Here is a 71,443-nt window from a genome sequence, read left to right on the forward strand (position 1 = left end):
GAGCTGCTTGCTTCAGCCACGGCTCTTGTAAATAACCCCCACCCATGCTTAGGGAAGCAGCCATAATTAAACTCAACAGATTCCTTAAAAGAAAAACCAAAGAAGGGACAGTAGCTGGGAAGGAGGGGGTTATCAGGAGTGGGAAGACAAGAGAAGGTAGGTATTCTGGGCTCAATACATAGCTAACAGAAAAGAAAAAAAAAAATCTCAGTGGTGAAGGTTAGCCCCTTACTCGCCCCTAAGCTCTCCCCAGGATTTAAGGAGTTCCACACTCCTCTTCCATGTGGTGTGCTGGGCTAGGTAGTAGGGTTGTGACGCTTCTGTAGTGCAGCCGCAGGCTAAGCAATTTTGTTCAGATGCCATTGGGCTCCCACATCCAAGGGTCTGGTCTGGAGCATCCTTGCTCAGTACAAGACATCCCTTGCCTAGTTGGAAGGTCAGTGCTTCGGAGATGTTGTCCACCTCCAGAGAGATGGCCGAGTACTGGGGTGCTGGATGTGTCCTCTGGGCAAAGTGTCAGCCCTTGGGCACATGGGGTAGGTGATAATTAACCATGAGAAACTAAAAGAATCCTGTCAGTCTGCCTTACCTACAGCAGCATGCCAGGTCCAGCTTTGTGACCGATTAACTGGTGGGGTACTGAGGAGGGGGTGGAGAGGCCAAAGCTATCAACAGAGAAATGAGGAGGGCAGGTCACTGAAGCGGAGTACTTGGCCACGGCTTTAGTTTTAAAATGGGGCAGCAAGGGCCCCCGAGAATCCTGAAAGCATCTTGGTAGAGTCCAAAGGGCACCTATGTCTGCTCGTAGCCTCTTTGGGTAGTGGCTCTGAACCTTCCAAGTCTCGGCTATTAGCCGCTGAGAATGCTAGAAGCTCAGGAAATAGCACAGGTACCTGTGGTACAGGTGAGACAGGGGCTGCACAGAAGTCATTCTTGGGTAATACTGAAACTGGTTAAATGGTTGTTTAACTGCCTCGAGGAAAGCAGAGTACCCCCATAGGGGCAACTGAAGGCCCACAGGCAGCAAGTGAAGGCCACGCCCCCATCCTAACATCAACCAGAACTCCAGTTTCCTATGAGCCGGATGGATTTCATGTGGAGATTAAACAAACAATCCTCTGTAAGTCAACCCCCTTATTTTAGGGAACCAGAGTGGAATGACTTCTGAGGCTTTGCAAGCTAGAAGAAAAGTCTGCTAGTCCCACCAGTGGGCCTGGTTTCTGGTAAGTTACTGGATGGAAACGGCATACTTAGTAAGCTTGGCAACATCTTGGCTCATCATCTCCCTGTGGAGAGGACGCCTTGGTAAGTACTGGGAAGTGACAATACGAGACAGTATTCTGGGGCCAAATGGCTCTGCAGCTTCTCCGAGAATAAAGTATGACGTGGCTGTTCCACAGGGAGCCTCCCAAGTTTGCCCCTCCAATGAAGAATCCCGCATCAGAAGTCTCATGTCTCAGGTACCATATGCAGCTCTCAGTGAGTGGTCCCTTACAACTTGGCTCATCCAACCATGTTGTTAACCTTCTAACAGAAACAGATAGCTAGCAGAGGCACAGAGTAACTCGGGCCAACCTTGAGTTATGTGTAAATGGGCAGGCTGGAGCTTTACCAGGCTTATTGACTTAGAGACAGTGCTTGGTCTGAAAGTCACAGGCTTGGGAAGCAACCGAGCAAGAGAACAGCCTCTTTAAAAAGCAGTGTTATTCAGAAAAGGGGGAACCAGGTAAGATTTCTTACCCTGTTATTAATCCTTGCCTTCTTTAATAAACATGCCACACCCTTGTCCTGTCCTGGTAATAGATAGCATTTTGCCCTCCCAATGGGATTATATACATCCTTATCTTTGGGCCACTTCTGGCTGAGGGATCCTGTAAATTAGACCTTTTCCTGGGATTTTGCCTCTTCTTAAAGTTCAGGATTCAGAATTACATATACCCCTTTACCAGAAAAGACAATAGCCAATGAAAACAATCTCATTGATTAAAACTGTCTCAACCATTTGGGTGAGAGAAGATGGTTCAGCAATTAAAGGCACTTGCTTGCAAAGCCTACAAACCCAGGCTCAATTCCCAGCACCCAACGTAAACCTGGATGAAAAGTGATACAGGTTTCTGTGATCTCAGCATGCCCATCACAGTGGGAGGTAGAGTCAGGAAAATTCTACCCCCAGGGCCAGCAGCAAGAGGCTGTCTCAAAGAGAACCACACATGTTGTGACATGTGCACACCTATGCATGCACGCATGCTTGCAAGCACACACACACACACAAATTTAAGCCAGGCATGGTGGCATATGCCTTTAATCCCAGCACTCAGGAGGCAGAGGTAAAAGGAGTACTGTATTTGAGGCGAGCCAAGGACTAGAGTAAGTACTAGGTCAGCCTGGGCTAGAGTGAGACCCCACTTTGAAAATAATATTTTTAAAAATTCACTTTTCCAACTAGCAAAAAAAAAAAAAAAAAAGGAGCCGGGCATGGTTGCGCACACCTTTAATCCCAGTACTTGGGAAGCAGAGGTAGGAGGGTCACCATGAGTTCAAGGCCACCCTGAGACTACACAGTCAATTCCAGATCAGCCTGGACTAGAGTGAAACCCTACCTCAAAAAACAAAAAAAGGTTAGGGACACATTAGGCATTATGCAGTCAGTAAGGAGTTGAAAGTTGTGTTCAGTATATGATTAAGTCTTAAAATTACTAATGCACTCACTGTCTGGCTGTCCTTTTTGCAATTTACCCTCTATACAGATATAATGAATAAATGCACACACAAATTAGCATTCTTCATAACTTTTAGGAACCCATGTTTGTACATGGCAGACTGAAATAATATACCCAAGACAATGAAATGCCCTGTCCTTGTTCAGAATAAAGTAGACCTATATGGCCCATTCTGAAACAGGCTACAGGGTACTCTTATTGGAAAATGTGGAAACTCAAGAGGGCAGATATGTGAAAATGGAGTCTCTAGGGAGAATTGGGGATTGTGTTGTTTTTTTCCTGATTCAGGTTTTTGTTTGTTTTTTTTTTTTTACATTTTACTTGAGAGTGAGGAGCCAGAGGGGCAGATAGTGAATGAGCACACCAGGGCCTTTACCCACTGCAAACGAACTCCAGATGCATGTGCCACCATGTGCATATGGCTTTCATGGGTACTGAGGAATCAAACCTGCGTCCTTAGGCTTCATAGGCAAGCACCTTTACAGCCAAGCCATCTCTCCAGTCCCTGATCTTTTTTTTTTAACATGGATATCATTTTTTAAACATACTTAAAAATAAGAACAGGTGTGTATATATCCTGTCACTGCAAATGAACTCTAGACACATGTGCCACTTTATGAACCTAGCTTTATGTGGGTACTGGAGAATCAAACCCTTGCCATTGAGTTTTATAAGCAAGCACCTTTAACCACTGAGCTCTCTCTCTCTTCAGCCCTCACATATCATATAAAAAGAAAAGGTTTGGGGGAGAGGTGACTAAGCAGTTAAGTGCATTTCTTGAACAAGCATGAAGGCCCGAGACTTATTGAATTCTACTTGCCAGATCCCATGGACAACAGTTAGGTGTGGCCACGCCTAACTCAGTTCCATAGGGAAGCAGAGCTCTACAAGCTCTAGGACTTGTCAAAGCAGACTCCAGCTCAAAACAGACCAGGTGGAAAAGTGATGTCTGGCATATGGGGGCAAGTGACCCCACCACAGGTGAGTGTATGGTGGGCCGCAAGGGCACGTACATTTGCATGCTTATACAAGCTAAAACTGAAACCTCCATCCGTCCCTCACCTTAAAAAGCAGTTTGCTGTCCTTGCTTTACTTTCTTGCATCCTTGTCCTATGGATATTCCAGCCACAGAAGAAGGAAACCACCTCCCTCCTTCCAGGTCACCACTGGGTTTCAAGCAGACCAGCTAAAAGGGGGTAACCCGGCATTTGATCTTCCCATTCAGATTAGCAGGATCACTGCCTGGGCAATGGGCAGCATTCAGTAAAGTTGTGGGTGGATTTAGCACACCCACAAGCTGAAGCTAAAATGCTTAGGAAATATAGTTTTTCTATTTCTGTGGGTGTGTAAGGCGAGTAAAGTTGAACAAGGAGACAGATTAGACAGACATGACAGGTGAAACCTATAGATAGAAGAGAAAGTCTTGTATTTCATGTAAGGACAGAGTTCAGCAGTTTCACCAGAAGTTTAGCATTTTGATTACATTTAAGTAAAAAATTCGAGTATTACTGTTTGATAAAAATGCAAGACCAATTTAAACTAAGTTTAGAGACAAAAATGAACCACACACTGCATGGGTGGGCTCAAGTTGAAATGGGGTTGGGGAAGATCACCTCAGGAAACCCTAAACTCTTGGACATTGTCCCAAGAGGACTACTTTTGAATAGTATTCCCCTCAAACCTGTCAGGAATGTGGTCTGAGGAAGACCATGACCCACCAGGCAGACACTTCAAGCCACACGTGCACAAGTGGGGGTGGAAGACTGGATTCTGGTGTGGCTGGGGTCCTTCACCACTGCTTCCCCATCTTCAGTGGACCCAACGGGGCACAGGGTGGCTACTGCTACTGTGGACTGGGTTTGAATCACGTTATCAGTGGTACGTAGTTCTATCTTCAGCAGCTCCAAACAGGATTGGGAAAGGAGTTGGGGAAATGGAACTAGAACTCTTCCAAGGGTCATTAGAGAAAATTCAGCAGCTCTTGACTTTTCGACCCTGAGTAGTCGTCTGAGGGGCATGGCTTCTGGAGCTGACCAGTGTGTTTTCCTGGCCGACCTCCTGACTGTTGCAGAGCAGGGATTGAAGTGGGGCTCCGTTGGACCCAAGAGGGAAAGAAACAGTAAAGCAGCAACAGGTTCTCCAGGGAACTCGCACCACCAAGGCCACGCAGATGGCCTCCTCCTCCAGAAGGCTTTTTCACACTTGCACCTTCCCTGAGGATTCCTTTGTAGTTCAATACTTGGAGCACTACCCAAGCCAGCGATCTGACCAGTCAAGAGCCTGATCTTGAATTTCATGGTTGAAGAAATTGGATGGTTCGTGGGGAGGTTCAACAGCATGAACGATTTTTCCCCAAGCTGGCTGAACAATGCCACAGCCAGGATGACTCAGCTGTTCCAGTAGCCTGCAGACCCTGCAGGCTTGACAGCTGTGACCGGGAAGAGTCCTCCTAATGCTGAGCCTGCTCTGACCACAGCCCTTTGAGTTCCCCAGATCTGAGTCTCTGGGCTCACACACACCTCAGGGGCTGTCTCCCACTTGCACACTTCCGCTCCCAGAGTTCATCCTCTAGGAGGGAAACCACCCCTGCCCCTGGTGTCCAACTTCAGCATGGTGCTAGCTTCACCCTATCTTGAGGAGACAGACTTGGCAACTGGATATAGTGAAAGTGTGAAGCCTCTGTCCTTTGCTCAAGTCACACAAAGAAGTTGGTCTCACAGCAGGCACAACATTTCTTTTGAAAAATAAATATTTATAAACTCAGGGAGGAAGATTTAAAGAATCAGTCTCTCTCCCTCCCAAAGCACAAATGTCCCACATGAATCAAACCAAAGTTAAGTCTACCACTTATGAATGAAACCCCCTTCCCAGAAGCTATGTAGGAGGACAGGGGAGCTGGAATGCCTCCCAGCCCCTCAGTCCCCTTTGGTGATGAGGTCCTCAATGTAGGCATCCAGCTCATCATCTGTGTTGATGTCTATGTCCTAGAACAGATTGGAGTGAGGGTCAGCAAGGGCAGGAAAGCAGGGGGGGGGAGGAGCTTTTTTCACCCTTCCTGGGGCTGAGTCCAGAATCCCCTCCTGTTCCTTCCACCCCAGCTGTCAAGGCTCTGGTTCCATCTAGATCACTCTCTAGTCCCCATCTTTGTGGTCAAATGACTCCCAGGATTTTAGCTCCTGCCTCTAAATTCTCAATTGCCTTAGACATGTATTCATAAGTGTGTCTGAGTATCAAATGTGCCCAGTGCTAAGCCTGTGTTACCACCCAAAATCCATGCCCAGATAAGTAATGAACTACCTCACTGGGTTCCCTGTTCTAATCTGCACCTCTCCAACTAATCCAGTATCTTTTGACCTTGTCACCATTTCAATGACTTTCCACTTCTCTCAGGATCAAACTACACACTTGACACAATTACTGCCTCTTCCATACCTTACCACTCAGCCTAAGTCACGCTAATCCTCCCTCCCTTGAGAGCATTTGTGTCCCCCACCCCCCCTTGGCACAGTCAGTTCCCAGTCTCGGCTCTAATATCACCACCTCAGAGAACACCCTGAATACCCTAGTCATGTGGCTTCCTCCCATGTTGGTCTCAGTTACTTCAGAGCACCATCACCACTAACAGTGCTATCTCCTCCAGACTGTGAGGTGTGATAACAGGAGGAGGACAGGCCTTCAGTGTTGACTGGATTCCCTAAGGGGAACTCCCCACTTCTGGACTATTCAGTCCCACCTCAGTCATTTGGAAAAGCAAGAACTTTGTTTTATAGCTTGGAGGGTTCTCAAAGGTTGTACATAAGAATAGCTAAATAAGGGACGAAGGTTGGGTGGGCTTGGCTGGAATGGGGCCCAGGCTATACCACCACCTCAAGCCCTCTGGTCAGGGTGCTGAGCAGTCAGGGTTGGAATCACAGATTCCTGTGGGTGGGTACAGTCCTGTGAGAAGGGAGCTGAAGAAGCCCAGCCTGTCCCTGCGACCAGCTGGGCCAGCTTCAAGGAGAGGATTACTTGGCTCACCTCCTGCACTTTTTGCAGGAGTGCTACAATATTGGTCCTGAGCTTTTGTAGCTTCTCCTCTGTCTCACGGAGCTTCTTTTCAGAGTTGCGCAGGTTCTCCTCGGAGGCCTTGGCCCGTGAGTCCGCACGGCTCTGGTAGGAATGGCAGAGATTCTGGAGCCCCGCTTCATACTGCTTGAAGTACTCTTTCTGTGCAAGGAAGGGCCAGGGAATAAGCTCATAGGGTCCTCAGGGCCCTTCTAAATAGGCCCAGGCCCAGATAAAGGAAGCTTGGTTTGGGAGAACATCTCAGTAAAAGCGACAGTCTTCCTCGAACCACGGTAGGTAGACATTATTAGCACCTGTCCCATGGGGTTGCCATGAGGACAAGGACACAATCACGCATGAAAAACAGCAAAGCGCTTTGGCAGACAGCAAGTAGTGAATAAACTGGAAGGATATTTGCTATTGGTATGTGTTTGGTAAATTATTTGTGGCAGAGAAGTATCTTAACACTGGGTGGTCATCACTTGAAAGTGGTGATCTGACGCTAGAGAGGTGTGACTGCACTGGGAAGGTGCTCCTATAGTCTATTTGTCATCTGGAAAAGTAAAAATATCTTTCCAGTTCACCGAGTGCCTTTGATGATCTCTTCTGAAGGCGTAACACCACCACCAGATGGAGAAGTGTGGTTGTAGTTTCCTTAGACAAGAAGCACTTCAAACTTTGAAATAGCAAATTCCAAATGAAATATTACATGGGGATCCTCAGTGTTAAAAAAAAAAAAAATTAACTTTTATAGTATTTGAACATGATTTACTCACAAACTACTTCTAAAAAGAGGCCATTTTCATGTGCTCAGGTCACCTGACTGACCACTGCAATCTGACTACTCTAGTACCTGTTTACTTCTATGATATAGAGGGTACCTGCATTAAAAGGCTTCCAACTGCTGTTTTTTTAAAACCATTAGTGGCAAGTATTTAACTATGCCACTTACCTAATGATCTAGACTAGTACTTCTTAAACCAAGATGGTAAGAGAAACATTCTCCACAAAAAATGAATACCTTGGCAGCACCAAAAGTTTTAAGCCAAATCCAAAGTATCAGAATTCAGTATTCAATGTTCTGGAGACAATATTACTTTTTAAAACCTTTATTTTGAAGTTATTATGTATCTAGCTATCACATTAGTTTTTTCACTAATAATGTCTATGGGACCCCTCAGAAATTTTATGAACTCTGCATCTGGCATGACAGGAAAAAGGACCAATATCTATAGACTGAGAAGGACACTAAAAAATAAATAAAGTTTGATTCTAGAGATTACAACCAGGTCAAAGCTATACAGCAGTGCTGGTAACCCCTTTACAAAAATAAGCTTGATACTAGATTTAGACTCAGATGCTCATAACAACTTCATTTTGGGCTGAGCAGCAGTACCCACTGCAGAGTTCCCATCTTACACAGTTTTTTGTTTTGTTTTGTTTTGTTTTGTTTTTCGAGGTAGGGTTTCACTCTAGTCCATGCTGACCTGGAATTCACTATGTAGTGGCCTTGAACTCACAATGATCCTCCTACCTCTGCCTCCCAAGTGCTGGGATTAAAGGTATGCGCCACCACGCCCGGCTGTTTAACAGTTTTTCTCTGAGTTTGGCAACCACTTTAAGCCAAAACAAGTCTAACTGACGAGAAGATGCTAGCCATTCTATCAGCTGCTTGTTGTCCTGGGGTCTGCGGAGAACCTCCACAGCTCAACAAGGGCAAAAGCTAAAGCTTGGGCTTCCTATAAAGACAAATTATGAGCCTGATGCTTGGCTTTGTTCCTCACCAAGCACCTTATCTACTCAAACCACTCTTTCTCCATAACACAAACTCTCTACTTTCCTTAGCAGAAGGAAGAAGGTACACAACTAGCAATCAGAGCATGGGTGAGCGACAGAGTGTAAAAATCAAAGGTCAGTCTAGACTCACCAAAGGAAAAGATATTAGTTCTTCTGAATTCATAGTACTCAGTTCCTTCTTGGAGATGGGGAAACTGGGAGGCAGGAAATACCGTAAGCAATTCCTAAGCAGAAAAGAAGGTAGGAACTCAGAATGGCAAGGGTGGAGAACTGCTCTCAACCCCAAGCTGGAAGACAAAAGAAACAGGAAGATGAAATACAAACCGAAGAATCTGGACCAGTAGGTCAATGGTCTCATGGTTGGTGCTTGAAGCAGTGGTGTCAGGCTCAATGCGAACACAGTCGGAAGTGGAGGGTTCTGGCAAGGCTGTAGCCAGCTGAACTACTGGAGCCTCATCTTCCTCCCCACCCTCTTGCTGTGTGTCAGGGCTCTGATACTCTGGAGAAGGTGGCTTCATCAGTCGCACATCTTCACTGCCTTTCTCTACCCTATGGGGAGTAAGGCACAGACCTTGTCTTTCTGGCCCTGGGCTCCTACAGCAAGCTGCTGGGAGGAGAAGTAGGAACACCTCCTCCCCTTGCCCTAGATGATTTGTCACCCTGACCTCCAAGGGAGTTATTACCAGCGGTCTCTTGGTGTTGTGTCTGTGGGCACGTAGTCAAACTTCACCTTCCACCGTACTACATTCTTGCCCACCTCCACGGCAGTAACACGGCCCGTGTACCACTCTCTATTCACACGTACCTCCACATGCAGCCCTTTATCTAAGAATCAGAAAAATGTGTTAGTTCCCCCAACCTGGCCAGGGCCAAGCTGCCTTTATAAAAGGTAGTCCCCAGGAGTGGAAGGTCCCTAGATGCTTCTCTCCCACTACATCAGGGATCTGAAGTCCAGCTACCCTGTCTCCTCCTCCATCTGTCATAAAGTTGTTAAGAAGGGTCTAGAGAGAGGGCTTAGCAGTTAAGCACTTGCCTGTGAAGCCTAAGGACCCCGGTTTGAGGCTCGATTCCCCAGGACCCACGTTGGCCAGATGTACAAGGGGGTGCATGCATCTGGAGTTCGTTTGTAGTGGCTGGAGGCCCTGGTGTGCCCATTCTCTCTCCCCCCCTCCCTCCTTCTCTCTCTGTCGCTCTCAAATGAATAAAAACTATAAAAAAATCACAAGCCAGGCATGGTGACACACACCTTTAATTCTAGCACTCGGGAGGCTGGGCAAGATCACCAAATTCAAGGATAATATGGGTTACATGGCAAGATACTATCTCAAAACAGTTACAATGCATGGATGCATACATGCGCGAAGCATCATGTGGGGCTGGGAACATGACTCAGGTATAAAAAGGGGTTCTGAGTTTAACATCTAGCACTACAAACAAAACAAACTACAGATGGAGTGGTATTCTCTGAATTCTTCTTGGGATTAGACTTGGGCTAACTGTTACACAGGGCTCAGGGCAAGGAAGCCTCCCACGCCTTCAGGTTAAGCTGCTGCTGGCCAAAGTTTCACTGCCAGCACCACAAGCTGACAGGGAGCTCTTTCTCCAAACTTACCTTTCTGAGCCCTCTTCAGGTCAGCTGGATCCTCTTCCTCAGCACTATCTGAAAGCTGCAGGGAGAACGGTCTATTAGAAGAATCCTTAATAACCCCTAAAGAGCAGAGTTGTGTGCTACTGACCACACATGCTTAGGTTTAAATCATTCCCTAAAATCACTGTCTTTCAGATATCTGACACCTTAACAGATACAGGCAAGGGACACATGTCACAGACATAGGAATGCGCCTAGGAGTTCATCAGTGTCAAAATGGTTTGTAGTGCTCGCTTCAGCAGCACATACAGTAAAATTGGAACGATACAGAGATTAGCATGGCCCCTGCGCAAGGATGACATGCAAATTCGTGAAGCGTTCCATATTTTTAATGCCAGTTGAAGAGTAACTCAGCAAGGCTTGTCACAATTTGCTTTAAAAGGTAAATACAGATGAAAGTTAAAAAAAAAAAGGTTTGTAATTAGAGCCAGTATCACCCCAGATCTGTATTTTTAGTCACCTGGATGACAGAGTCCTTGAGAGGTCAATTAGTATAGAAGTCGCAGTTATGAATACAAAGGGAGATAGATGGCACAGGCCTCGGGAAGGGAGGCGGAGAACCTTATTGGACCACTTACCTCATTTGTTTCTCTCTTTTCCTCCTTCACAGTAAACTTGCCCCGTTTACACCTCTCCTTCCTCTTTTCAGCCTCTTCCTCAGCCTCTTCCTCATCTGAGATTGTAAGACTCCGCTTCCGACCAGAGGTAACCTAGAGCAAAAGTGGGAATAAGGGGCCCCTTCCAGTCTTCAAAGATGCAGAAAGATCTTCATGTGGCCTAGAGAAGCTATTCATAGGAGTGTGTGTCGATCCCTACCCCAACCTCCTGGCTCTTGCAGCGTGTCGACTTTTGATCAAAGCTGTTATGAGAGAAGCCTCAGTTCATTACCTGCTCAGCTTGCCTAACCAGCCAGCTGCAAACTCCCTGATACATGGGCACTGACACCAAGTCACCTGTGTCTACACTGTAGAAGCCAGTAGAGGTGACAAGTTTGTAGTGACAAAGCATAGCAACAAAGCAATGGGGAACAACCTGCACAGCTTTCTAGTCTTATTCTCTCTCAGGGCTGCAGACAAAAAGGTAAACTTGCTCAGCTGCCCATGGCTTCCCCAGTACAACCTTGACACAGCCTGATTCTATTCCTAGAGCGCTAAAGGTGAGCTGGGGGCTCAAGAGAAGCAAAGCACCTCACCAGGGAGTGTCTAACAGGTGGCTCTGGCTTTCTGACCACTGTAGTCTTGGCAGCCTTAGGGGCAGGGACTTCCCGGGAGTTCTTGGAGGTAGGGAGCACAGATGGTGACACAGGCTGCACCACAGGGGCAGGCCGGGATGTAGTCTTGACAGGAGGGTTCACCGGCTTTCGAGGTGCCTCAGGTGGCTGGAGCAACCTAGAGGTACTGGCCTCTACTCGGGCTGCCAGAGGTGGTGGTTTTGGGGTGTTGCTGATGACAGAAGCCTTTCGTAGTTGGCTAGTTGGTCTGGGAGCTTGCACTGAAGGAGGTCTGCTTGGGGCATTCTTGATCACTGCAGGTAAAGGGGGAGAACGAGGACGCTGCGGTCTCCGCACTGGTTCCTAAAGAAAAAAAAAAAGCCCTTGGAGGATGAGAATACTGATCCTAGCTTATGATATCACAGGAAGAGCCAGCCCTCCTATGCCTGAGCTTTACTTCCGTGGAAGGTCTGGTGGTCACTTCCAAAGGCAATTTCTTCAGATCAGCTTGGGAGCGGATAGGTGTGGTTTTCTGCAAAGCAAACATAACGATGAAATTGTTTGCATACTTGGTACGTTCAAACAAAATATATTTGGAGGGCTGGAGTGATGGTTAACGTGCTAGCTGGCAAAGCCAAAAGACCCAGGTTCAATTCCCCAGTACCCAAGGGGCACATGCATCTGGAATTCACTTGGAGTGATAAGAGGTCCTGATGTACCCATTCTCCTTCCCTACTTCCCTCTCCCCACTCTTCTCAAACAAATAAATTTTAAAAATATTTTAAAAAATCTATCTGGAACCTCATGTGTCTGGGGCAGTGGCAAAATTAAAGGAACCTGCCTCACAGTCCTATTCCTACAAGCCTCCTAGTCTCACTGAGAAAGACGCATATAACATGCATTCACATCTGCATGCATGTCACACACACACATACATGTGTGCAAGATAACGTCATGGGGGAGGGAGATGGTTCAGTGGTTAAAGGTGCTTGCTGGCAAAATAACATATGTATTAGCAAATTAAAGGACACTGTGTGATTAATCCAGCAGTTAAGATACTGAAAAAAATGTCAATGTGCTAAATATCTATAAAAGAAATAAAGAAAAACATGAGGGAAATTTGGGACAAGACTAGAAGTCAGGTAGGATTTAGCTCTTGAAACAAATAGATAATCATGAAACACACATAGAAAACTAGACAGACAAAAATGTAAGTAAAAATCAGCAATTCTGAGTGGGAAAAGCTGACAAATCTTTAAAAATATAAATAAAATTCAAATTATAAGAAATAAGAAGAAACAACATTTGGAAGGCTATTTAGTTAATGGTGGTTCCTTCTAACCTATTTCCTAGAGTTTTTATATATTCTAAACAAACTGGACCATAAGTATATAAGAAAGCTTATTATCTCAAAGAATAAGCAAGGCACACTTGTAAAAGAGTCTAGGCCTATACTTTGGGATTGGAAAGTTCTGTTGAGAACTCATGGTAAGTGGAAGGAACAGGAAAGCCACTGAATGTTCCTATCCTGGGTAGACCTCTGACATCAGCTGGCTCCACCCATTGGCAATGGCCCACATACCTGAAGGGCCTCCAGCTTCTCCTGCTGCTGGCGAATTTTCTCTGTCAGCTGCTTCTGCTTTTCTTCTTGTGTCTTTAGGTCCTTTTTTAATGTCCCGAGGGGAACCTTCTGCTTCTGCTCAGAAGCCTCACATCTGTGTGGAAGACAGGCTATGGCAGAGCATGGCTCCATCAGGTCAGAGACCTCCTCCTCACCCAGCCCTGCTGTCCTGCAAAGGAGCCACCACTCTGGAGCTCTCAAAGCAGAGAACTGGCATGTGCTACAGGACATCATCTTCCTTCTTGGGCATGTATTACATGCAGCAGGCCAGAGATGTGAGAATGTGCAAATTACCTCAAGAAATAGTGACTTACCCTGAAAGAGTGGAAGGAACAGTATGGAGTGGGGAGGGGAAGAGTGCCCATAATCCTGTCAGAGAAAGTGCTCACCGGTCCTGCTCAGGGTCAGGGTTCATGGAACAAACCCAGGTGTCAGGGTAATCTTTTTCTACAGAACTCAGCTGGAAGGGGAGAGTCCTCCACTTCAAACACAAATCTGTAAAAGAAAAAACCCCAAACATGTCAGCCACACCAACAACATATGGAATCCAGGCTTCTCGCAGCCTGGCCCAAGGCAAAGATACCCTGGACTTTCCACACTAGATTTTTCCACTGCCCCCCACCCCAATTCTGCCTGTCCTTACAGACTAGTAATTTTTTTTTAAGTTTTTTCAAGGTATGATTTCACTCTGGTCCATGCTGACCTGGAATTCCCTATGTAGAGGCCTCAAACTCGCAATGATCCTCTTACCTCTGCCTCCCAAGTGCTGGGATTAAAGGCTGTGCCACCACACCCAGCCAGAATAGTAATTCTTATGGACAATGATCCCAGCAAAAACAAAAACTTATCATGGGACCTCTATGCCTTCTAGTCCCTCTGCCTCCTGTAGCAGGAGCCTGTCATTCACTCATACTACAAACAACACGGCACCAAACCTACTGAGCTCAGCACAATTGTGGTGGGAAAATACCCTACCTCACTCACAAGACAGAAGAAACTTGCACAGTCTAAGGCTATATATACTCACATGGCCACTGTCAAACAGACCATCTTTAGTTGGAGCCAAGTCCATGAATGTTAAGCAAGTCAGAAGACCAGCATGGTGATAAAGAGAAGAAGGCTGACAGAAAGAAATCAGGAAAAGGGCTCCCACCACTCAACTCACCACACTGGATAGTGGTTGGAATTTCCATAGCCCTTCGGCGTTTGAAACGCAGCTCACTGGATGGGGGCTGGTTCCAGTTGGCAGAGAGGTAGCCAAACTCATCCCAGAACTTGATGATTCCACGCTGGGCTGGAAGGCAAAATGCCCACATACTCCATTAGAGCACACCTCATCCTCTTCCTAAATTCAGTCTCTCAGGCCACAAGAGCATCTGAAGGGTGAGAGGATGGCCCAGCCCTATTACCAATGGCAATGTCCTTCCAGTACTGTGCCAGGTGCTCTCCCATTGCCCGCAACAGGTGCCGGTACTCCTTGGCATCAGCAAAGTCCTGCTTGTTATGTGTGGGCTCCAGGACCAGGTAGGGCACATCAACAACTCCAACAACCCCACCACAAGCCCTGCAAAGACAAAAAGGCCAAATGTGTCATCTCATTGGCAGAAGCCCACCTACCATCAACCATGAGCTGGAAAGCTCCTTGGATAGTACTCACATGCCCCCTTCAAGCTGCGGGCCCACTTTCTCATACATTTTGATCAGGCGACTGCAGTTATAGATGAACATACCATCTAGGTCCCGGTGTTCAATGTTGACCCCAAAAACAAAATTCAGTTCCTTAGGTTCTTTGAGTGCTCTAAGAAAGAAAAAATATTCTCATCAACCTACTCATTAGCATGCAAACACCATGGTGATAAAGATATATTAAACCTAAATTTAAGACATATTAAAGTTTTACATCTCCATTCAAAATGTGTGATCTATTAGACTTGCTAAGGATTTACACTGTGCAGTGACTCTAAGCTTCCCTAATTAAAAACATACAATCTTGACTTCTGGTCAAGATGGCGTCTGCCTAACCACACCTCAGATCCCAGGGAAGGAAAGATGGACGCAGTACCTGAGTAGAGAATCAGCCCATCGCACCTTACCAGGGACCCTGTTGAAACCATAGAGTAACTGGGGAAATAAGTAAGAGTGCTGCTTTCTTGGTGAACCTGGTATCAGCACAGGGGTGAAGGAGATAAGACACAGAGAACACTCAACTCCTACCAAACCAGAGATCCAGAGACACAGAGGCTCCCAAGACCTCATCACTGAAATAGATCTAAAATGAACCCAACATGGCTCAGGGAAATTCATAGAAGAGGGGGTGGAAAGATTGTTAGAGCCATACATTATGCACAGAGACATTGCCTCTTCCCCATAACTGATGGCTAACCCCACAATGCACAACCCACATTCTCCAACAAGGAGGGTCCCTTTGGAGGGGGGAGGACAAGGAGGAGGCTAATGATGGTACCAACATGGCTGTATATACACTGTGTACATAACTAATAAAAAAATTTTTTCATGGTTTTTTCAGTAACTAAAGAGAAGGATTTAAGTATGAGTTACTATTTTAAAGCTGCTATAAATTTCTGCAAAGACAGTTAATATGGTAGAATAAATATAAGAAAGCCAGGCATGGTGGTGCATGCCTTTAACAGCAGCATTCAAGAGGCTAAATTAGGAAGATCCCCGTAAGTTTAAGGTCAGCCTGGGCTATTATTGAGACTCTGCTTCGGGGAAAAAAAAAAAATAGAAAGCTGGATAAGTTCGATCCCCCAGGACCCATGTAAGCCACATGCACAAGGTGGCACATGTGTCTGGGGTTTGTTTGCAGTGGCTGGAGGCCCTGGCACACCCATTCTCTATCTGCCTGTCTCTCTGCTTCTCTCTCTCTCTCAAATAAGAAATAAAAATATTTTTAAAGCTGGGTGTGGTGGCACATGCCTTTAACCCCAGAACTCTGGAGGCAGAGGTAGGAGGATCAACATGAGTTCAAGGCCACCCTGAGACTACATACAGATATATATACATATACATATATATATAATTTTTTTTAAAAAAGAACAAATATAAGGCTATATTCATACCTTCCCCCAAACTCCACTGATGTTAACAGCAAACTTGTGAGAGCAAAAATTCTCAAGAATATGTAAGAGAAGACAATCAATGACAATAAAATCATGGACTCTGAAAAGCAGATGGATGAGCAATGGAACAACTTTGAGTAGCCCAACAAGAATCAAGGTAGGGGCTGGAGAGATGGCTTAGCGGTTAAGCGCTTGCCTGTGAAGCCTAAGGACCCTGGTTTGAGGCTCAGTTCCCCAGGTCCCACGTTAGCCAGATGCACAAGGGGGCGCACGGGTCCGGAGTTCGTTTGCAGAGGCTGGAAGCCCTGGCGCACCCATTCTCTCTCTCCCTCTATCTGTCTTTCTGTGTCTGTCGCTCTCAAATAAATAAATAAAAAATTAAAAAAAAAAAAAAAAGAATCAAGGTAGGAATTCATACCCCAGAACTTGAGAAGCTCCACACAGTCACAGGGACATGATTGCCTGACCCAGGACAATATATATTCTAAGTAAAAAGTCTACAAACCCCAACCTACAGGTCATTCTACATTTGTAACCAGTGAGGAAAGAATAAATTATGAATATAGAAAAAGATGAGAATAAGATGCTGGGGAGATGGCTCAGTAAGTAAAATGTTTGTCACTCAAATATGAGGACTTGAGTTTGGATCCCCAAGACCCACAGAAAATCTGGGCACAGAGGTACATGCCTGTAATCCTAGTGCTGGGGAGGTAGAGATACGAGAATCCCAGGAGCTTACTGGCTAGCTAGTCTAGCCAATCAGTGTCCAGGTTCAGTGAGACTTTGTCTCAAAAAATAATATGGAAAAAGCCAGGCGTGGTGGCACATGCCTTTAATCCCAGCACTTGGGAGGCAGAGGTAGGAGGACAGTCATGAGAGGCCAGCCTGAAATTATAAAGTGAGTTCCAAGTCATCCTGGGATGAAGTGAGACTCTCCCTTGCAGAAACTAAATAGAGTGGAGAGCAATTGAGGAAGTCAGTAAATGTCAATCTCTGGCCTCCATGTGCATGCACACTCATGAGCTCACAAGTACATACACACAATGAAAAAGAAAAAGAGAGATATTGTCAGGTGGTAAAAATAAAGAGGATTTAAAAATTTCATTACTTAAATGTTTTATAGTCCTCAAGTTCTAAAAAAAAATGATATATAAACTTTAATGGAAAAAGGATGAAAGGAAGAAAGAAAAAAGGTAAGGCAATGCTGGTGAGGAGAGTTGGGTTTTAAGATGTCAGCTCTGTCTTCTGCAAAATCAAAAAAAAAAAACAAAACACTAAGATCTTGGTGTACCTGCCTTGCAGGAGTTTTTGACAAGCATTCTCAAAGTAAACTTGGTGACAGAATGGGAACCTACCAGTCAGTATAAAAGCTACATAATTTTAAAAGACCAAAGGGCAGTCCAAGCACTCACCTCTGCTTGGCATCCTTAATTCTTTTCTTGACATCAGCTTCTCTTCGCAAGGTGATGGCTGTATTCTGGACCTGCCGCAACATCACCTGGACAAATACATGAGCCATCAGGTGAGGTGAGGGAAGAGGTGCTCTCGCTCCAGGCCACAGTATATAATACTATTATGATATCTTTTACATGATTCATCACATGGATGCCTCTTTCTACAAAAATTACCCTCTCTGTGCATAAACTTAAAAAGTGTATTTTGAAGCCAGGTATGATGGCTCACGCCTTTAATCCACGTACTTGGGAGGCGGAGATTGCTGTGTGTTTAAGGCCACCCTGAGAATACATAGTGAGTTCCAGGTCAGCCTGGGCTAGAGTAAGACTATTTCAAAAAACCAAAACAGTGTATTTTGGGGCTGGAGAGATGTTTTAGTGGTTAAGGTGCTTGCTGCAAAACCTAAGGACTTAGGTTCAACTCCCCAGAACCCACATAAGCCAGTTCACAAGGTGGCACCTGCATCTGGATTTGGTTTGCAGTGACTAAAGGCCCTGATGTGCCCATTCTCTCGAACAAATAAGTAAAACATTTTTTTTAAAAGTGCATTTTGTTTTATCAAGTTCACATGACAATGAATCCTAATACCATAAATGCTACAAAACAGAAGAGTATGGGAACCTACTCTGGAATCTCGCGTGAGGTCTCCACCCATGCGTACTTCTAATGCCCGAGCTTTGCTCTCCGCCTCCCGGGCCTTCTCTTCAGCTGAAACAATGCAACAAAAATAAAATAAGGAATTCCAAATTTCAAATTCTTTCATCCTTCCTATTATCCAGCAAGATAAACATCAGCTAAGAGAATAGTGGCTGATGGACAATGTGGGAGCAGAGCTCCAGGCCTGGGTAAAGAACTGCTTTAGGAAGGAAACATGATAGAGACACACATGTAACCTCAGCACTTTGAAGGCCAAAGTAGGAGGACTGGAGTTTGAAGCCAGCATGGGCTACGTAGTGAACAGGTCTCAAACACATCAACAAAATAAATGATGATAATCATGGTGACACTACTTACACCTGAAACATGATTTCCTTTCTTTTCTCTCTTTTCTTTCCTTTTGAAATAGGGTCTAATGTAGCCCAGGTTGACCTCAAACCTGCTACATAACTGAGGTTTACATAGCCTTGACCATCTGATCCTCCTGCCTGCACCTCCTAAGAGCTGGGATTACAGGCATGTGCCACCATGTCTGGTTTTATGCACTGCTGGGAGATTGTGTATTCTAGGCAAGCCCTCTACCAACTGAACTACCTCCCTGTCTTTATACATATTATCAAACTCACAAATGAATCAGCAAAACAGACAAGAAAGCTAAGGCAATGGTAATTAACCCTTCAACATATACAGAAGACAGAGCTCTTTAGCCAATCACTCTCATCAAGTAGCTAAGAAGCCCTGGTCATCCCTGAGGAGAGACTTCTGCTCTAGAGTCAGGAAAATCAGTCTCACAAGCAGTTGGACCACGGGTAGTATGAAATTTTTCAATCTGGTTAAGCCAAAGAGTCAATTCTTTGTTTTGACTGTTCTGACTAGGTTCAGGGAAGAGCCTTGCCCCCAGCTTTGGCTACAGTGCCTACCAAGTGGTCACTACCCTGTGCCCTCCACATACACAGGCAGAGTATTACCAATCCGTGCGACATGCTCTGCTTTCTTCACCTCCTGTTCTGCCCGAGTCTTGAAGCGGCTTGATGTGTACTTGTACATCCTGAACAATGGAAAAGCAACGTAAGGACCAAGGCAGCAAGCAACCAACCTGAGCAGCTCAGGAAGCACCCTGCTTCCTACCTCCTCCCGTGCTGTGCTATGCTGCCCTGGCTCCTTGTGACCAAACAAATCCAAGCTCATTTTAGCAGAAAAATTCAATTCCTTACTCCACTTGCCCATGCTCCCTTTCTGCATCCTTGGTGTTCAGCAGAGGGTCAATAACAGCATAGCAGAAACAAGCCAAAGCTTTTGTTTTCCTGTGTAGTGTCTAGTGGCCCTTTAAGCCCTAAACTAGAGGCAAGGTGTGCTACCCTTCACATCTCAGAAGACACTTCCTTCAATAGGCTCAGCTCATCAATGCCATAGCCTGTCAGTCACTTCTGTCCCTCCCTCAGGACCTACAAGTTGACTGTGGTAAAATGGGCAGCTTAAAGAGTCACAAACACAGCAATGTCAGAGCCCCTTTACACTGTCCCTCCTCAGGGAAATGTGATCAGGCCCCACTCTCAGCCAGGAACAGGATGGCTAGGTCCCTACCTGGGCTTGTATAGGCAACAGGAGAGTCTCTTGGTTTGCACCTTGTGACCATGGATGAAGATCCTCATCCGGGGATCAATATAAAGCACAGCAGCATAGGCACGGAAGGAACGCCGTTCTGGTTTCCTGAAGGCAGCAGCAACCAAGAAATGCTATCACCTACTCCACAGCAAACCCAACCAAGGCTACAAAAGCCTCTCTCCAGGCCCTCAACTTTCCACCTCACATCCTTGCTTCTCTTGCCATCTGACAGGCATAAGCTCCACCTATTCTCTCAGCATAGGTGCCCCACAGGCATCTCACCTGGCCCTAACTCTGCCCTAATAGGGATCCCTGAACAATTCCTCTCTGCCTTTGGTTTCTTCTGCCAAGTCAAGTGATGGGACAGGGAATCAATCTTTTGGCTTAGCTGAAGAGCCAATGTACTGCTGTCTTGTGACAAGCAGACACGAGCTCTTACCTTTATCAACTCTAATGCTACACTAAAAGAAATCCAGAGAAGGGTCTCTCCCCTCTTTCCCTGAAGACATCTCCTAAAGGATTAAGGACCAGTTCTAGGGCCTACCACCCTTCCCAGCCACACTCACGTGCCCTCTGGGGAGGTCTCTGCCATCTGGATATCTTTTGGATTTGAGATTATGTCTAGTTCAGGCTCTCCATTGTCCATGAGTTTGAGATTAAAGATGATCACCAGTGTTCCTAGGGAACAGAAATCTTTTCTCTCTGCCAGCCAACTCTGGCTCACCCCCAAAGCACTGGTGGCCCTGGAGTTCCCAAATTCTCTGGCCTGCAGGCTTAATGCCTACTTACCACTGTTCCCAGGAATCTTCATGAACTGGGTCATCACTTCCTCCTCAGTGTGGAAGGGCGAATACTTGTAGATGAGCTCTGTCTCAATGGCAAACTTCTCCACATTGTCTGTGATGGGTTCCCGTGTCCGAGCATTCCATGTAGGCAATGGGACTATGACCTTTGGAGTAAGAACAGGTGGACACTGAGCAAAGCCCCAGAGCACACTCCTCCGAAAGGCACACCTATTTTGTCACTCTTCAGTGGTTCTACAGTGCCTGAAACTGAGGGCTAAGCTGTGCAGTTTGGTACCATAGATTCTGTGTTTTAGAGGCCTTCCCAAGACTCATAAATTACTGGGCTGGTTTATACCACAGGGGTCTCTGTATGGATAGTATCTGTTTGGGATGTCTCTGACCATTTTATTAATTTATTAATAAGCATTCTACCTTTACCACTATATTTGCAATCTAGTCTATCTGAAGAGACATAAAACATAACCTACAACTCAGCAATTCCACTCCTGGGTAAATACTCTCTAAGAAAATTTTGTACATGTTTATCAGTAAATACATATAGGATTAACCCAAACATCTACTATGGAGAATTCTTACAGTACAAGTCCATGTATATGAAATTAAACTAATAGCAACACACATACCAGTGAAACGATACAAGAAAAAAGGAAATTATTCATCCCAAAAGTTACTGGAAGGTGGTTCCTCCAGGGATACCATGAGGACTGGTGAAATGTTCACAGGGGACTTCTAACACTGGTTTACAATGGTGTCTGCATAAGTGTTCACTTTATAATACATAATATATTCTTTGACATAAATGGAACTGGATTTTGTGTTGAAGTGATATTTTAGAAAATCCTAATTCTTTCTTTAAAAACCATCCCAGGAAGCTGGGCTTGGTGGCACATGTTTTTAATCCCAGCATTCAGGAGGCAGAGGTTGGAGGATTGCCGCAAGTTCGAGGCCACCTGAGAATACAGAGTGAATTCCAGGTCAGCCTGGGCTATAGAGAGACTCTAACTCGAAAAACAAAACAAAAACACTATCCCAGGGGCTGGAGAGATGGCTCAGCACTTAATGACCCTTGCTTACTCAAGTTTGATGCTCCAGCACCCAGATGCTCAGAAGACACATACATCTGGAGTTTGTTTGCAGTAAGAGGCCCTGGTGTGCATCTCTCTCTCCTTGCAAATAAATAAAGGGAAAAAAGATAAAAGAAAAAAAGTTCCTAAACATTACTTCCTCAGTGGTCCCATTGTGCGCCTATCCTGCACTTAGAGCCAGCAGCCTTTGCAGAGCCCAGCAAAAGGCTGGCTGCAGGGATTCTCTCTGTACAGCAAACCAACTGAGGTTCCTCACAGGTTTAAACCAGAGAGGCCACACGTAAGACGAAGAGTCTATCTTACCAAGTGTTGGGGGTGATAAACTATTACATGTTCTAAGACTGCTGGTTTCTAAGAAGCTTACTGCTGAAAGCATTCAACTATGGGCTGGTTTGGGCACATTTTTCCTAGGTTGAAAAAAAATGATCTTAGTTTGAAATCTTGGCAGAGTTCACACTGGAGTACAATCCAAAATAGTGACCTTCTAGCACCAAGTAAGGAAAAAACTTCAACCTTGATTTTCTTCCAAGGGAACCGAGTTCCATTTGTATTCTGTGAACTTGTACCCTTACTCTATACTTCTCATTTTCAAGCAGTCCCAAATGGCAATAGGTGCCCGGTTTCCCTAGCAACTGTAGCTCCTGCTGGGTACTTCTTCAGCCTTAATGCCACCACTCCCCTAGTTTTCCTTCCTACCTTTCTGACCACCTATCTGTGTCCTTTGCCACTTTCTCTTCCCCCTGACCTTCTCATGTTGAGCTGCCTAGATTCCAGGTTCTTTACTCATTCCACTCTTCTGCTACCAAGAATCCCAAAGTCTAGGGCTAGGGATGTAGCTCAGTGCTATAGTACTTGCCTAGCATGTCCATAGATTCCAAGTTCAAGCCCCACCATTAGAAAATTTTAAAAAAGAAAAGATCCATTGCTCTGATGGCCTCCAAACTCCAGAGTCTGCATGTCCAGAACAAACTTACACTGCCCTAGTCTCCATACGGACCCCCTTTTCCACTCTTCTTCAGCTGGACCACTCACAACTGCCACACCAGAACCTGTGAGTCATCCTCAACCCCTTGTCTTCCCTCTTTCCCCTTGAATCCAGGACCTCTTAGCTAGTTCAACCCAATACTAACCCCCATTTAATCCAATCATGACACAAGTAGCCAAATGGACCTTTGTAAACCTGATACTGGCACATACTTAAAATCTCATTCACTCACCCCTGAGGTCAAGCCCAACATGGTAGAGCACTGCTCTGCGGAGGCCACCATCATCCCTGCTTCACGAGCCCTCAGGCACTTGAGAAGAGTACACTGACTCCAGCAATCCTACCAGGAAAAGTTCCTGAGCACTCAGGCTATGTATTCATGCTCTATCTTCTGGAAGCCTGATCTTTGCAACTGCAACACATCTCTCTAAGTATGATAAACAAGGTAACATTGTACCCAATCTGGGCAAAGACCTACTAACTCACTAAGTAAGAGCAGGAGAAGGCGCCCATTCCCAATGTGAACTAGGTTGCTCAGATTTCAAGAGGATGAGTACAAATTCAATCACAACTGACCAACAGAATGGAATTTTTTTTAAAAATCCAGGTCGGGGATGGTGGTGCACACCTTTAATTCCAGCACTTTGGAGGCAGGGGTAGGAGGATTGCTGTGAATTCAAGGCTAGCCTGAAATTACATAGTTAATTCAGGGTCAGCCTGGGCTAGGGTGAGACCCTACCTCAAAAAAAAAACAAACAGGAAAACGTGCTTACAGCACACTCCACAAAATTATCATAATAATCTAATCTATTATTACCAGTAGTTATGATCTCCAGTTAGGGAAATTGCCATGGTGACACCCTCCACACAAGGAAGACTGAGGGATGTGACAGATCTGAAAAAGCTACAACTCTAATTAATTCTTGATTCCTGCTACTTGAGTGCCTTGTCACCCTCCATCTAATCCCCTAACAGCAGGCTTGTGCTTCAATCCTGCAACCCCAGAGAGCCCAGCACAGCAGACAGCCTAGGCAGATCCAGGAAATGTGAAGTGGGCAATTTAGGCCACAAGGCTGAGACCTACTTCATCGATGCCTTCCTCCTCATGAAAGGTACGAGACAGGAAGAGGCAGGTCATGGTGTCTTCTTTCTTGGTGAAGAGGATAAAATCCTTGCCAATGCGCATTGAGCCCCTGGAAAAGGAAACAGAAAAATGGGTTTTTCTCCTAAAGATTCAAAGCTCATCTAAAAAAGGAATACATTTTCTAAGCATAACTGAAACTGTCTACCTGAAAGCCTCAGGCTGAGCTGAATTCAATAGATTTTGTTTCCTCTCTACTCAGCCAACACCCCTTTCTCCACCTTTCCAATGGCCTCCAATTTCTAGCTTGACTTATACCCTCCTCAGCACACTTAACCTTCCATGCAGGGTTCTCACCATCCTGCTACAGTGTTCACTGCAGACCACAAACCCTACGTTAGTCTCATTCTTGCCATGACTCTAAGAAATAACCTTGGTTGAGGCTCCTGGTTCATGATAGCTACATGAAGGCAACTGTGCCCTGTGACACCATCAAATTCCATTCCAGCAGCTGACACTTTCAGATGCAGCCCATTTCTAGAAACGAAGCCTTGAGGTTAACTTCTACAAGGCAAAAGTATATAGCTGAGATATAGTTCAGTAGTAGAGTATTTGCCTAACATGTGGAAGGCCCTGGGTTCAATTCCTAGCACCACAGCAAAACTTGTCTGGCAAAGTATGAATGGAATCCACAGCCTCCTTCCTGTTTGGCCATGTTAATCCTTCTGAGGGACAGGCAGAGACAGGCAGCATGGGGCAGGGCAGAAGGCCGAAGCAACAGTGAGAGGACTGCCCACTCAGCAAGGAGACTCTGTTCTTCTACACAGTCTTCACAACATCCCAGGAGATGACAGAAGCAGGAAGCCTCATTACTCTCTTGTGTACAAACACAAACCAGATTGGCATGCCAAGCACATCAATGAATGAATGTCATGTCCTATTTTCCCAAACACTGGAGAAAACCTCCCAAGGCACTCTGTAGAGATACCCGGGGGGGGGGGGGGGGGGGGGTGCCAAGTCTTGCTTTTATTCCTCCGGTACCTGAGGTGCTGGCTGGGTTCCTTTCCCTTCAATTTCACAATAGTTCTCCTTTCTGAAACTTGTGGATGGCAATGCCCTTGATCTAACAAAACCTCTCTCCACACCCCTTTCTTCCCTCTGTCTTTAACATTGACCAAAGGGCTTGAACAGCAGAAAATACCTGCTAATTTCCCTGCTTCTCAGCCCTATTCTCAGACTCTTCCTGGTGTACTTTTAACTTCTCAACTCTGAACACTAGAGGGCTCCAGTTCAATGGGTCCTTCTTAAGTCTCTGGAATAGGCTAATGACAGTACTCTAACTCTGCACATGCTCCTTTCCCATCTTCTAAGCATGTTCAAAAAACACATTCCACTTGCTCCTGAGCCTCGCTCTGTAAGGGAGATGTCAAAGGTTAGAACCTCAAAAAACTTTCAGAAAGGTGAAGCTGAGTTTATAGAACTGACAGGACCAGATATGAAGGAGCTGACCTGCAATCCAGATGAGAGAAATCAGAGTTTCCAATGACTCTAAAAAGATCTCAGTTTGGAGCCGGGCGTGGTGGCGCACGCCTTTAATCCCAGCACTCGGGAGGCAGAGGTAGGAGGATCGCTGTGAGTTCAAGGCCACCCTGAGACTAGAGTTAATTCCAGGTCAGCGTGGACCAGAGTGAGACCCTACCTCGAAAAACCAAAAAATAAAAATAAAATGAAAAAATAAAAAAAAATCTCAGTTTGGGAGACTTAGACTACATATATCAGAATCCCATGGGAAACCCAGGTGATTCACTGTGATTACAGGCTAGGGACACTTGTAGTAACGTCGGAACTCGTCTTTTAAGTATTTGGTATGTATTACAATCTCAATTTACAAAAGGAGAAGTCACAGGGTAAGTGACTAAATGGCTGGGCAGAGATTTGAACCTTAATTTGTCTGGATGAAATAAAATGGACAGCAGCTCCCATCCTGTAGTCGAAAAGAGCTGGTTCTTATTCTAGCTCTGCACAAAGGCATTTTTATGCGTTTGGGCAAGTTACCTCACCCCATCTCAAATTTCTTCATGTAAAAATAGGAGTAAATATGTATCATAGGGCTATAGTGAGGATTAAGTGAGCTCATTCATGTAAAGTTTTTAGCATAATGCCTGGCACATGGTAAGTGATTAGTATCCATTTGGGTCCTGCCCTGAGCGAAAAATCCTATAGTCTACAAACCATGCTCCTGACTTTTTTGGAAGCATTCTTCTCCACACCCAAAGTACAATGCACATGAGGCCCAATCAAGGTTGATGACAGATCAAACCAGCACCATTTCTCTAACAAAACAACACATTTCCACAGTAAGACTAAAAATGTGACTCATAATTCCATTTGCACAAACTCCAATTCCACTACATTTTATTCTGTCCAAAGGTATGTAGAGTTGGAAGTGAGCATTTCAGAAATAGAAACCTTTCTCTTGGGGCTTCACTCAAAGCCAGAACAACACATTCCAAACACTAAACAAGCGGGAGCCAACAGCAGAAGGAAAGGCCCCAGGAGATCTGAAGGTATTCGGTGGGTGTCCTGCTGGAGGGCCTTGCAGGATATGTGCTGTCCTCAGGGAGGGGGAGCTTCCATCTCTCTTGCTCACTCTGTATTCCCAGTGTCTAGCACGAAGCATGACACATAGCAGGTGGCACAGAACACTGCTACACTGTGAAGTGATCTCCTTGCTGTCTCAGACACATCCTGACTCCATAAGAAAATCAACTCACATCCTCAATCACAAGAAAAAAAATAAATAATTTTTTAGTAAGGAGGCAAAATGCAGTTCTAGAGCACAATGCTAAGAAAAACCCATAACCTCCCTACCCCACCTTGTTTTGGATGTCCATAGTCTTTGACCTATATGGCAAACTCAACTGGGCAGTTTGTAAATTATCCCCAAACCATGATCCCTTTCTGTTCTCCTATTAGTCAAAGTGACAATCTTAGAGGGCCAATGAGGAGGACAGCAGGAGAGCATCATGTAATCTGTGTATGTTAAGCCCCATGACAGGCTTCCAACAGACTTACGATTTTAACCCATTCCCATACTGCCCAATCTGGGTGGACTCAGGTGTTCGTTTAGCTGACTTTCCAAACTGGATCACACTAGCAGCATCACCTGAAGTGGCAGACACAACAGAAAGTGAAAAGTTAGCATTTCTCTCCCTCAAAGTCAAAGGTCTGAAACCTTGTTAGATTACGGCTGTTCAGATTATGGCGACCTCAATCCAAAGAAATTTACAGCCATGAGGCAAAGTGAAGGTAACCTTTGCTTGGCCTGTCAATACCACTACCATACCATATGATTTGTTAACAGAATATGGTAGAGTCTGAAGAAGACCTCAGTAGTTCCAGCACCAGGATGCTGGGCAAGCTGACACACTGTAATTGGACTGATTTCAGGCTGCCTTTCAAATCCTATCTCTCCTGTGTTAGGACAAGACCTGGCAAATACACAGTGGAATTAAGATGTTGCAATAGACTTCTCATTCCCTAGGTGAACTTTCTAATCAAAACAGTGAGGTCACAGAAAAACAACTTTAATAGTAACTGATTATGACCTCCCCAAAAGAAACAATCATCGAATCACTTACTTGGGTCCATTCCTGCTCCATCATCCAAAAAGCAAAGCATAAATCCTCCTCGAAGGTCCTCTCGTCTTTCTGAGAAAGAAGCAGCCTCCATTATTAGACTGTTAGAGAGCACCAACACAAGTATTCATATAGTATGAATAGAAGATAATAGAAGATAAATCAAAGTGAAGCTTGGTCAAAATGTAAAGTAATAATAATTTGGCCTTCCCCTTTAAAAAAATAAAAGTGAAGCTTGGTACAAAAGGATTAGAGCAAACCTAACTTCTTCCAATAGTCCTAAGCTAGTATGAATTAAAAACACAGGGCCTTAATGGTGTAAATTCCCACCAAAATCTCATCAGAGCTTTCTAGTTCATGATAAAGTTTCGGAGAATGTATTAGAAAAGCATCTAACCCCATTCAAGGCCACTAACTATGCATGTATTTCACACAGACCCCAAGCATCCTTGTTTATCCTTACCTGATTATTATCCTATCTGCCTTGTCCCATGGACTGTGTCTTAATAACCATCCAAACTTAACAGGGCACCTTCCTTTGTGACTTAAGTCTATGGCTGTATAGGCACAATCATGGCAGTTGCAACCTAAGAGATGAATTACTATGTGTGTATATGTGTGTGTGTATAAAATTATCCCCGAGCTAACTGCAGTTTCTGAGCTATCTGTATTCATGGTCATATGGGCCCCTCAAAAGTGGTGGGATGATAAGATACAGCAAAAGATGTCTGGTTCCAGGCTGGACTTGCTTGATTAGAAAAAGTCCTTTTTTTGCACTGCAAAGGACACAGTGAAAAAAGCAAAGAGGCAACCTACAGAATGGGAAAAGATCTTTGCCAGCTATATATCTGATAGAGGATTAATATCTAGGATATACAAAGAACTCAAAAAATTAAATAATAAGGAATCAAACAAGCCAATCAAAAAATGGACTAAGGAGCTAAATAGAACATTCTCAAAGGAAAAATACGAATGGCATATAAGCATCTAAAAAATGTTCTACGTCACTAGTCATCAGGGAAATGCAGATTAAAACTACATTGAGATTCCATCTCACTCCTGTCAGATTGGCCACCATCATGAAAACAAATGATCATAAATGTTGGCGGGGATGTGGAAAAAGAGGAACCCTTCTACACTGCTGGTGGGAATGCAATCTGGTCCAGCCATTGTGGAAATCAGTGTGGAGGTTCCTAAAACAGCTAAAGATTGATCTACCATACGACCCAGCTATAGCACTCCTAGGCATATATCCGAAGGATTCGTCTCATTTCCTTAGAAGTACGTGCTCAACTATGTTTATTGCTGCTCAATTTATAATAGCTGGGAAATGGAACCAGCCTAGATGTCCCTCAACTGATGAGTGGATAATGAAGATGTGGCACATTTATACAATGGAGTTCTACTCAGTGGTAAAGAAAAATGAAGTTATGAAATTTGCAGAAAAATGGATGGACCTGGAAAGGATTATACTAAGCCAGATAACCCAGGCCCAGAAAGCCAAGCGCCACATGTTCTCTCTCATATGTGGATCCTAGCTACAGATGATTGGGCTTCTGCGTGAGAAGGAAAATACTAAGTAGCAGAGGCCAGTAAGTTAAAAAGGAGATATAAAGGGAAGAGAAAGGAAGGGAGGAGGGAATTACTATGGGAATTTTTTTATAATCATGGAAAATGTTAATAAAAATTAAAAAATAATTTAAAAAAAACAGTCCTTTAACAAGATAAACACAGTAGTCACAGTAGGGCTTCCTGGCAAAGAGGAAGGGAGCACATCAGACTGTGGCTGCCACTCCCACAGGTGGGTGAAGAACCTCTTTCCTCAGTAGCTGTCTTATGGAAGGAACATCAAGTAGTAACTTGCTGTAGTCCAGCTCTAGGGTATCTGACAGTGCAGAAGAGACTACCAAAAAGAGAAGGAAGCTACACTAGTTTTCAAGGTACCTTGTGACTGAATGAGGGCTAGTGAACAATGGAGGAACTCATCTTGGAATCAGAGACATGTAGACACAAAAGGGAAGGTGAGGCAGAGGTGGGATCAGAGGACTCAAATAAACCATGGAAGGAACCCACAATATCACCCCCCCCCCCAGTATAGATGCTGTTTGTGGTCCATTGCTTGATACAGAAATAAAAGTTGACACTTCTTCTAAAAGGAAGGAAGTCTGTGAAACATAATCTATGAACAAGCCTTAGGCTTCTTTGGAGCCTGGTCCCTAAAGGAGGAACAAAGCTGCAGTTCACTAACTTTGTACAATAACTTTGACATATTTCAGTTTAAAAATACTCTGTCCTCCCCTCAGGCTAAAACTTCAAGTGAGTTATGATTGCCTTCTGTTAAAGAGACAAATTAATATAAGTTAAAATGATATTTTGGATGGATTATAAACCACAAAGATTGTCAAGTATCACTCAATGTTCAGGAAGCTGCTGAACATTCATTAAAAGTGCCTCTTCAAAGCCGGGTGCAGTGACACATGCCTCTAATCTTAGCACTTGGGAGGCAGAGGTAGGAGGACTGCCATGAGTTGGAGGCCACCCTGAGATAGAGTGAGGCCCTACCTCAAAAAAAAAAAAAAAAAAAAAAGTGTCTCTGGAAAGTTCCAAGGGTGAGGATCTTCCTGAAAGCACTACTGGCAAATACATTTCTCCTCATGGTAGCACTTCTTATCAGAATCTGAGTAATTCAAGTGAGATATGGCAAGCAGGAACAAGTATTTAAAAAGTGTAAAAAAAAAAAAAAGGGGGGGTGCTGAAGAGATGGCTCAGTGGTTAAGCGCTTGCCTGTGAAGCCTAAGGATCTTGGTTCGAGGTTCGATTCCCCAGGACCCACATTAGCCAGATGCACAAGGGACACATGTATCTGGAGTTCGTTTGCAGTGGCTGGAGGCCCTGGCGTGCCCATTCTCTCTCACTCTCTCTCTCTGCTTCTTTTTCTGTCTGTCACTTTCAAATAAATAAATAAACATAAAGCAAAATAATTTAAAAAAAAAAAGAAGCCTTTAAAGTTTCCATCTGTAAGACTCCAGGGTCATGTGGAGACTCAAATTGAGTCAGGTACAGCAGGATGACAGCAATACTCTTAAATCTAGCCTAGAAACATTTGCTATCGTACCCATGTCATAAAATGCACATAAAGACTCTGCTTTGGGATCTACAAATTGACTTGAGCCAAGAGTATCTAATAAGGCCCCAAAATGACCAGCATCCCTTGACACTACCTAAGAAGTGCCTTTCCAGGCCCATATGTAAGTTCGAGATGAACGGGTCACTTCAGCACAGTCATCACTTAACAGTCTGGCTCAAGGATTTCTCGCAAAGCTTTCACATGTAGTTTTCAAGGGTTAAGAGACTATACTGTAAAGTCATACACTGACTGACAGAATATAAATGGGCAAATGTGCCCAGGTCCATGGTCACAAATAATAATGTCTCACGGTCAAAACATAATAGACAACTCAGCATAAATTTAAATGCTATATAAATGAATAATGTGGTGTTTTCACGTGACAATATTAGATTCTCAGTACGTAGTAAATAAAGTGTTTTGTGTACCTGATCTGTGATAGGAACAAGAGCATGGAACAGTACAGATGTGGTTCCTGTCTTCCTGAAACAGTCTAGATGGATTCTAATCTCTACTACTCCATGCAACAGAGGAAGGAAGAACAGAAAGATCTAAGCCAAATAAGCCAGGCATGGTGGCACACACCTTTAATCTCAGCACTTTGGAAGCAGAGGTAGGAGGATCACCAAGAGTTCAAGGTCACCCTGAGACTACATAGTGAACTCCAGGTCAGCCTGAGCTAGAGCAAGACTCTACCTCGGAGAAAAAAAAAAAAATTAAACCCAAGGAGGCTAGGAAGAGAACGACAAGAACAAAATGTATATGGGTAAGAATCAATCTAAAGAGCTTGGGAAAATAAGAGTCCAGGCTCTGCTCTGGATAGTCTGAGGGCACAGTACTGAGAATTTCGGTTTCTCCCAATTGTAACGAAACTGTTCATGGGGTGGATTGTCCTTTGAGAAGCACATTATCTATCTCAAGCCAGGAGAATCAAGAAGGCATCCCTGCTGAAAACTATCTCCCCAGACATTCTATTATCAAGATTCACTAACACCTGTGACTTAATCAGTCAACTGAGTGTTAATTAAAGCCTCCTAGGAAAGGACTGGGATGAAGGAGGGGATATTCTGCATGAAAGAGGTCTCAATAGTGAAGATTTTGTGCTTCCCTTTCCATCATATATCCTGGATCAAAACAGAAGGCAAAGCCACTCTGTCTGCTTCGCAGTGGTCTCACGGCCAAGTAGCAGCTATATTAAGATTGTCAGCATCAGTTAAGAAGGTTGCACTTCCTCCAATAAGACCAAGTCTGGCTCCTTCAGACTTGATATGACTCTATTCTATTGACAGTGAGTTAGCAAGTGAAGAGATGTATTGTGAAACAATCCTTATTTCATCTGCCATGACTAATGAGCAACAGGGGTTTTGTTTTAATTTTGAATTCATTAACAACGGGCCTGGCATCAATCTTAAGAAGAGATTCAAAAAAGCCAGAATCTAATTCTGACAGCTAGAGAGTTGTATCATAGTCTGGTTCCAACTAATAATATGTTAGGTAAATGAAAGACTATCAACTTTCTTACCATCAGGTTTAAATGCAGCCTTTGAAATATGGTATTATAGTAACTTCAAACTGTAGCTAATGTTTGGGAAGTGCTCTAAATTTGTATTAATCTATATACTGTACTAACAAGAACTTTAAGTTATTAAGATTATTAATGATTCCAACTGTTTTTATTCCTGTTGGATGTTAATAAGACAACAAGGAAAATGTGAAGTTAAGGATATTTCCACCAAGACCTCCAATTCCAATCTCAAAGAACTCAAAACAACTTTTGTGGGCTGTAGAGATGGCTTAGGGGTTAAGGCACTTGCCAGCAAAGCCAAAGGACCCAGATTCGATTCCCCAGTATCCACATAAAGCCAGATGTACAAGGTGGCACATGCACCTGGAATTCATTTTGGTGTGCCCATTCTCTTTATATCTGCATCTTTCTCCCTCTCTCAAATAAATAAATAAATAAATAAATAATTTAAAAAACTTTTGCCAAAATGTTACAGTGCTTACTGCTTCTACCACATTACTGTAACTTTTTTTTTGAGACTAGGCTTTCATATAGCCCAGGCTAGCCTTAACTTACTAGGTACCAGAGATATCCTTGAAGTCCTGATCGTCTTGCCTCTACCTTCCAAGTGCTAGGATTGTAAGAGGCATGTGCCACCACACCCCAACCCGTACCTGTCTTCACTGGCCCTGCAAGACCTAGTTGTCGGTCTCTAAGCATTTTTGATGCACTAATTATCTCTCCAATTAAACATCTCATCTTCTCTGACCTTTACCCAAAGCAAATAAAAGCATTGAGAAAACAAAACTGTGCATTGGGTCTTTTTTAAATTTAAACTGAAATATAAGTATTCCCATATTTTGCATATCAAGTACTAAATTTCCTTCTGAAATTCAGCCACTGAACCTGTAGGAGGAAACAGATTTCCTTTACACGTTCTTCCAAAGATTCAGTTATTAGATTTTGCCATTGGTGGAGCATGCCTTTAATCCCAACACTGGGGCGGGGGGTGGGGTGGGGGCAGGGGTTGGGGAGAGAAAGCTGTGAATCTGAAGCAAGCTTAGGACTACAAAGTGAGTTCCAGGTAAGCCTGGATGAGAGTAAGACCCTACTAAAAATAAAAAAAGAAAATTTGCTCCTTCAATATCACTTGAAGTAGAGGCCCATTTTACTTTATCATCTTTATCAGCAATAGTTAGAACCACCACCATTTCTTCCAGTGATAACTCAGCACTCCTGAAAGCCTCCTCCAGATTTGGCTTAGGAAAACACCTACATCTTGGGGATTTAGCAACTACGTTCTAACATTTCCTTATTGTACACCTATTTCCTGTTAAGAAAGCATACAGTTGAAGAGGACCTATTTCTATCACTTTGGCAGAGCCTTTTCAACAGAGAGCTTTTAGAATTTAAGAAGGATAAATGGGGCAGGAGAGATTGCTCGGTGGTTAAGGGCTTCAAAGCTGAACGACCAAAGTTCGATTCCCCAGGACTGATATAAAACCAGATACACAAAGTAGTGCATGCATCTGAAATTTGTTTACAATGGTTAAAGGCCCTGGCACATCCATTCTCTCTCCCAGCCAGGTATGGGGGCATACACTTTTAATCCCAGCACTTGGGAGGCAGAAGTAGGAGGATCACTGATCAAGGACAGCCAGATACTATGGTGAATTTCAGGTCAGCCTGGACTAGAGCAAGATGCTGCATTGAAGAAGAAGAAGAAGAAAAAAAAAAAAGAGGATAAATAATGCATAAATATTCTAAATGTTTTCTTTTCTTTGCTCCAAAACACATTGGGCATGAGTATTCCATTCTATTTGGAGGTTCTCCATAACTATAATGCCATTAAAAGTTCTACTTAATTGTGTGTTTATTCCCATTGATCAACTGATTCCATGAAGAGGGGTATTTGATAATTGTATATTCTACATAAAGACTTTCAGAAACTGCGAACATTCAAAAATATGATCTTACACCTTCCAACAAACTTCATAAATAAAAATGAGAAAAAGATACCACATTAAAATTGGACTGAGGGGCTGGAGCGATGGCCAGTTAAGGCACTTGCCTGATAAGACTAAGGACCCAGGTTCAATTCCTCAGAACCTAGGTAAGCTAGATGCACACGGTGGTACATTCATCTAGAGTGCATTTGCAGTGGCTGGAGGCCCTGGTGCACCCATTCTCATTCTTTCTCTTCCCTTCCCTCTCTCTAATAAATAAAAAATTTGAAACTGAATTTGAGAACTATCTTCTGTTGTATTACCACGTTTTTAATATTGAAATGACCAGGGGCTGGAGTGATCGTGTAGCCATTAAGGTGCTTGCCTGCAAAGCCTAAGGACCTAGGTTTGATTCCCCAGTACCTGCATAAGCCAGGTGCACAAGGTGATGCATACATCTGGAGTTTGTCTGCAGTGGCTAGAGGACCTGGAGTGCTCATTCTCTCTCTTGCTCATTCTTTGAAATAACTTAAAATGACCAAAAAAGATATTTCTATAAATAGGACAGGAAAAAAAATTACTTAAAAAAATAAATATGGGCTGGAGAGATGGCTTAGCAGTTAAGGTGCTTGTCTGCAAAGCCTATGGACCCAGGTTTGATTCCCTGGGACCCATGTAAGCCAGATGTACAATGTGGCACATGTCTAAAATTCATTTGCAGTGGCTGAAGGACCTGGCATGCCCATTCTATTTGCCTCTCTCTCTCTCCAATAAATAAAATAAAATAAATAAATAAAAGTCTGATGATACTAATAATTTTTCTGCTGTTGTTACAACCACTTTAGGAAATAAGAGGATCTTACACTAAAACAGCACAGGTAATTAAGCAACATAATAGAGGCTGTAAGAGCTTCCAACTCTAAGCCAGGCAATTCTCCTCACCAAAATTTACAAGATGTTCTCAGCAACTCTGTAACCCAGTTACCAGCTGTTTTCTGCAACTTACACCAGCAACTCTCCAGGCTGGAAGTGCTGCTACCAGGATGGTGGTGGAGGGTGTGAGGGAGAAATTCTAACAAGATCACTTTCAGTAAATGACTAGTAGTTGATCATTTCATTCCCTACGAATCTATTCCATCACCCCACAATTTCCCTGGTTTTCTATGACATACCTGACCAGAACTGCCCCATTTTTACCTATGACCTGAAGAAACTGAGCCTCCTCCCTAGGCCCCAGAAACTATTTCACACTCACTTCTTAGGCACAGTAAGAATTACCTTAAAGAGTAACTGGGCATTAAAAGAAAAACTAAAGTCTGGCTTACCGGCATAAATATCTATTCTAGTGGCATCAGCATCTCTGCAAAATTTAAGGGGGGGGGGGACAAGATACAAATAAGAATATGAAATATCAATCAGCAAAATATACTGCATTTTAAGTGGAATACATATTATTTTGAACAATTCAAGAAAACATGAAAAATCTACATGCATTAGAATTTTGCTTCTACCCTTAGGCACATAATTTTCCCTACTTTTAAAACATTTCAGAGCTCTAAATTAATTTAGTCAATTACATGACACTGAGGTCCTGGATACATTCCTCTCCCCCGACTACCCCCATGAATATACTTACTAAAGCATACTCATTAACTTTCTTACTGAACTTCTCTATGGTTTACTTTTTTAAATTTTTTATTTATTCATTTGAGAAAAAGGTAAAAAGATGGTTTGTGTATGTGCCATTGTGTGCATGTAGAGATCAAGAGGACAGCTTTGAGGTATCTGCACTCCACCTTCTTTGAAGGGTCTATTGCTGCTGCAAAATGAACTGCCAGACCACAAAGGAACATCACACTAGCTGGCCATGGAGTTCAGATTCTCCTGGCACCACCTCCCATTGGCTTAGGCCCATTGAGATCACAGATGCATAATCACTTTGAATGTGGCTTTATATGAGTGCTAGGGAAATGAACCTAGGCTTTTAAGCTTTGTCAGCAAATGCCTTTAACTACTCAGCCATCTCCCCAGCCATGTGTTACTTCTTGAAATCTGATGTAAAAATTATGAACCAATCAGCATTGAAACAAAATGGGAATTTTGTGGCTAACCAATGTGTTACCTAGTACACTTTCATGAGCAGCCACCCAACATATAGTAACAAAAGTAAAAGTCACACATAGTGACATGTAGCTGAAGTGACAGGATCTTGAGTTTGAAGCCTGCTTAGGTAAACAAAACCCTGTCTCAGAAAAAAACAAAGGGACTAAAAGGTGACTCAGTAGTTAAAGACATTTGCTTTCAAAGCCTGATGGCCTGGGTTTGATTCCCCAGTATCCATGTGAAACCAGATGCACAAGTGGCACATGCATTAGGAATTCATTTGCAGCAGCAAGAGGCCCTTGACAGTCCCATTCTCATTCTCTCTCTCAAACAAATATTTTTAAAAAACAAGTAAAAACTAATACTAGTGAAACTTAGCTGTACATACATTAGAAATTATAAACTTACTAAATGGAACTCTTTCAAAGTAATTATAGTTTTCCCTACTGATCTAGTGGTTAGGATTTCGCACTCTCAAAAGTAATTCTATTAATTCTTACCATCTTCCTCATGTCTCCAAAATTTGCTTCCCATCAGTGAGATCAAGACAATATTCTCATAGTATAACTATAAACAGAATCTTTAGTTTGACTAGGATCTTTTGCCTATGAACAAACTCAAACCTCTATTTAGTCTTAAACAGTAACATTTATATTAATGATTCCATCACTAAAAATGCAGTATGAGAGTCCTGAAGTATGACTCCTTCCAAACACAGCTGTTGTTTTAAAAAAGACACTGATGAAATAATCCCCTTGCAATAAAACATATTGTGGAAAGATACAGAATCTGGGCTAATTTTAAAGACTAGGGGTATGTTTTGGTAGTACAAATTGGTTATTACAGCTTATGTGCCCCATTAATTTGACTCCCAAGTTCTTGTTGTAATTCTCTATCTTTAATAACTATCATACTCGAATGCACAGGGAAGTTAAAAAGAGCTAAATTCACTATTTTTAGGCTACAGTGCAAAAAGCAATGAATGAATGTAAATTAATCAAGAAAGCATCACTGTACTATTGAAAATTTTTTTTGGTTAACAAGTCTCTTAGGAGTTGCAGCCACAAATCTTCCTCCCAGGTCTTCAGACAACAAGGTCATGACGACCCGAAGTTTCCTCTCCAAACAAGACTACATACCTTGCATTATCAACCAGTTCAGCAAGTGCACCAAACAAGAATTCATGAGTAGTTCTGAAATGAGAATGACTAAGAGTCAGCGAACAAATTAACTGAACTATGACTTCTAGTAAGTCAATTATAAAACATTTAAGTTTTTGTTAAAAAAAAAAAAAAGTGAATTCAGCCTGGACTAGAGTGAGACCCTACCTAAGAGGGAAAAAAAAAACAAACAAACAAGCAAACTTAAATTGAAGGCTGTAGAGATGGCTCACTGGTTAAGGGCACTTTGCAAAAGCCTGACTGCCTTGGTTTGATTTCCCCAGTGACCATGTTAAAGCCAGATGCACAAAGTGGCACATACATCTGGAGTTAGTCTGCAGCAGCAAGAGGCCCTGGCATGACTGTTCATATTCTCTCTCCCTAACTGCTTACAAATAATTTCTTCAAAAAAACTAAAATTTCTATTTGCATTGTTAATGTGGACTACTGAAATTTAAACTTCTCCACAACTCAAAGCCTTTCCAGAGCTAAGGCTCAAGTGTTTGTTAATCAAGTCTTACTATCTAATCAGAAATGTTTGAATTGAGAAACCTGCCCTAAAGCATCAAGATTCCTACATGTACTGTTAGGTGGTGATAGTCGTCTGTCTAGAATGAAGGCCTGCATTTTCTTTTGCATTGCCTTAACCAGGTGTCAATTTCTGCATACTTCACTGGAAAATTATATGTATACATCTTATAGCCAGGTAGCTCTCAGTTCTAAATAATGTGGCATTTGGAGTATATTTACTGAACCCAACCTTTCAAAAAGCTTTCCAGGAGATAACCATTGGTTTCCAAGTCCCTTAACATGTTATCTTTCCCAGGATTTGGAGGAAACATCAAGCTCTTAGCCTTCCAGAAGGAATTGTTCAAGAGAACAGTTTTTTTTTTTTTCAAGGTAAGCCCAGACTGACCTGGAATTCACTCTGTATTCTCAGGGTGGCCTCAAACTCATAGTGATCCTCCTACCTCTGCCTCCTGAGTGCTGGGACTAAAGGTGTGTGCCACCACGCCCAGCTACATTGTTTACTTTAATAAAGACAAAGTTTTGTTTTTAGCCAAAATCTGGAAGACTCAAAATTGTCTGTATTGTCTTTGAAAAGGAGAATTTTTGCTAATAAGCTGTACAAAAAGCACATGGGTTTTCCTTGGTTACTGGTAGAATACACCTAAGTATCCACAAAGTAAAATGCCAGTATGTTATCTGTTGGGTGTACTTATTGTAAACTTTAATATTTGTCATTTCCCATAAGTCTTCTTCAATTATAAAAGTAGGATATGTCCACATAGAACCACATAGAAAACCAGTTTGGGCCAGGTGTGATGGCGCACATCTTTAGTCCCAGCACTCAGGAGACAGAGGTAGGAAGAGTGCCATGAGTTTGAGGCCACCCTGGGATGACACAGTGATTTTTAGGTCAGCCTGGGCTAGAGTGAGACCCTACCTTGAAAAAACAAAAACAAAAACAAACGACGACAACAAAAAAACAAGAAAAAGTTTAGCATAATATAAAATATAAAATAACTGATTCACATAACACATTATCTTCAACTTTTTATAAATTATTACTTTCTTTTAAAATTTCAACCAATAGCCAAAGTAAAATTTTCTAAAAATTTAGAATGAAATGTATCAATATTAAATAGCCAGCATTTAGGATGTGACCGCTTACATGGTTTTAAACAAATAATAAACCATTGTTAATAAAATGAACACTCATGACTGAACTGCCCAGGGACACTGCTTTTCAAGTTACTCTTTAAATTTTTATAAATATAAATCTTGAGTAACTAACAGCTCCTTAAATTTTAGGAAAAACTTCTCCTCAAAAGGTCAGTGAACAGATCTGTTGCTAATCCAAAAACAGCACCAAGAGCGAAGAATTAGAAAGTTTTATTACCAATCCATTTACAAAATAGATTCCCCTGGCTAAATCTAAATTCATAAGTATTTTATATTAAAGAACCAAATTTCTAAAAGAAAACTATCTAAAATAGTCACATATTCACTGGAGAGGTGGCTTTACTTGCCTGTAAAGCTTAAGATCCCAAGTTTGATGCTCCAGGTCCCACATAAGCCAGATGCACGTGGTAGCACATGCGTCTGGAGTCTGTTTACAGTGGCTAGAGGCCCTGGTGTGCCTATTCTCTCTCTCTCCCTCTAATAAGTAATAAATAAAAATAAATCTTTAAAAACATAAGTCACTTGGGCTGGAGAGATGGCTTAGCGGTTAAGGTGTTTGCCTGTGAAGCCAAAAGACCCAGTTCAACTCCCCAGGACCCACATAAGCCAGATGCACAAGGGGCACATGTGTCTGGAGTTCATTTGCAATGGCTGGAGGCTCTGGTGTGCCCATTCTCTCTCTCTGTTTGCAAATAAATAAATAAAAATTTTTAAAAAGTAAGTCACATATTCAATTGTTGTAAATATTTATGTTTCAACCAGACATGGTAACGGAGCCTATAATGACAAGAACTTCAGAGGCTAAGGCAGTAGGATGGAGAATTCAAGGCCAGACTGGGGATACACAGATGGCCACAATACCTCAAAATTAAGCAAAAGACTTCAAAATTATTAAATTCTCCAATCTGTAAGTTAAATAAAATACATTCTGTATGTTATTTCTGTATAGGGAGAGGAATGGGGATATAGATCAGTGTTAATGTCTGTGTAGCATGTAAAAGGCCTTTGGGTCAGTCCCTAGCACTTTAATAAAGAAATAAAGAGGGCTGGAGGGATGGCTTAGCTGTTAAGGTGCTTGCCTGCAAAGCCAAAGAACCCAGGTTTAACTCCCCAGGACCCATGTAAGCCAGATGCACAAGGTGGCTCATTCTCTCTCCCCTCTCTGACTGCAAATAAATGAAAATATTTCAAAAATTAAAAATGAAGTTTCTACACTGGAGATATGTAGTTCAGTTGGTAGAGTACATGCCTAGCATGCAAGAGCCCCTGGGTTTGATCCCCAACAATGCATAAAACTGGGTGTGGTTGTTCAAGCTTATAGTACAAGCACTCAGGTGGAGGGAGGAGAGTAAGTTTATCATCATTGTTAACCAAAAATCAAGTTCAAAGCCAATCTGGGCTACACTGAGTCTTTCCTCAAAAAAAAAATTCTGACATCCTCTGTCATTAGGACAAAGGTATAAAAGTTTTACCAGAGCAGTTTATATTTCTGATTGTTTCATGCTAAAATGAGATCTACAATGGATCTCAAAGGGGCAAGTGCAAAGCCTAGGTAGCTCAATTGTTACTGTACTTGTTACATAGCTTAGAAATATACCTTGGGACTGGAGAGATGGTTCAGCAGTTAAAAGGCACTTGCTTGGAAAGCCTGATGGCCCAGGTTCAATTCCCCAGTTCCCACATAAAGCCCAATGCACAATTGGGCACATGTGTCTGGAATTTGTTTGTAGTGACAGAAGGTCCTGGCATGTCCATACTCAATTCCTCTCTGCCTCTGTCTCTCTCTCCCCCAAATAAATAAAAAGCATGTTTTTAAAGAAAAATGTATCTTGTATTTATAGAATCTGAGCAAAATAATTCCAAAATGCTTTGTTCTGCAGTATCAGTGCTTTTCTACAAATATACTTCAGATAAGATCGGGCATGTTCTCTATGGCCGAAAGACTACATAAATATTTCAAATAAGCTAACATCATTAAAATGTAGCTAAGAAGTACTTTTATAATGGCAGTACACATCTGTTAAGGGGCCTTTTCTTGGTAAGGTAAAAGACAATACTTAAAAATCTATTGATCTCCAAATGAGAAATTATTGTTCTTTGAGGAAGAATTCTATTTTCTAACATAATAAAAAATCAAAACCTATGCCAGACAAGACCCTCATATTAGGAGGTAAAGACGATAACATCAAAATAAAAAGAGACTAATGGGGGAGAGATGATGGAGAGCAGATTTGTGAAGAGGAAAGTGGGAAGGAAGAGGAACTACAGTTTATTGTCTATAATTATGGAAATTATCAGTAAAAACGTTTTTTTAAAAAATAACTAGGAAACTGAATTGTTGCAGAGGAAAATCTTTCTCTCTCAAACAAATAAATAAAAGTATTTTCTTATAAAAACCAAAAGCCTATCAACACTGTCTTTTTTTTTTTTGCCAATTTTAAGAGGTACACTTGTTGTTAGCTACCATGTGAGAATACCAAAAGAAATTATTTTCTTTACAAACCTAAAAACCTTTCATGTAACATAAGATCAAACAATATATTTTTATAAACTCTGATCTGCTTTCAAGTTACCATGGCTTTTACCACTTGGGTCCCAGGAGAAAGTTTTACAGTTCATTTCTAGCAACAAATTCACATGTAAATTAGTTTATTATGAAAGGAAAGTTCCCTGTATACAGACAGCCTGAACTGAAACCAAAAGATTATCTACTCGCAACAATGATAGTTTTTACTGAGTTCTTGAAGATGCTGTCAACAGTTAATTGCCTTAACAAAATAATGCTGAGAAATCCTGGAGCAACAATTTTGCTTCAGATTGATTTTACATATTTAGAATATGGACCTACATTTCAACAGGTATAGAAATCATATGAAACAGAAGCCTCTGACTTGATAGGTTTCTCTACAGTCACTCCTGGCATGGACAAAACCCACCAACACCATAAGGTAATTTAAGTTACAAAATATACCAACAGTAATAGAATTAAAAAGTAGCCATCTTAGGCTAGGCCCTTAGGTCAGCTTAGCAAGAATGAGGACCCTGGGTCAACCCCAGCATAACAACTATTTTTTAAAAAGTTGCCAAACCAGAGATGGCTCAAAGATTAAAGACAACTAGACCTAAGGACTCACAAAAACAGCAGGGTGTGGTCACGCACTTCTGTAACTCCTGTCCCTTAGGTAACCAAAGATGTCAGAATCTTTGGAGCTTGTGACAAACAGAGAAAGCTCTGGGATAATTAAGACTGGCTCAAATAAGAATGGGCAGAAGAGCCAGGCATGGTGGTGCACACCTCTATTCCCAGCACTTGGGAGGCAGAGAGAGGAAGGAGGATCCCGGAGAGTTTGAAGCCACCCTGAGACTACATAGTTAATTCGAGGTCAGCATGAGCCAGCGTGAGACCCTACCTCAAAAAACAAAACACACACACACACAAAAAAAGAATGGGCAGAAGAGCAATGGAGTGGGATACCCAACATTCAGCTCTGGCCACACAGCTTGCCAAACTCCCCCCCCCACACACACACACACCGGGGGGGGGGGGAAAAAAAAACAAAACAAACTGTAGTCATCTTATTCTGAAACATCATGATCTATCAGGGCACATTAAAAAAACACGTGACTCACAACAGGCATCTTATGCTAATGGAACATCACCAATGCCACTCATCATAAATAGTAGACACAAATCTATCACCAAAAAGCAGTAAGATCATAAAACTCCTAACTTTTCTAATCTCATAAAATCAACATACAAAGCTGGGAGTGGTGGCTTGAATCCCAGCACTTAGGAAGCTGAGATAAGAGTACTGCCTTAAGTTCAATGCCAGCCTGGTCTAAAAAGTTAGCTTCAGGTCAGTTGGGCTAGAGTAAGACCCTGCCTCAAAAAAAGCCATATACAGTATTAAAAGAAATTAGACCTTTAGGGTATGATGAGAATATTGCAGACCTGCTTTTAGCTTTAATGTTGGTATCAACAAGTACATAGGACCTAATTTTTTTAAGAAAATTCAGGATGTTTAATGTTGCCAACTTCTACTTTTGAATTTACTAAGCATGTAGCTAATGACTAAGAGCATGTTGCCTTCACATAACTTTTGATCTACATAAACTACTATCATAAACCAGGCGTGATGGCACACGCCTTTAATCCCAGCACTAAGGAGGCAGAGGTAGGAGGATTGCCATAAATCATGGGTTCAAGGCCACACTGAGATTACATAGTATCAGGTCAGCCTGAGCTAAAGTGAGATCCTACCTCGAAAAACCAAAAATAAACAAACTACTATCTTAAAGAAAGCAATACTCACCATATACTTCCTACGAATTATTTGTGAGATAATAACTTCGTATTTTGGCATAATTCTCAAACACTATCATATTAGCCCCATATACAGATGAAAAAACTGCTGCGTTCAGCCAGGTGTGGTGGCACACGCCTTTAATCCCAGCACTCAGGAGTTAGAAGGATGGCTGTGAGTTTGAGGCCACCCTGTGACTACAGAGTGAATTCAGGTCAGCCTGGGCTACAGCAAGACTCTACCTCAAAAACATAACTAGGCACTAACAGGAAAACAGTCAAACTTAGGGTTGACTCACTTTTAAGCCCAGGCTTTTAACTAACTCAGTGATTTCCACCCTCCTAGCCTGGGTCTGCTTTTAATTCTATATTAAATGGGATATGGGAAAGCAAAACACTTTTTCTTTCACAATTCAAAATACAGCAATATTGTAGATGTCAAGATTCCTAAAATTCTGTTTTTAGAACCTTAATAACACAATGAAGGTACTATAAGATCAATATTCCCTTATCTGAAGGTAATTTATTAAAATTTTTAATATAAAGGCTCATCGTCCATTATAACATGTCACATCACGTGAAAATTTAAGTTTTAGTTCCCCATAAGAATGAACTTTCAGCTCATCATCATGACACATGCCTTTAATCTCAGCACTTGGGAGGCACAGGTAGAAGGATCGCTGTGAGTTCAAAGCCACGCTGAGACTACACAGTGAATTTCAGGTCAGCCTGGGCTAGTTTGAGACCTTATCTCAAAAAGAAAAACTAAAAATAAACATTTCAAATGTCAAATTTGAGATTCAGATAAACTCTAGCGCTTCCAAAATGATATTCCAGTCATACCATGTTCAACTAGGCAGGTACTTTCATTTCAGTTCAACTTGAGTAAATTTGCAGAAAATTTTCCAATACCACTGTATTTAAATAAAAGTTTGCTTCTTTCCTTGGCAATGTCTATCTACTGTTAATAAGATACACAATAGCAAAGTAAGAGTAATCCATATAATTCATCTTACTGACATAAACTTAAGATGGAATTAAGTCCTCTACAGAAAATAGGACCTTCAAGGTAAAACTGTTAGCACTCCCTAATTGTTAAAAGTACAAAGCATTGTGGCCAAAGGTATCTTACTGTCTAACTCTGAGCACCTTTAATCTGCCCTTCAAGCAGTTTGATTTTTTTAAGCCTGTTTCCTCAAAAAGCCAAAGAAGAATCCTTAACCCATGGGTTTTCTTTAGAAATTAATCAGTTAAAACACTGAGTGGCACAAAGAAATGAACTACTAATACTTTTATGACCTTCATCAAGTCCTTGGCAAAGTTAAACAAGAGCTCCAACCTTGAAGGCTAGTTCATACTCAAGAGTTTTAGAAAATCGTTAATCCCAAATTGGTCCTGTCTTTCCAAATATCTAAACTGAGCAGTTGCTGAACACAATCACCCATGAACATCTTGTAAGTGGCCTTCACATGCTTCTTCTTAATATGGTAACTATGAAAAAGCTGGGCTAGCACCTTTTGATAAGTGACCTTATCGAACTAAATTCTAGCTTCTTGTGTGTTTGAACTTGACAGGCAACCTGAAACCTCTAGAATGATCAAGGCCAATAAAAGGAAATGCAAAGTGAAGCTACTCTCAGGATTGGACAAATCACTACTTAGAAAAATAGCCAAAAAAAAAAAAAACACCAAGGCATTAACTATGATTTACAACTGTTTTTTCAAAAAAAAAAAAAAAGCTAAAAATCACCATAACTAGAGCCTATTATACTTTCTAAATGGTGGCTCTTTAGCACTCTAGACTTTAGATCTTCATCACTTTGTTTTCAAATGTTCTAATGGACTTACCTTGATCACAAAAGTAAATGATGGATGTATTACAACATTCAAGTAGACTGAGTTTTTTGTTTTGAGGTAGAGTCTCACTCTAACCCAAGCTGACCTTGAACTATGTAGTCTCAGGCTGGCCTCGAATACTTCAGTCTCTGGAGTGCTGGAATTAAAGGCATGCACCACCATGCCTGGCAACACTATAGTAGTCTGACCCCACTAGGAATTTAAAAGGGGGGGGGGTTAAGAACCCCAAAATATTCTAGACCAAACTGGAGTGATGGTATGATCTTCACAAGTCAAGAATCACAAATATACTGTGCTTTGACATATTCTGGGAAAGACTAGCTAGAGGGTTTAAAGAATTTTCCATTTCCTGCTTAGCATATACAAACTATATATTGGATGTAGGACCATTTTGCCAGAAAGGTAAAGCCAACTGCTGAAAATAGCAAAAAATATCTTCTTCTGAGTTGGTCATTTAAATGTCATTATCTTCTTTTTTTGGAGGGGGTTAGAAACATGTTATATACCCAACTGTCTATGCTGTTACTAAAGAGCAGAAAGTTGATACTAGGAAAGTCCAAACTTTGGTGATCCAAAGAGCTTTACTTGTAGGATTCCTATTAACAGTTGAATGAAACAATTCAATATACTAACTCCAAAAAAGTTTGACTTTAGAAATTTCTGATCCAACAAATGAAAAAAAAAAATCAGATTCTTCTAGATTAGCAACAAATATTTCACTGATCTCAGATCTTCAATATAGAGCTGAAGACATCCAATGATACAACTCACTCCAGTGATACTTTTCCAAGAGTGAAAAAGCAAACAAAAAGAAGTTTGCTTGTTTGTTTTTTTCCTGGAAGTATTTCCGTACTATTAAGGAACTATTGGTTACCTCAGTAGCACCTACAGAATACTTACGAATTTGTGTGCAGATATTCAAAGGTTAGCTGAGCTCTGTTGAGACTGCTGTAATTGGTGAAGGCCATGACTGCAGTGAGGTCTCCAGTCTTCGTCTTTTAACCCACTGAGTAATATGCTTAATGGAGCAAAAAAAAAAAAAAAAAAAATCTTCCTTCCAGTACTGGGTTAAGCCTGTACTTCTTAAGGACAGAGGACACCAAGTCACCTGCTATCTATACAAAATATGGTTGGAGGTACTTGAAATGTCGAATGATTTTTTTTTTTTTTCTTCTTAAATCTTCTCAATGACTATGATGTGGTATTTCGAGGGAAGAACTACATCCTAACCAACTTTCAGAGTTAAGTCTCCTTCGGTCAAGACAGACAGCTGCCCGAGGTCAGAGGTGGTGGATGGTTCTAGAAGGTTCTAGGCGATTTTTTTTTCTTATGGCCACTTCATCTTCACGTTCTTCCACGAGGCCTTCTCAGTTTCCACCTGAAATCTCCGGGTTGACAAAGAACACTTAGCACCACCAGGGGCGGGGGGAGAAGGAGACGAGCCCACTTCTGTCACAAACCACAGCAATCACCCATGTCTTCGCCACCAGAGAGGCCAGTGGGATATCTTTCCAGTAGGTGCCAAGAGGAAGGGCGGGGCCGGATCCAGCGGAAGTCAAGATGGCGCAACTTCCGGTTTTGCCAGTTTTTTTTTCTTCTTCTTTTAAAAAAATTATTTTTTTTTCTTTCCCGCCCTCTCCCCCTCAGCTGAAGGAAGTCCTCGATGCTCAGACAGGAGGTGGTTTTCTTCCAACACCTCAACCAGACCCAGCTGGCTTCTGTGACACACTCCCCACAGCGGGGTGGTGGCCGCGGCGGCGTGGGGGAGGGGGCGGTGACCTCACAGTGACCCGGGGGTGGGGGAACCTCCGCCCTCCCTCACAATACACCCACACCCAAAATCGCCTCGGGCGGGCCGCGCCCCTCCCCGCCACGCGCGCGCACGCGCGCGCCCTCCTCCTCCTCCTCCTCCTCTTCTTCCGATGGCGACCACCGCCCCTCGGGCGGCGGGATCCAGCCGCGTGGCCTTGGCCCTCCGCTTCCGAAGCCCCAGGTGGCGGGCAGAGCGCGGGCGAGCTCACCGCCGCCGCCACGAACCACCCGCTGACCACCGAGCACGCCCGGCGTGGCCCGCAGCTCGACACACGCCTTTGTCCCTCCCCGCGGAATTGGAACTCAACGACCGCAGCGCGCTCTCAGAACCATGTGCTCCCTCCGCCAACGCCGCCGCCGCCGCTGCCGCTTCCGCCGCCAACGCCGCCGCCGCCGCCACCGCCCACACGCACGCGCACGCGCGCGCGCTCGACACGTCGGGATGGATGGAACGATGTGAGGATTCGCGTCAACGGAAAAAAGTCTGCGTTTCGGGTGTTTGGTTTTTTTTCCTCTCTCTCTCTCTCTCTATCTCTCTCTGCCTCCGCCGCCGCTTCAGCCTCCACAAGGCACTTGCTTTGTCTCCGTTGAGCGCACGCAGCCCCGGATGCCTTCGCCTTCACTCCCCGACGCCCCGAGAACCCCCGAGGCCTCTGCGGCACATTTGACCAATCACGGAACAGCTACTCCTCCCGCCCCCAGCTCTGTTACTGCGCCTCCTGATTGGCGGGTAAACGTCTGGGCACGTGACCGGATCTCGGTTGGTCCGATCCGCCCTCCTCCTCCTTCTCCTCCTGTTTCCCCACCCCCTCCCTCCCCGTCCGTCACGTGAGAGCACGGTGCGCCTTCTCTTCCTGCTTTCCTTGACCCTCTCCGCCATTTAAAGAAACAGTAACCGGGGGAGGTGGGGTGGGTGGGTGGGGGGGGGCGGGACGAACGACGCAGCCGGGGGACGGTTGAGCCGCAGCGCAGACCGGAGGAGCCATCTTGTCTCGTCGCTGGGGAGTCAGGCCCCCTAACTCGAAGAAGCCCTGGCGCGCCCTCCCCCCCTCCCCGGTCTGGTAGGGCGAAGGAGCGGGCGTGCGGTCGATCGAGCGATCGGTTGGCGGCTCTTCCTCCTGCTCTGGCATCCGGCTCTTGGGGCGCAGGCCCGGCCGCCGCCGCGGCGCGCGCCCGGTGGCCGTTGGCGCTCGCGCCGCGTCTTTCTTCTCGTACGCAGAACTCGGGCGGCGGCCTATGCTTTTGCGATTCGACGAGGAGTCGTCCGGGTGGTTGGCGGCGGGGGCGGTGGGCAGTTGCTCCGCCCCGCTCCCGGGGAGGCGGCGGCGGCGGGATTTGGGGAGGCGGGGGTGTCCGGGGCCGGCCTGGAAGCCTGGCGCCATCATCACCACCACCCTTCGGGGCCTGGCAGGACCCAGCTGGGGGGACAGGAGGGGGCTGGAGGATGGCTGGTGGTGGGCTTTCTCCTTTGCCTTTTCCTCCTCATGCCACCTTAGTGAGGGGCGGGAGCTCCGGGGTGGGGACGAGAGCCCCGGAGTCGTCGGAAGAGCTGGGGTTTGCTTCCGGGCCTTAGCCGCCAGCTGGCCGAGTGACCTTAGGCAAGTCACCCTGTAAATTCGTCTGCGCCTCAGTTTCCCTCTGCCTATCTGTGTGTGTGTGTGTGTGTGTGTGTGTGTGGGATTGAACACGCGTTGTAAACTATAAAGCGTCAGTTTACACGAGGATCGATTTGTAATTTTTGTTTTAACTGCAAGAAAACTTAGCAGTTGCCCATTTCTTTGATTTTAAACCTGGGAACCTTGTGAGTTGAAGATCGTCTCGCAGGCTCCCTAACTTTGGTTGGTTGGTGTGCGAATGTGCATCCTATACCAGGTTTTCAAAGGAGGCTGTGACCTGGAAAGAGTTAAGAACAAGTTTTTTTTTTTAATGCCACAGGAAGGAAACTGAGGCTTAGTTGTCATTTGGGACCCTTCACAACTAATTTGAAGCCCCTGTGATATGTGAGCTGTTTCTATGCATAATGGATATTCGGGATAACATCGCACCACTGCTTGGCTTCCGGGCCCTTTTCTTTCACCATGGGGTGCCTGAAGCGTGCTGATGCATATGGTACTGTGGCACCCAATGTAAGAGCAGCTGCAATTAGGGGTGAACGTGCCCTGTAGTATCAAGAAGCTTAGTCTTTCGCCCAGCAATTGTTTTGTTTGCTGCTGCTTATACTGGTGCCTGACTGCCTTTCCTTCAGTGACCATTTTCCACGACCATGGTTGCCATCCATCACCTATTGTTTCGTAACCTTGGTGTGCGTGGTTAGTAGTGCACAGGTTTATGTTATTAATGGTGCTGCCAAGCCCAGCTAATTATTGGTGCACGTGGATGTTTAGCAAGTGGGCCGACTGGAACAGACTGATCCAGGCATGAGATTCCTGAAGATGTGTTCAACATTTGCTTTATTGATTGAAAGTTAACATTCTCTGAAAAGTTTTGTTAGAACTCCCGCTGAACCTCAAAATCAGTAGATATGGAAGTGATTCAAAGCTCCACTTTTTTTTTTTTTTTGGCCTGTTTTGTATTCTAATTGCTTGCAAGTGTGATAACGAGATGGCCAGAATGCCTTTTTTTTTTTTCGTTGTCAGCTGTTTTTATCAAATTGCCGGCCTTTATTCCAGTAAACACTTTATAAAAAAAGTTTCAACAGTTGGATTTAAAATATCATCATTGTATGGAGTAGTGCTTAACAAGTGGTACAGCTCTAAGGAAGTGAACACAAACACATTTAAGTGTACTTTGTCTGATTAGTTGCTAGCCAATTGTGATATTCAAATATTTGAAAATATAAGTTGACTGTTCCCTTTACCTAAAGGGCAGAGGCAAATAATTTCACTTCCAGAGAAATGACTGTTTTGGAGGAAAATGTTGGTCTTTAGCTCTTTTGTAATTAAATTTGGATGTACCTCAAAAGAATCTTAAGACTGGTGATAAAAGGCTTTTGTCTGAAAAAAGGAGGGGGGAACAACTGGAACTCAAAAGCTTAATTATGTGACAAAACATAAGATGTCCAGAATTGGAGGTTCAGAAAGCTTTGCTACAGTGTCCTGCAGTCTTTGGAGCAGATGCCATTGAGTGCATAGCTGCAGCCATGGACTCCAGATTCCTTTTTCAAGAACTCGACCTACATACGACTCTGAAGAGCTTGTCAGGATGTGGCAGGAACCTCTGGAGATTTTTTTTGTTTTTTGTTTTTAATTTTGGAACCTTTGACCTTGCTGTGAGAAAAGACAACTGATCAAGCACTGCCACCAGCACTGTTACCGGGAATTCAAAGACGTTTCTGTCCAGACCCTCAGTGCAAACTGACAACACTCCATCCATAGTGAACTACGGTACTTACCATTTTCCAAAATACCTTACTCGCCACTTCTATACTTTTTAGTTCATAACATTTGTTCATACTTTATTCTCTACTCTGGAAATGCTCTTCTGTGGCTCATCAACTATACACTCATACACTGTCATTTCTTCATTGACTCAAATACTATCTTCCCCCTGTGACTCCCTTCAGCCAGAATGTATCTTTTATCTCTATGCAAAAGCTAGTAAAATGGTTATTTGCATACATTTGTTCACTTTCTGGGTAGCAAACTGACTGCAAAAGCCCACACAAGCTACCTCTTCTCATAATGATCCCCCCCCCCAGCCCAGGCTGACCTGGAACTCACTGTTCTCAAACTCGCAGCAATCCTCCTGTCTCTTGACTTCCAAGTGCTATGATTAAAGGTGTGTACCATCATGCCCAACTGATGATCCCCCTTTAAAAAAAAAAAAAAAGAAAAAGAATATCTCAGAATCCTTAGTGGATGTCTTATCACTGCATCATAAGTGAAGTTACTCCACTAAAGTCACTAAATATAGGCCATGTTATTTCATATTTCTAGAAATCTAGATTTGGAAGAAAAAAAAAGCTAGGGAGTCCTTGGACATAAAAAGGAATCAGCTGACATGGTGGTACATGCATCATACTTGGGAGGTTTGAGGTAGGAATATCACTGAGTTCATGAGTTCAAGGCCAGCCTGAGACTACATAGTGAAGTCCAGGCTAGCTTGGGCCAGAATGAGACCCTACCTCAAAAAAACAAAGGAATCGATACCTTGAAAGAAGATATAATATGGAAGGGCTGAAGGAGCAATATTTTACGTATTCCTCTTTATTTGAGATAGACTTAATCATGTGAAAGTTAAGGGCAGTTTTCCCTTTGATTTCTTTCTGCTATGCAAACCTAAAATCTTACTTCTTTTTGTGCCACCTGTAAAGCCACTTGTTTCCTCCTTACCAACTAATGCCTAGCAGCCTGAGCAGAATCAGATTATTGAAGCAGTCCTGTTTGCTGCATCCCTGAGACAGTTTATTCTCTCAAAAGTAAGACAACTACTTTTGCTCAAAAACTTTTTTTTACTTACCAATAATAGTTAATATTACCTCTCACCCAACAATTTATGTCATCTAAGCCAGGCTGGTCAAAAATTAACATGCAGGGCTTTGCCCACTCTCATCTTGTCATGGGTTGGAGTTCTCTGTACTTTCTCCTCCTCCCTTAATCTACTAAAGTGCTCTAAACTTCTAAAAGAACAAAAAGTACACATCAGGGATTTGATATACTCACCAATGCACTCTAGTTTTAGAACTTTGTGTTTATAATGCCATGCATGTGTTACCTTACCTGTTTTTTCCCTGCCCCTTCTAGTCCTGTGCCTCCTGATTGTGGAATGTTCACCTGGACCCTCTGAAAACCTTCCTTCTGATACTCCATCAGCATACAGACCTGGTACCTGGATTTTTGTTTGTGATGATTCCTTACCACCTTACTACTGAAGAAGACACCATTCCAGTGGATCACTGTGACCCAAGAATTATTCAGCCATTATAATGTGGTCTTTATCTCCACTCCTGTCCTATTCTGAGATTCAGCACAGTCCTTAAAGTACAATCAGGAGTACTCAAGCCAAATAGCAGAAGCTATTATCACAACAAAGGCCCCATCTGTTCCTGTTCAATAAGTGTGCATTTCAGTTCTGCAATTAAAGCCTTCAGAGACAGTGAACTTGGACCAAGAGATTTCGATTATCAACTGCCTGAAGAAAGTATCTCTGAGAACAGCATATGCCCCACAATCAAACATTTGAAGTTCATGAACTGTAGGCTTCTACCAAGGTCACTGGACTCTTGTTTTTGTTGTTGTTGTTTTTGTTTTTCTACTTCAAATCTGTATGTAGTAGCCTACTGAATGAGAAAGCAGACATTATGACTATTGGGATCAAAACCAAGGCACAGTGAGTTCCTTATAGTATCTTTTTTTGGGATTACTCAAGAACCAAAACTTCTCACAGATGTAAGAAATTTTACCAAGGAATCCTTTTTCCTAGCAGCATCTCATAAAGCTCCAGTCAGATTCCTGAAAAGGCCTGTTGATACATCAAGATAGAATATGGTAATCCCCTCTTTATATAGCACTTTACAGTTTCAAAGCACTTTTGTATACATAAACTAACACTATCCCTTTTTGAAATGAAGGAAAGAAATTTAAGGGCTTAAGCAATTGTCTAAGGTAGTGCAGTTAAAATAGTAGAAATTAGCCTTCTGACTCCCAGTCCAGTTTTATCTTTAACATTATTTTGACCTTCACTTTGCCCACAGGGTTAAAAATGGCTGGAGATAGGGACTTAAGTTCCTAGCTTATCTGTTGCCCCAGTCAAATGTGGTCATGTGAGTATTGCATCAAGTCCAAAGTCCATGGCAACACTAAGGCATAGGAGCAGTTGCTTATAGAAGATTATCCAGTCAAAAAGACATGTATTCGTGAGATAACGCTATCTAATGCAAATGAAACACAAAGCTACTTTGAGATTTTTTTTTTTTTTTGTCCATTGTCATGGGCTTCCTAAGAAGTGCATAATTAAAAATCCCCACTCATCCTTTTAAATTTTTATTAATGCTGGACATAGCCTACCTGTATGCATTTGTCCCCAAACTAACAATACAACATGAGCCATCTTTTTTTGTGTGTGCATAATTTACAGAGAATGTTTCTATTACCCAGTGCTGTAATGTGTCCCCCAATCCACAATGTATTATCGTGTATTTAGATTCTTAAGACTTGGAGCAAAGTTTCATTTAGCTGTTTGAGCACATTTTGTTCTAAGTTTAAACTGACAGATTTCTGGGTTTTGTGTGCATGTCCCCCACCCCCCAGCATTCATTTGAATAGGAAATTGCTTTAGAGCTGTGTATCCAGTACCTTTTGATTACCAGCAGATTGGCCTGGAGACCCCATAGTAGATTTTGTCTTTGAGATCTTTTTCATACCTGTCACTAACTGATAACTATATATCATCTGAGAGTTGTACATTTTGATCAGTACCTTTTTGAGGGAACATCTACAACATTAGAACTATAGTAGAGAGGAATGAGGAGAAAGTTCTGTCAGATTAGTTGCATTAGCAATAGACTTCTTCCTCAAATTGTGCTGTAAACTTTAAGGGCATCGTATCTCAAGGGTGTGTAAGGAGGGGAAAGAATAGGGAGAAGAGAGAGATTTCTTAGAATTTAAGTTGTGGCCTATTGAGATCTTATTGCTTAAGTGAAGTCATCCAACCATGGACTTTTTAAGTTGTATTTCCAAAGAAGTGGATGTATTTCCCAGTGCTATTACAACTTAAAACTCAAGTTTTAATTCCATCAGCTTGTAATGTGACCCACATTAGGGAAAGAATGAATAGTTTCTTCTCTTGACACAAGCCTTGCTTACCTATTTTATGGTTTCTGTGACCTGTTTTTTTGTATTTCAGCATTTTGTGAACAACTTATCCTTAGATCATTGGCTTTCCAAAGGCTTTGTGTCCTTGAAGCCCTTTGAATGAAAACTATGTGGAAGTCTCAGAATAAACATGAAGCTTCTCTGGATGAAACAGGAGTAGGGGTCTGCAGCCTGCCACAGCCATCTTTCATTACCACCACAGTGACACCTAAAGGGACTTCCTTACAATATGTAAAAATCTTCAGAACACAGTTTGAAACCACTGCCCTAGACAACAGGTTTGACCTAAATGGCATTGTGACCGTTTATGTAACTCCTCTTAATATAGTCCATATTCAGTCAATGTTGAACATTGTTAGGAATACTGTGTCCCAACTTGGAAAAGTACAAGAAGATGGGCATGCCTTTGCCTAGAGAATAGTCATATGGAGGTATCAAATGAACTTTTATTAATGGCATTACACCTCAGATGGACTTAAAGTGGTTCCTGGAATTGGATTTGGCCAGAGAACAGTAACTAACATCCCACGCTGAGGAATCCCTCACAAACCTTGTACTAGCGGTACTTGAAGTACATGACTTGGAAGTTTTGGACACTGTTTGGATATGAGTTGCCTGAAAGCTGGTATTGAAGTTTATGCCTCATTGAGGCCATCTTAGACCAACTTTATACGTCTGACCTCATTAGCCATGGTACTCCATGTACAACAGATAAACGTTAACTATGAAAGCAGAATCCAAATACGGCAATGTTTTCTAAAGGGGCTCAATAACTGATTATCATCTATCTTCTAAAATTACAAATCATATGACAACCAGTGATAGTTACACTGTTCCACTTGGTTTTTATTCAGTTTAATAGTTACTGTTTCCAAGGCAAGTGAGCTAATGACCTTAGGAAAAGGCTGGAACATTTCCTCCACTGGCATAACTGCCTATTCTCCAAGATTATTATAACTATTCATCTCTACCTATTAACAGATGATCCTGAAGATGCAATATTTGAACATCCTTTCTCATGTGTGTAATTTAAAATATAGCCATTTTGAAAATGTTCTTCTAGCCCGTCAGAGATGTTGTTCTAAGATGAATCTTTTCATGTCTGGTACCATTATCTGTATTATGGGCATAATTGGACACAGGCTCTTTGACTAGGCCATGGTTAGCTTATTTGATTGGCACCTCAAATAGCAGATTGTCTACCTTTTTGCTGGCAATGTAGACTTGATACAAACAAAATTTACAAGATGGCAGCTAAGTATTTAATCAATAGAGGCTCAAGAGCTTCTGTCCTGGATGTTTCATTGGAATCGCATCTGTCTCAATACTGTCAGTTTCACTGGTTCAAGAGTGAGTGACTTCATTCCTAACCATGAAATATTCTTAGGCATTAAGACTATTTCTGGTGGAAAGATTCAATTCCTGAACTCCCAGACTATATCATAGTGAACAAGGACACTTAAATTTGTGATATGAGAAAAATCTTTGAAGAACCAACTATTGTCAGTTAATGAACACAACCAATTAAATTTTGGAAGTGGTTTCTGTCCATCCACTACAGAACCATGGTTACACGATTCATTCCACAAATCATTGAATACGGCTTAACACTGCTTGGTCTAGACTGTACCCTCAGCAGATTAACATCTGGATGACTTCAGTTTGTATATACAACCATTATTTGGAAAGAAGAAATTACCTGCTGTCTTACTTTTCTGTTACCTTCACATCGTCAAGCTTTTTTTCCTCTTTATTTATAGTAAAAGGTCCTCGTGTACACTGCCATTCACTCCCTCTGGTCCTGCCACACTCAGTCATAATGACGAGCCAAGAGTCAAATGAACACTGTGTGTAAGAATTGGTGTTGGATAAGCAGAAGAGCCTAAAACTTAAGGCAACAAAGCCTTAAGCATAGGGCTTTGTCTATCTACATGCCTCCTATCTCATCTAAATCTTTGAACAATGCCCCAACCATCCTGAGGCCTTGACTTGTTTGCCATTCTCAGAGATAGGCTGTTACAGAAGATAAAGACTTGATTTGATTACCAAAGAAAATAGGGCCAAACTAAGACAGACATGGCTCTACTGACCCTGTTGCTCCCAGATGTAGCACAGACTCAAACAACCTCAAGGCTATGTTCAGTACACAACCTCTTGAGCTGACAGTTCTTTCAGAGATGAGCAGGAAAATGAGCATTTCTAATCTTGACTGGCCCCTTAACATGCAAAAATTGTCCAGAATAAACCCTGTGGATCAATTCTGGAAGACCCAGGACAAAATCGCTTTACAGAGCTTCGTCGTTAATCTGCCTGTTCTTCCAGGTTATAGCTTGATTATTGGTGTGGCTGACACTGCTGAAGATACACCGCTTGCCTATTTACCTGTCTCAGCTCTTCCCTGACTTTTGTTGACCTGTCACTACAATTAGACTGGCCTTGAGAAGACTACAGTCAACTTTAGCCTATCTTATGCCCATCCAGCCCCACCAAGAATTTTTTTTAATAAAAGCAACCTGTTCCTCAGCACACCAGAACTAAATCACACCAGTAAGGATCATGCTCTACCATTCTTGACCAACAGTCTTTTGTTGTTGTTAAGTACAAAGTAAGCCTGTATGCTTGGATCATTTTCATCACTTGGAACATCTACCAGTGTAGAAGAAACATAGCAAGTTGAAAATAGAGTCCATTTCTCTCTCCCCCAGTAACTCAAAAGTGAATCTGATTCACCACTTAGAAATGAAAAGTTCAACTTAGCAAAAGAGTTGAGGGAGTATAAGAAATTTTGCACTAAACATAATATTTACATTGACTCAAATGGTGTCAGAACTACTTGCCAAAGGGAGGCTAATTATTCTGCTTCACATCACCAAGATAGTGGAGCTCTAAGGCAAACGACTTGGATGAAACTCTGTGGTAATTCCTAGAATATGCTATTTGAAATGACTATCGCGTTCAAATGAACTACAGGCTTCTCAAGGACAGACCAGACTTACCCTCAGTGGATATTTTTTGAATAATTTGATGGCCAAGGAAGAAATACTGCCAGCTGTTACCATTGAACCTTATGAACAGAGAGAAACTTTTTCAGTATCCAGTCTAATGTTTCCTGCATCTGTCTCTTGCTATTTTCACTCCATGTGATTTGGACAGTCTCATTGACCTTGTGTTTCATAATGGGCATGGTCTGACTTCATCAATCATCAGCAAAGTCCTTGCCCATAGTGACTGCTTCGAAACAAATGTATGATTCAAATTTGTCCGGTGATAGTCAGCACTGGGAGTTTTCCTGAATTGTGGAGTTCTCTTTACTTAGGTGCTTTAGCTTTGTAGGATGAAATATTCAGATCAACAAGGCCTGCCATGCTGAATGAGCCAAGTAGACAATGAAGCCAGTCCAGAGGAGAACAGCCAAAAAGAGAGACCTGAGTTCTGATGACATCTTTTATGTCCCTGGATCCAGCTGTGCCTGAAGCTAGTATATCCCATGGACTTCTCAGTTATGTGAACCAATAAATGCCCTTTTTACTTAAGTTAATTTGAGTTGGGTTTCTATTACTTGAAATTGAGTCCTGACTAATAACAGTATCTACCAACAGTGAAACTTGACATGTACAAGTATTTATTAAGCTAGAGGCATGGCCACACTGAAACTATTTTCTGGGAAAAAAAAAAAAAAAGATGAACTGAAAATACTTAAGAATACTACAAAAGTATAAAAATGTCATGGTAGAAAATTCAGTAAAAGATTTGGTCAAATAATCCATGATGCAGCCATAAAATAGAATTACATAGCAGTTAACATGAATAAGGTACATTCATTGTAAATGGACATGGGAAATGGCCATGGTATATTAAAGTGAAAACAAGCTATTAATAGAAATGTATAATATGACTCATTTAAAAGTATGTTTGTGCTTATATTTGTAAATGCATAGAAAAGTCTTAATGGTTTTCTTTGAACAGTGTAGATGACATGACTCAACTTTATACATTCTGTATTGAATATTTTACACTACATTACTTTCAAACTTTATTTAAAAATAAAGGATTTTTTAAAAGTAAATTTAATGCTTACTGTTGGACTTTGGCAAGTTACTTAACCCTGAACCTGTTTTGTCAAGTGATTCAAAATACCTGTGTAATTAATGTTATGATGCATATATTCACTACTCAAGCTGACTATTTGCTACACTTTGAGGAATTCGGAGCTCACTGTTTCTTAATCTTTAAGCATATCTTTGAAAAGTGTTAAGGATATCTGGGTTATCAGAACTTTATAGGTTCATTGCTCAGCAAAGATTATTTCCAGTTTTCAAGTGAAGATAATCTAAAACTCCAGATTGCATGCAGTGTCTACTTTAGACACAGACAAGGTGTTAAGTCATGCTTTTTTTTTTTTTTTTTTTTTTTTTTTTTTTTTTTTTGAGGTAGGGTCTCACTCTAGCCCAAGCTGACCTGGAATTCACTATGTAATGTCTCAGGGTGGCCTCGAATTCATGGCAGTCCACCTACCTCTGCCTCTCACTTTTGTCCTTGAGTTACTATGTCACTGCACCTTTTGAGTGCTAAATCCATTACACATTCTGCTTGAGCTTTCAGCAAAAATATTTCTCATTGAGTTCCATGACACCTCACATTTTCATGCTGATTTCCTGGCTACTGTACTAACCATTACAGATAATCCCCACACACTTAAATATAGGTAGAATGGACATCCATTGGTTTGGCCTGCCCCAAATCACTTTCCTTCCTTCAGTGACAGCTCTCCACTTTGCCTTTGGAAAGCTACTTCTTCCCATTCCATGCAATTTTGGTGGAACTAGATTATAGTACTGTTTTTATACTTCCTGGGTGAGGTCCTATCAAAAGTACCTCCCCACCAAAACTGGATGTTAAAGAGAAGTTAATACAAAGGGATAGGAATGTAGCCATTCTTCTTAACCACTAAGCTATCCCTTCAGCCCTTAATTTGATATTATGATGATGTGTAGAAACAAATAATGTGTAGTGTAAGCATTGATGTACAATCCCCCAACCCCAACCTTGATTTCTGTTCTGAAGTCTTGGTTATTCCAATGTTCTACTTGTAAGTCCCCCTTTTGTCAGTAAAAATGAGTTTTTGTTTTTAGTAGCCAAATGACTTGAATGAACCAGAGACTAAAAATGGTGGACTTGACACACTCAGGAAAGCAGAATTAGTGCCCTGAGATGCAGTAACTCCCTCTGTCCTGGAGGGGAAACTTAACAATTGTCCCCTCCTCTGAGTTCAGTATATAGTGAGGGCAGAATTTGGAGGTGCAAATAGCTGCTGACAATAGGAAAATTTGGTGATGGAAGGAGGCCAGGATTTTAGTGATACTTACTTGGCTTTCATTGGCTAACTTAACCAGAAGCAACTAACAACTCACATAACATTTTGTAAAGTTTGGGAGTGACCAAGCCATGCAAACCATTCTGAGGCAAAGATGAAAGCTTTTACTGAGCTGGCAGGGCTGGCTCATAAGACCAGAGCACAGCCAACCTGAGTTCCCAGATAGTGTGCTTTATAGGGCTTTTCAGTTGGGGCAAGGTGAGGAAGGGAAAAGAACAAATAGCTAGGGTGTGAGACCAGAACAGTGACCAGGCAACCAAGAGAGAAGGGGGCTGAAAACATGACCTGGGGGCATTATTAGGCAAGGAAGGGATAATGGCTGGGTGTTTTCTTGAGGAATGTAGTTAAGTTTCTGTCACCATCCTGCTGTCCTTGACTCCATTTTGGGAGCCCCTCCTGACCTAACACCTCCTTTAGGCAAAAAAAAAAAAAAAAACACCTGAGCCTTTCTGTATCACGTATGAGTGAATACTTTTGTGTATAACTCCAAACTAAACACTTGCAAATAAAAACTGCTAGAGTACAAGTTGAACTTGTCATATTACTGAGATCTGGTGTGAAAGTTAAGGCATTAATCAAAAGAGCTGGAAGTGGTGGTGCACGCCTTTAATCCCAGCACTGGGGGAAGACAGGAGAACTGCCCTGAGACTACAGAGTGAATTTCAGTTACCCTACCTTGAAAAACCAAAAGAAAAAGAAACTGACTTATAGAGGGTATTGATATCTGGAAGGATTCAGAAGACTTGGAGAATCCCAAATAGGAGTGAAAATTTGAGTCACCTCATTAGTCAGAAATCCTTGATAAGGGCCAAGGCTGGTGGTGCATGCCTTTAATCCCAGCACTCTGAAGGCAGAGGTCGGAGGATCACCATGAGTTGAAGGCTGCCCTGAGACTACATAGTAAATTCCAAGTCAGCCTGGGCTAGCAAGACCCTTCCTTGAAAAACCAAAAAAAACTCTTTGATAGGGATACACACACACAACCATTCTATAGCTCTAATCCATAGCTTCCACTCAGTGTATCAAACACTTCCCTAAATAGTTTATCCTTAAAATCTCTAGGTATTCCCTTTCTTGGCAAATGATTCCACCCTGTTTTTCAAATCATAACATGAATCTTAACTGTTGATCCTTTCTTACTCCAAACATCACTACTAGACATTCAGTTCTCTTGTTCTTGGGTTAATATTCCTCAAAATATCACTTCTGTCAGTTTTCTCCAAGAAAACATTATCTGTTGCTAGGATTGTTGAATGTCTTTCTCATCTTTCCCTATTGCTCAATTTTTTTATATTGGAATTTCCTGTGATATTGTTTGGAGAAAGCCCACAATTTTGTTTAAATGGTGAGGGGGAAGATTCCATGAAAAAAAATTATTGTCAGTTATAAACAACCCAATTAGCTATTGCTGTGAGCATGGTAACATTTTCTTTCATCTCTTACCATGAAATTTTCTTTGAAATAAGATCTTGAATTTGTAACAATTCAGATAATTACAACAGTAAGATGCCTGGAGATCAACCAAATCTCTATAACATATAAATAATATTACAGTTGGGTTCCATATATTTAAATGTTAAAATATTGAGCTAGAGAGATGGCTTAGCAGTTGAGGTGCTTGCCTGCAAAGCCAAATGACCAGTTTGATTCCCTAGGATCCATATAGCCCAGATGTACAAGGTGATGCATGCACCTGGAGTTCATTTGCAGTGGCTGGAGGCCCTGGTGTGCCCATTCTCTGTATATATCTGCCTTTCTCTCTCTCAAATAAAAATAAAATATTGAAAGAAGCTGGGCATGGTGGCACATGCCTTTGATCCCAGCGCGTAGAAGCAGAGGTAGGAAGATTGCCATGAGTTTGAGGCCACCCTGAGACTACTTAGTGAGTTCCAGGTCAGCCTGGGCTAGAGTGAAACACTACCTCAAACAACAACAAAAAAAATGACTATAATCTTATGACAGGAAATGTTCATAAACCAGGAAACCTAGAAGCCATAAAGGAGATTATAAAAGTATTGGTATAAAACAGATCTATAAAAAAATCTATAAAGTATACATATTAGACTTGAAAAATATTTCCAACATAAATAACAAATTCTGGATAAAATCCCCCTTATACACAGAGTTCCTAACATTTTTACTTATTTTTAATTTATTACTTTTTTTTTTTTGTGGTAGGGTCTCACTCTAGCCCAGACTGACCTGGAATTCACTATGTAGTCTCAAGGTGGCCTTGAAACTCAAGGTGACCCTCCTACCTCTGCCTCCATAGTGCTGGGATTAAAGACGTGCCCTACCATACCCAAATTTTAAAAAATATTTATTTGAAAGAGAGAAAATGGGCACACCAGAGCCTCTAGCCTTTGCAAATGAACTCCAGATGCATGTGCAGTCTTGTGCATCTGGCTTATACGGGTACTGGGGAATCCAACATGAGTCCTTAGGCTTAGCAGGCATGTGCCTTAAGCACTAACCTATCTCTTTAGCCTCCACACCCGATTTTTAAAAGGTATTATTGTCATTGTGCATCACTTGACACATCCTCAGAAATGCATTGTCAGTGCCGGGTGGGCGTGGTGGTGCATGCCTTTGATGGAACAGTTTACATAACTAAAAAGTGTTATCATTGGTTAACAAAATTAATTTTTTTTACATTATTTGGTGGGAATGTAGTCATGCCAGTCATTTTTGAAGGAAATTTAACAATATCAATTATATGCTTCTTAACCCAGAAATCCTGCTTAGCAATTTACCTCTTCAAAGAGCTAAACATAATAGAAAGTATGGCTGGCTATCAGTATGAGACAACATGGCCTCTGGTGCAGAAAAAAAAAAAGGAACAATGAGCTTATCGGGAGAGATTATTTATAGAACAAATGTATAGACCCTGTAGTAGTATGCAAATATTAAAATGAATAAATCAGGCCGGGCGTGGTGGCACATGCCTTTAATCCCAGCACTCGGGAGGCAGAGGTAGGAGGATCGCCATGAGTTCAAGGCCACCCTGAGACTACATAGTTAATTCCAGGTCAGCCTGGAACAGAGTAAGACCCTACCTCGAAAGAAAAAATGAATAAGACAGATCTCTTAACCTGCGGTGAGCCTATAATGTATTTCTTTGAGCAAAAATAAAGTTGAAGTATGTCATAATAACAAATTTTTATAAAGACAAAATTGTTCTTGAAAGAAAAGTGGAAGGGTGCAAAATTTTAAAATACCAATTACCTCCAGTGCTAGCAAAAATTATGGTACATGAAATCGTTCTTACGTTGCTGGGAATGTAGATTGCTCCAGTCGTTTTAGAAGGCAATTTAACCATCTCAATTAAAATTTGAATATATGTGCCAGGCGTGGTGGCGCACGCCTTTAATCCCAGCACTTAGGAGGCAGAGGTAGGAGGATCTCTGTGAGTTCGATGCCACCCTGAGACTGCATAGTGAATTCCAGGTCAGCCTGGGCTACAGTGAGACCCTACCTCGGAAAAAAAATTTTTTTTTAATATATATGTGCCTTTTAACCCAGCTATTGCTGAAATTGGTGGGATTGGAGAAACTCAGTGCTTCATAAATGTTAGCATTGTTTCACTGGCTATGGAAAGCACACATATTTTTTTTTCCCAAGAAAATATTGATTTCTAAGTGAAATAATTTAAATCCAACATAGAAGGCAGTTGAATTGCACCTGATATTTTTCAAATAGAGTATGATGATCAAAAAAGGCAACACAGAAGCCAGGCGTGGTAGTGCACATCTTTAATCCCAGCACTCAGGAGGCAGAGGTAGGAGGATCGCCATGAGTTCGAGGTCACCCTGAGACTACATAGTGAATTCCAGGAGAGCCTTAGCTAAAGTGAAACCCTACCTCAAAAAGCAAAAAAAAAGAAGAAAAAGAAAGGCAATACAGGGCCAGAGAGGTGGTTCAGTGGTTAAGGCACTTGCCTGCAGAGCCTAAAGACCCATATTCAATTCTTCATTAACCATGTACAGCCAGATACACAAAGTGGCCATATGTCTGGACTTTGCAGTGGCTAGAGACCCTGTTGCATCCATTTTCTCTCCCTCTTTTTTTTCTCTCATAAATAAAATATTAGAAGAAGAAAAATAAAGGCAACAGAGCACTTGGAAGGCAGACACAGGAGGATTACTTCATATTTGAAGCCAGCCTGAACTACATAATAAGAGCTAGAGGAGGAAGCAACCAAGTAATGATGAAGTCTTTAAAATTAAGAGTTTCCTTTTGAAGGTGTTTGCATTCCAGATGAGTAGTCATCAGCCTTTGAATAGGCCACTCATTCCACAGAGAAGGATGACAATTAGAGTACCATATTCTGACAAAGATTGTTCCTCTCCCTATATCTTCCTCATAAACACCACATTTCCCAGCCTCTTCAGCAGATAAGTATAGCCCCACTGTATTAGTAACATCCCTCAGATAGACAGAACCATTGTCACTATGTATTAAGATACACGTACAGGTCTATGAGGGGGTTTATTAGTGGAATTGTCGTTTTCAATGATGGAGGCTGAAGAGTCCCACAGATAGGCCACTGGCAAGCTACAGAACATGGGATGCAGACAGTATGGCTCAGTCCACGAACAAAGGTCTGAAAACTCAGGGCCTACTGGCATAAGTCCTGAAGTTCTTATGCTAAGGACAAGAAAAGAACAGATCTTGGGCTGGAGAGATGGCTCCACAGTTAAGGTGCTTTCCTGCAAAGCCTAAGGACCCAGGTTCGATACACATAAAGCCAGATGCACAAAGTGGGCCATGCACCTGGAGTTCATTTTCAGTGGCTAGAGGTATTCCCTCTCTGTCTCTGTCTCTCTTTCTCTCTCTCTTCCTCTCTCTCAAACAATACATTAAACAAAAAAAAAAAAAAAGAAAGAAAAGAAAGAAAGAAAGAAAGAAAGAAAGAAAGAAAGAAAGAAAGAAAGAAAAGAATCAATCTCAGTGCCAGAAGAGACCAATTTGCCTTTCTTTCTTCTCTCTGGGCTCCCAGTCAGTTGGACGCTATTCACACACATTGGAGATGGCTCTTCCTTACCTGCTCCTCAGTCCCACGCTATATTTTATACACTCACAGATATACTCGAAATTATGCCTGAGAGACCTGGGAAGATGGCTCAGTGGATAAAATGCCATGCTCGCTTACAGGACCAGAGTTCAGATTCCCTGGCACTCAGGAGGTGGAGCTGGGGTCCCCAGGGAAGCTGGCTTAGCTAGACCAACCTAATCAACAGGCTCCCAGTTCAGAGAAGCACTCTGCAGTAAATAAAGTAGAGGCTGAAGGGAACACCCGACATCAAACACTGGCCTCCCCATGAGTGCAACATGTTCATGAGTACTGTGCCCACACACTCATGCAATACATACCACATACACATGCAAATTATACATACATACATACATATATATATATGTATGTATGTGTATGTATATGTATATATGTATGTATGTGTATGTATATGTATATATGTATATGTATATATATTGCTTTATCTGGTTTGTTTTCCTTAATCCAGGACCACTGGCAGTTATCCTGATGACCAAATTACATGTTAGAGACATGAACAACTTTTGGGATTTGTGCCTTAAAAAGTATTCCCATGTGGTTCTTCAACCTGCAGTAGATCCGATGACTGGGACTTGAGCATGCCATTGTTGGACGACGGAGGAGGAGCTGTGTGTCAGGGCTGAGGATGTAGCTCAGCTGGTAGAGTGCTTGCCTGGCATGCATGAAGGTCAGGGTTCAGTCTCCATGAGGGCATAAACCTTGGGTGGTAGCACATGTGTAATAATCTCAGCATTCAGGAGGTACAGATGAGGAAAATCAGAAGCTCAAAGTCAGCTTCCTCTATCTAGCAACTTAAAGGCCAACCTGAGGTACGTAAGACTGGAGAGAGAGGTTGTATGTGAATGCTGATAAAACAACAGGTCAGCAGCTGGCAGAAAGCTGGAAGAAGCCATTCTGCATGCAGTTCAATGGGAGAGAGAGAAACCACCAGTGAAGATACTCAACAGTGGACACTGCAAGTCTTAAACTTTGCCAGCCAGGCCAAATGAGCCAATGGGTGCAATAGTGGCATGTCTGTCATGGTGGAAACCAACTGCCCTCTAATTGGACTGGAGGCCTGCTCCATGGGAGGGAATACATCCCTGATACTGAAAACTTAAAACGGGTAGTCATGAGCCCTAGGGGTGTAACATCTGCTGCAGTCTGGCTAAAAGTATATACTATGCTTATCAAACTGCCCAGTAAGCATTTCTCTTAATGTTCATACCCTTATTTTAATGCTACTCTCAAGTTTGGTAGAGAATCTTCTCTTTTCAGATGGCATTGACCTTGAGATGACTCAGAAGGCAACATGGTGCTGGGAAGAAGTGACAGAGGAGTGCTCAGCACTGCAATATCTCTATCACACCTTCCAAGGCTCAGGGTCTATTGTGGAAGAGGTGGCAGAAAGAATGTAAGAGCCAAAGGAAGGGTAGGACTCCTTACAATGTGCCACCCCAGACACAAAATGGCCTGGATATCCATGACCTCACAGCGCCTGACACTACCTACACAAGACCATCATAATAGGAGGAAAAGATCATGACATCAAAATAAAAGAGAGACTGATTGAGAGAGGAAGGGGATATGATGGAGAATGGAGTTTCAAAGGGGAAAGTGAAGGGAAGGAGGGCATTACCATGGGACATTGTTAACAATCATGGAAGTTGTTAATAAAAAAAATTAATTAGCCAGGTGTGGTGGCGCACACCTTTAATCCCAGCACTTGGGAGGCAGAGGTAGGAGGATTGCCATGAATTCGAGGCCACCCTGAGACTACAGAGCGATTTCCAGGTCAGCCTGAGCTATAGTGAGACCCTACCTCGAAAAATCAAAATAATAATAATAATAATAAAAAATTAATTAATTAATTAATGATGGGGCTGGAGAGATGGCTTAGTGGTTAAGCGCTTGCCTGTGAAGCTTAAGGACCTTAGTTCGAGGCTCAATTCCCCAGGACCCACGTAAGTCAGAGGTACAAGGTGGCGCATGCATCTAGAGTTCATCTGCACTGATTGGAGGCCCTGGCGCACCCATTCTCTATCTGCCTCTTTCTTTCTCTCTCTCTCTCAAATAACTAAATAAATAAATATTTTAAAAATTAATTAATAGAAAAAAACAGTTCAGACGGTTCTTGATGAATATGAATTCACCATGCCAGGCCTGGATGGGTATGAGGCTCAATTCTCACTGATAGAAATATACCCTTCCTGTCCCGTATTAGAGCAGGCAGCTACTCCTGGCAGCCTGGCATACTCCACATGAATAAATGGCTCCCTGTTTCTCTGATTGCATCGGATCTAGGTCCAATGCCTTCAACCTCTCCCTGTTACACGAAACAGTAACAACAAGCTGGGCATGGTGGCACACACCTTTAATCCCAGCAGCACTTTGGGAGGCAGAGGTAGGAAGATCACCATGTGTTTGAGGCTACCCTGAGACTAATAGTGATTTCCAAGTCAGTCTGGGTTACAGTGATCCCCTACCGTGAAAAACCAAAGGTGGGGGGGGTGGGAGAGAAAGAGGAGAGCAAAACAGGGCTAGGGAGATAGTTCAGAAGTTAACGGTACTTGCTTGCAAAGCCTAATGAGCCCAGTAGGATTCAATTCCCCAATAATGGGCTAGTGCCCACATGGGTTCAAACCCCACTCTTGGTACCACTTTACTGTTGCAGTCAGGTTTGCATTGCTAGTAGAAATCGCCCAACTAACAGCAGCTTGTGGAAAAAAGAGTATTTTGGCTTATAGGCTTGAGGGGAAGCTCCATGATTGCATGAGCAAAGGGTGAATATCACCCCCTGGCCAACATAAGGTGGACAATAGCAACGGGAGTGTGCCAAAACCTGGCTATAACACCCATAAGCCCTCCCCCAACAATAAACTGCCTCCAGAAGGCGTTGATTCTCAAATCTCCATCAGCTGAGAACCTAGTATTCAGAAAACCTAAGTTTATGGGGGACATCTGAATCAAACCACCACACCCATATAAAACCAGATACACAGTGTTGGAGAGATGGCTTAGTGGTTAAGACACTTGCCTGTGAAGCCTAAGGACCCAGGTTCGATTCCCCAGTACCCATGTAAAGCCAGATGCACATGGTGTTGCTTGCATCTGGAGTTTGTTTGCAGTGGCTGTGGGCCCCAGCATGACCATTTTCTCTCTCTCTCTCTCTCTCTCTCACTCTCTCTCTCTCTCAAATAAATAAGTAAACATAAAAAATTGCAAGAAAAAAAAAGCATACACAAAGTAGCACATATATCTGGTGGACTTTGCAGAGTCAGGGGCCCTGGTGCACCTGTACTCACACTGTTGGTCTGTCTGTCTGTCTCTCTGGCTCTTCCCCCCCTCAAATAAGTAAATAAAAATATGAAACAAAAGTTTGCCTGGTTCAACACTTAGCCACTGTAGATGGCAATTCTGATGTCTCAAGTTCAGAATATGCCTGGGACTATTTGAAATTAGGAAAAGATGGTTTATCCAGAGAAGTGCTTCAAATCCAGAGATGTGTTTTTTGTGATTCAGAACTCAAGAGACGTATGTAGAGCTACCATGGAGACTAGGGAGCAGGAGAACCATGCGGCCCAGGCTTCAGTGTAGTCACAAGCGTTTTCTGGTGTACAGAAAAGACAATGATGACAGTCCTCAAAGAACATTCTCAACCTGTATTCCATCCTCAGATGTCATATCTGAAGTAGACTATGAATTAACATTTTAAGATAAATCTGATTACGTATGACCAGCACAATTATACAATAGTATATTCTATGTATAATCTACAGTATTCATTTTCCAATGTGATCATTTAAGGTATGCCACAAATTGGGAGCTTGTATAACAACTCAAGCATGATCTCAGTCCAGAGCAACGCACCCAGATGCTCACGTGTGCATGCACACATCACACACCACTGGTCTGAGACATCCAAGCCCACAGCCAGGGTGGGGCTTTGATGAAAGATAGTCTCCAGTGAGAGGAACAGACTTTGTAGGCCCTCTAGAGAAACTGAATAGAGCCTCACAGTCTCTCATTTTTTCCTAGCCCAGAGCAATCCCTTCCCACTCCAGCCACTTTGTGATGCTCTAGTGCATCTAACTATGGAAAAACTTACAGTGATGAAAAATGAACGTGAAAAAGTTTCACACAATCTCAAGTCTGTAACAGTAGGCATCTCTGGCTCCCTGTGAACAGTAAACTGATACCAAGTTGTTCTTCACTCCTTGCCAAATGGATTGCTAATTCCCCATGCCTAGGGCACCTGGAAAAGGAATGAGGGCTTGGGCTGTGTTTATGTCTCTGCCTGCATGTACTAGATACCTCTCACAGTTCAATCTATTAAAGCCAAGAGCCCAACAGTCTTGTACAGCCTAATCTCACCTATGTGTTCTTGTTTTATAATTGTATTTTCACCCAAGATAGGGTCTAACTATAGCCCAGACTGATCTGGAATTCACTGAATAGTCTCAGGGTGGCCTTAAACTGTTGGCAATCCTCCTACCTCTGCCTCCTGAGTGCTGGAATTAAAGGCATGCGCCACCACATCCAGTTTATAATTGGATATTCTTGCTTCACTCTCTGTGCTTGTATTTAGAACTTTCCAGCCCAAAAAAGAGGCAGAAGCAGAGTAGCACAGGCCTGTAATCTCAGCTACTTGAGAGGTTGACCCAGAAGGACCATGAGTTCAAGGCTAGCCTAGGTGGGCAACTTAGCAAGACCAGGTCTCAAAAGTTTTTTTTTTTTAATTATATTTTATTTATTTATTGGTAAGGAGGGAGAAGGAGTGAAAGAGAGAGAGAGAGAATGCATAGGTGCAGCAGAGCCTCCTACTGCTACATACAAACTTCAAACATACATGCCACTTTGAGTGTCTGGTTTTACACGGGTCCTGGGGAATTGAACCTAGGCCATCAGGCTTTTCAAGCAAGCACTTTAAGTGCTGAGCCATCTCCCTAACCCCTCAAAAAGTTTTAAAAGGGCTTGGGATATAGCTCAGTGGTAGAGCAGTTGCCTATGTGTCAGGCCCTAGGTTCAATGCTCTATAGTGCCAAAAGAAAATGAAAAGTTGAGCAGGAACAGTTTAGGGAGATGGGTCAGTCATGACATGGTATGGGTAACCTAGGTTCAAATCTCAATACAGTGTAAAAAGCCAGATGTAGAGGGCTGTGCCTATAACCCTACCACTGGGCAGGTGGAGTCCAAGTTTCCTTGGGACTTGCTGTCTAGACATAGTCTAGCCAAGTTGGTAAGTTCCAGGTTGCAAAGGGTCCTCTCTCAAAAAAAAAAAAAAAAAAAAAAAAAGAGGGCTGGAGGGATAACTTATCAGTTAAGGCATTTGCCTGCAAAGCCAAAGGACTCAGGTTTGATTCCTCAGGACCCATGTTAGCCAGATGCACAAGGGGCACATGCATCTGGAGTTTATTTGCAGTGGCTAGAGGCCCTGGTATGTCCATTCTTTCTCTCCCCCCTCTTTCTCTGTCAAATAAATAAATAAAAAGAAAAGAAAGTAGAGGCACTGGTAAGATTCCTCAGTGGTTAAAGGCACTTGCTTACAAAGCCTGCTAGCCCAGAATCAATTTCCCAATACTTACATAATGCCAGGCTCCTCCTATTCCCCCTCAAAAAAAAAAAAAGTATTTTTAAAAATCAGGCTGGAGAGATGTCTTGGCAGCTAAGGCTCTTGTCTGTGAAGCCTCAGGACCCATGTTCAAGTCTCTAGGTCCTATATAAGTCAGACACACAAAGTGATACAAGTGCACAAAGTCGCACATGCTCACAAGGTGGAACATGCACTTGGAGTTTAGTTGTTTGACTGTAGTGGTTGGAGGCCCTGGCATGCCAGTTCTCTCTCCCATAAAAAAAAAAGGCAAGTCTGTTGAGCTTTCCTCAAAAATAAATAAATAAAATCACAGTGTAATGGTGTACGCCTTTAATCTCAACACTCAGAAAGCAAAGGTAGGAGGATTGTGGTGAGTTCAAGGCCAGCCTAGAACTACAGAGTGAGTTCCAGGTCAGCCTAGGTTACAGTGAGAGCCCACCTTAAAAAAAATTTTTTTTTAATCCTAAGTGTAGAATAATTGAGGAAGATACCAGACATCAAACTCTGGCCTCTATATCCACACAAACACATGCATGGGCATTTATGCATGCACACAAACATACAAACATGCATATGCAGACACACATACAAAAAAAGAGGTAGAGGTCTGGAGGAATGGCTTAGCAGTTAAGGCATTTGCCTATAAAGCCAAAGGACTCTGGTTCAATTCCCCAGGACTCACATAAGCCAGATGTGCAAGGGGATGCATGCAGCTGGGGTTCATTTGCAATGGCTCAAGGTTCTGGCATGCCTGTTCTCTCTCTTTTGGTCTCTCTCTCTCTCTCTCTCTCTCTCTCTCTCTCTTCCTCACTCCCTCTTTCTCTCTCTCTCTCTCAAATAAATTTTTTAAATATTTTTTTAAAAGGTAGAATCTGTTTGTGCATCTATTAGCTTTTCTCTTCTCTGATGAAGCACCTTAGAAAAACAACCTAGGAGGAAAGTTTTCTTTGATTCATAGTTTCTAGGGCTTCAGTCCATGGTCCCTTGGCCTTGTCACAGTGAGCCTGAGTCATAGTTGATCATCAGAGGCACAGCAAAGCTGTCACCTAATGATGGCCAGATAAACAGAGAGATATGAAAGGGCCCCCAGTCACCTACTTCCTTCAGCCAGGCCCCACCTCCTCATAACCCATTTACCTATGAGTTCATCAATGGGAACAACATCATTATGATCTAGTCATTTCTCACTAGCATCAGCATCTGGTGTCCAAGCCGTGAACATGTGAGCCTTTGGGATTATTGTATGTTCAAACCATGCTTGCCTCTCTCATTTTCTTGTCTTAATTCCACTTAGAAAACTGAAGTCAAGCTTTTATGAGCTTCCAACATGAGCCTTACAGAAAGCCACCTATCTTCACATAGTCCTTCTGCCTTGATTCCTCCTTTCTCTAGTCCTATACTTTGCAACTTCTCTTCCCTCTGCAAGGTGAAACCTCATGTGGAGGAATTCCACTCAAGAGCTTTTGGGACTCATGCAAGATAAAACAGCCCTAAGAAATTTGGGGTGACTAGGGAGATAGCTCGGTAAAATGCTTGAGTTTGACCCCTGAAACTCACGTAGAAGAAGCCAAGAGTGGTGTGGCATGAACATGTAAGCAATGTTTATTGGGGGCTAGAGAGACGGCTCAGCAGTTGATGGCACTTATTTGTAAAGCCAGACAGCCTAGATTCACTTCCCCAGG

General features: G+C 42.6%; 2 protein-coding genes and 1 non-coding gene across 5 annotated transcripts; 2 read left to right on the forward strand and 1 right to left on the reverse strand.

Moving 5' to 3' along the window:
- Nucleotides 1-4,129: 4,129 nt before the first annotated feature.
- Morc2 (MORC family CW-type zinc finger 2) lies at nt 4,130-46,951 on the reverse strand. Of its 3 annotated transcripts, XM_004664075.3 has the most exons (26): nt 46,018-46,950; nt 37,252-37,305; nt 35,335-35,369; nt 27,436-27,504; nt 26,870-26,960; nt 23,798-23,906; nt 20,627-20,786; nt 20,404-20,515; nt 19,817-19,942; nt 19,201-19,280; nt 18,201-18,283; nt 17,533-17,618; nt 14,698-14,838; nt 14,450-14,604; nt 14,206-14,334; nt 13,430-13,535; nt 13,002-13,134; nt 11,877-11,951; nt 11,402-11,782; nt 10,788-10,919; nt 10,174-10,228; nt 9,245-9,386; nt 8,886-9,110; nt 8,692-8,785; nt 6,738-6,926; nt 4,130-5,704 (listed from the first exon to the last, which is right to left on the reverse strand). In XM_004664075.3, the coding sequence occupies exons 1-26, from the start codon at nt 46,083-46,085 to the stop codon at nt 5,636-5,638; spliced, it is 3,099 nt and encodes a 1,032-aa protein (XP_004664132.1). In that variant the 5' UTR covers nt 46,086-46,950; the 3' UTR covers nt 4,130-5,635. The 3 variants fall into 3 exon arrangements, with proteins under 3 accessions (XP_004664132.1, XP_044988230.1, XP_044988231.1); XM_045132295.1 differs by having other exon boundaries at nt 4,130-6,926; nt 46,018-46,951; XM_045132296.1 differs by lacking the exons at nt 35,335-35,369; nt 37,252-37,305 and having other exon boundaries at nt 4,130-6,926; nt 46,018-46,146.
- LOC123454271 lies at nt 10,436-10,539 on the forward strand. The gene has a single exon (XR_006633256.1). It is a non-coding gene; the product is annotated as a U6 spliceosomal RNA (small nuclear RNA).
- Nucleotides 46,952-47,039: 88 nt separating the features above from the next.
- On the forward strand, nt 47,040-57,405 carry LOC123454039 (translation initiation factor IF-2-like). Its single transcript, XM_045132108.1, has 5 exons — nt 47,040-47,330; nt 47,522-47,693; nt 47,956-50,312; nt 51,672-52,415; nt 53,773-57,405. The coding sequence occupies exons 1-3, from the start codon at nt 47,040-47,042 to the stop codon at nt 48,423-48,425; spliced, it is 933 nt and encodes a 310-aa protein (XP_044988043.1). The 3' UTR covers nt 48,426-50,312; nt 51,672-52,415; nt 53,773-57,405.
- Nucleotides 57,406-71,443: the final 14,038 nt, after the last annotated feature.

Source organism: Jaculus jaculus, chromosome 13 (assembly GCF_020740685.1).
Source record: "Jaculus jaculus isolate mJacJac1 chromosome 13, mJacJac1.mat.Y.cur, whole genome shotgun sequence".
In the NCBI taxonomy this organism is placed as follows: Eukaryota; Metazoa; Chordata; class Mammalia; order Rodentia; family Dipodidae; genus Jaculus; species Jaculus jaculus.

Coding starts and splice junctions, on each gene's coding strand:
- Morc2 (XM_045132295.1), bottom strand. CDS start 46,085: ATGGCCTTCACCAATTACAGCAGTCTCAACAGAGCTCAGCTAACCTTT. Junction 18,284..19,200: donor AGAGCATGTCGCACGGATTG/GTAATACTCTGC, acceptor GCATTGTTTCAG/CTGAAGAGAAGGCCCGGGAG. Junction 10,229..10,787: donor AAAAGAGAGAAACAAATGAG/GTAAGTGGTCCA, acceptor TTCTCCCTGCAG/CTTTCAGATAGTGCTGAGGA.
- LOC123454039 (XM_045132108.1), top strand. CDS start 47,040: ATGGCGACCACCGCCCCTCGGGCGGCGGGATCCAGCCGCGTGGCCTTG. Junction 47,331..47,521: donor ACGCCGCCGCCGCCGCCACC/GCCCACACGCAC, acceptor GTCTCCGTTGAG/CGCACGCAGCCCCGGATGCC. Junction 47,694..47,955: donor ACGTGACCGGATCTCGGTTG/GTCCGATCCGCC, acceptor CCTAACTCGAAG/AAGCCCTGGCGCGCCCTCCC.